Source organism: Macrotis lagotis, chromosome 4, assembly GCF_037893015.1.
Source record: "Macrotis lagotis isolate mMagLag1 chromosome 4, bilby.v1.9.chrom.fasta, whole genome shotgun sequence".
Taxonomy (NCBI): Eukaryota; Metazoa; Chordata; class Mammalia; order Peramelemorphia; family Peramelidae; genus Macrotis; species Macrotis lagotis.
The window spans coordinates 96,715,689-96,787,307 of NC_133661.1; the positions used below are offsets into that span (position 1 = coordinate 96,715,689).

Consider the following 71,619-nt stretch of genomic DNA (forward strand, 5'->3'; position numbering starts at 1 on the left):
GCATATTTAGTTCATTCAATTCTTCTTTCTCTAAGTTATTCATGTAAGTATTTAAAGATATAATATATCCCCTGATAGCCTCCTTGAGAGTATCCCATAGGTTTTGGTATGTTGTTTCATTATCTAAGATGAAATAATTAATTCTTTATATAATTTGTTGCTTGATCCACACATTCTTTAAAATGAAGCTATTTAGTTTCCAATTAGTTCAGTGTTCATAATCTCCCTGGCCTAGTATTACATATGATTTTTACTGCATTATGATCTGAGAAAGATGTATTCACTATTTCTGCCTTTCTGCAATTGATTATTAGGTTTTTATACCCTAGCACCTTGTCAATTCTTGTTTAAGTGCCTTGTAATGTAGAAAAAAAAGTATATTCCTTTTTATCCCCATGCAGTTTCTTCCATAGGTCTATCATATCATAGTTTTCTAGCAATTTATTTACCTCTTTAACTTCCTTCTTGTTTACTTTATGATTAGATTTATCTAAATCTGAGAGTGGGAGGTTGATGTCTCCCACTAGTAGTTTTTCTGTCTATGTCTTCCTGTAGCTCTTTCAACTTCTCCTGTAAGAATTTGGATGCTATATACCATTGGGTGCATACATATTTAGTATTGAAATTACTTTATTATCTATGGTACCTTTTAGGAGGATATAGTTTCCTTCCTTATATCTTTTTTAGTAATATCTATTTTTGAAGCTGATTTGTGTGAGATAAGGATTGCTACTCTTGTTTTTTTCACTTCAACTAAGGCAAAGTAAGTTTTGTTCCAACCTTTTACCTTTACTCTATATGTATCTCTCCGCTTCAAATGCATTTCTTGTAAGAGCATATTGTAGGATTCTGGTTTTTAATCCACTCTGCTATTTGCTTACAGTTTAAGGGAGAGTTCATCCCATTCACTTTCAAAGTTAAAATTATTAAGTCTTTATTGCCCTCCATTCTATCTTTCCTCTGTTTGTATTTTCCCCTTTTTCACTTTAGCCATATTCCCCATTATTTTGTCTCTGAATGCCACCATCTTCAGTGTGTTTGCACATCTGTATCCAACCCCCCTTACACTTTCTTTCCCCTTTCCCTTTGCCCCTTCGTTCTTCCCTTGTTTCTGTTACTTTCCCTCCCCCCCCTTTTCCCCTTTATTGCTTGAAAGGTAAGATAAGTTTCTTAACTTAACTGAGTGTATGTATATTAACTTTAAGCCAAATCTGATGAGAGTAAGTTTCAGGAAGCTTTCACCTCCTCCCTTCTTCCCCTCTCTTTGTCCCTCTTCATGTAATGAGATTTACCCCATTCAGTCTCTTCCATCCTCCTGTCTCTTTATTGTCCCCCCTTTTAAGGAGGTATTGTTTAAAATCATTCTGAGTCACAGAAAAGTCATGAGTGTCCATCACTTCTGGCTAAGTATACCCTCTGATGGAGTTACATTTCTTGAGAGTTATGAGAATCTTTCTCCCAGGTTGGGATGTAGACAATTTTATCTTATTGGATAGCAGTTTTTTTTTACCTTTTTATTGTTTCTCTTGAATCTCCTGTTTGATGTCCAAATTTTCTATTTAGCTCTGATCTTTTCATCAGGAAAAGTTGGAAGTTTCCAATTTCATTAAATGTCCATCTTTTCCCCTGGAAGAGAAGGCTCAGTTTTGCCAGATAGTGAATTTTTGACTGCATTCCAAGTTCTTTGGTATATTTTATTCCAGGCCCTTTGATCCCTTAATGTTGATGCAGCCAGGTCCTGCTGTGGCTGCTTGGTATTTAAATTGTTTCTTTCTGGTTCCTTGGTATTTAAATTGTTTCTTTATGGCCGCTTGCAGAATTTTCTGTTTTATTTGATAGCTTTGTAATTTGACCACAATATTCCTTTGTTTTCATTTTAGGATCCCTTTACAGAAGGGATGATATATTCTTTCAATAACTATTTTGTCGTCTGATTCCATGATAACAGGGCAGTTTTCCATCACTAAATCCTGTAATATTAAGTCCAGGCATTTTTTCTCTTCAATGTTTTCAGGAAGACCAATATTTCTTAGGTTGTTTCTCCTCCATCTGTTCTTGAGGTCAGTGGTATTGGCAATGAGGTACTTTACATTTTCTTCTATTTTTTCAATCTTTTGTGTTTGTTTAACAGAATCTTGGTGTCTCATGAAGTCATTAGTTTCCACAGATTCCATTATTATTTTTTAGAAAAGAATTATCTTCATTTACCTTTCGCAACTCCTTTTCCAATTGGTCGATTCTATTTTTGAAGGATTTTTCCATTTGCTCAAACGTAGTTTTGAGAGAATTATTTTCTTTTTGCATTCGCCCAATTGACGATTTGAGAGAATTATTTTCTTTTTGCATTTGCACAATTGAGGATCTGAGAGAATTATTTTCATTTTTTTATATATGTCTAATTATATTTTCTAAGGATTTGTCCTCTTGTTGAGAGATGTTAATTTTTTCTTGCAAGGTCTTAATTTTCCTCTTGATTTTCTTTTCCCACTTATTCCAAAGGATTTTTTAAACTCCTTCCTGATTTCTTCAAAGAAATCTTTCTGGGCTGGAGACCAATTCATATTCTCCTCGAAAGTTCTAGATCTATCTGGGTTAGGATCTTGCCTTCAAAGTAATTCTCAGTGGGCCCCCATTTCTGATAGCCTTTCTTCATTTTCCTAGGATCTTGTGCTGGAGGAGGGGCTGACTCTCAGAGGTTTGGTGTTGAGATCCCCAGAGGCTTTGTTCACTTGGCTTAGTAACACCAAGTGAGCCAGCCAGTTGGAGGTTCTGGTTTCTTTCTCTGGAATGTTTGAGGCCCTCTCCCTAGCCCTAGAGGGAGTGAGGGGCAGCAGCAAGGTCTAAATTGTCCTTGAACAATAAGCTGGGTCCTGGGGGAGTTAGTTAATCTCCCTTTCTTCTAAGTGAGCTCTGCTGCCCACATATGAGCCTGAGGCGGTGCAGGGCGGGATGTTATTGTTTGTTCTGGGAAGAGGACTCTGCTAAAAATATAGAGCTCAGGCCCCCAGCCTTGCTCTGCAATTCTGTGCTGGGAACTGGGATTCCCCAGATTTCTGCTCCCTCAGTCAAAGATTCAGTGGCTAAAATTGGTTCCTGGACTGGCCACTCACCAAAGCCATCATTTCCAAGACCAGTCTTCTGGTTTCACCCCACTGCTTACCCTGCTAGCCCTCTGCTCTTTGCTCATGGCTCACCCATGGTCCCTTGAGACAGACCTTTTGGTAGGTGTTCTTTTCCTAGTTTCCCTTTCTGGGTTTTGTAGAGCGAATATCTGTTAAGAGGTTTCTTTCTTGTTATCTTTGAGGAGAAACTACGAGGCCTTAGCACAGTGCCTGGCATCTCTCCAATATCTTGGCCAGAATAGAATCCATGTTCTCATGGAAATTATTTTGATATTGGCTTAAGATCATAGAGTATAATTCTTTTTTATTTTGTTTTCGTTTTTGTTTTTGCAAGGCAAATAGGGTTAAGCGACTTAGCCAAAGCCACACAGTTAGGTAATTACTGAGTGTCTGAGGTTGGTTTTGAACTCAGGTACTCCTGACTCCAGGGCCAGTGCTCTATCCACTGCACCATCTAGCTGCCCCATAGAGTATAATTCTTGTTCTCGATCAGCCTCCTGACTTTTTCTCCACACTGTGCCTCTGTTAAATGCCCCTCTCTGAATTTGTTAGCTTAATCTTTTTTTTCTGAAGTTTGTTTCTGCAGTCCACAAACTGTACATCTCAAATAGAAGCATGACAGGCTGCAAAATTTAGTAGATACTGTCCCTAGACAGGGCTAGGTCAACACTCCCTTCAACTCTGAAGTGTACCAGAAGGAGAAATATCTATCTTGTTTTTAATATTAAGAAAATGTTATTTGTGCCTCTCTGATATTTTCTGAGGACTCCCCTTGGCTTCAGGGGTCCTAAATAAATGTAAATTGCCTCCTATTGTTCAGTGTAACTTTACTGTAAAATGTAAATTCACCAAGATAAGAGCAATCTCTGCTCTACTCCCACATCCAGCTTCCAGTTCTTTATTTGACCTCATTCATTTGCCCAAATTCTGCCCAAGAAGTGGGCAAGACTATAAAAGTCTGACCTAAACTCCCCTTGGAGAGGACTCATTTGAATCTCAACCCAGTCAAGCCTTCTGACTGCTTTTCTTCCACTCTTTCTCCTCAGACACCTTGCCACATTATCAACCCTGTCCTCAAGTCCTTTACTGTCTTTTCAGAAAGTAAAAAACAAAAGTTTTAATCTGAGAACTTCACAGACCTGTGAAATAAATATCCTGAGCTATTTCAACTCCAGGGCTCATTGTGAATTCCTTCACCTTCAACAGCTCTCGATCTTTATTTCTTGGGCACCAATTTCTCCAGCAACAGCCCCCAATGATTCCAGAGGAGAGTGAGACTAATGACTTTGCACAGCCCTCCCTCAGTTCAATCCAGATCACTTACAAGTCAGGACATTTTCCTGATGTCATGATCCTCTTCCAGAACTAAGGATAAAGAATCAGAAAAACCACTACTTTCTTCACAATGCTTTAAAGTATTATTTTCTTATCCTCACCCCTTACTCTCTGTTTAGACTTAATCCACATCCCATTTTAAAAGTTCCTCCCTTTTCCTGTCTCTTTATCTTCTTATTTCTTTATAACTTTAGAAGACTTATAAATATGCATATATACATATGTATATAAACAAACACATATGTGTGTGTATATATGTAGTTCCCTGTTTAATATAGTTCAGATGACAGTAAGGTTCCAGCACTACAGAGAAGCCCCAAAATTTTTGATCTGCTCTGAGTCCCCCTGATCTGACCCATGACTTAATTGCAAACTCTGCTCCTTAGCTGCCTCTCTGCTTTTAGTCTGACTCAGGTCACCTTTTGTCCTTTTAATTAATTACTAGTTTTACCTGTCCTCTTAACAGTGCTCTCTCTGCCCCTGATCCACTTAAGACCCCAGAACCTACTTAAGGTCTTTTACATTACTTCCTCAAGTAAAGGTCTGCCTAGGTTCATAATTATTTGTTATCAGGACCTAAGTCTCCATGGGGTCTTCTTTGACATCCCCAAACTCACCTTAACAAGAACATTTATAAATTAACCATAAGTTCTGCCCTTCCTAATTGTCCCTGGTTGGTGCCATCCATCCCTGGGATTACTTCTGGTAGCCTGAGTTCTTCATGATAGATTTAATCATCTATTGGGAACATATTTCCCCTTTCCTTTTCTCTATTCTATATAAAGGAGCATGTTCCTAATCTCTCATTGCTAGAGCATGTCCCAGCTCTACCATGTAGTGCTCAATAAAGCCTACATCAGAGAATTCATTCTCAGACATGCTGCATTGAACCTCTGATACTATCAGTCCTCCACTCCCATCTACTTTTTCTTCCTTTCACATCTTATTTGTAGAAATGATTGCTTCGTACCTTTTCCTACCCTTTTGTGCTCTTTTAGAGTCATCCCATCATATTCAGCTCAGCTCCAACTTTTCTTTCAAACTATCCAGGTAATGATGACAGTCCCAAGAACACTGATAACATTTTTGCATATAAGATGTAAACAGTTTGACACTACTGAGTCCCTTACAATTGATCTTTAATGTTTATATAATTATATTTTATCAACATATAAGTTTCCCATCTCTGTCAAGGAATGGGGAGAGGTATCTTTTAATATCTCTTCTTTGGAACCAAACTTGTTTTTTATAATTTTGCAGCATTAATTTTCAATTGTTTTCTGGTTATTGTTCTTTGGTTTTATTGTTCTTATTTTTACATTATTGTAGTTACTGTTTGTTTCTTGTCTTCATTTTTGCATCATTTCATGAGTCTTTTCATGATTCTCTGTATTTAGTAAATTCCTTATTTCTTACACCAAAGTAATATTTCATTATGTTTCTGTAGCACTAATTTGTTTAGCCTTTTAATAATCAAATGTCATTTAATTTGTTTTGGGGTTGTTCCTACCAAAATAATTACTACTACTACTACTACTACTACTACTACTACTACTACTACTACTACTACTACTACTACTACTACTACAGGTTTGTCAATGTATATGGAGCCTTTCTTTGTAATCATCAACTTCCCTAGGGTATATATCTAGCAGTAGAATCTCTGGTTTTTAAAGCTTATGAAGATTTTAGTCATTTTATTAGCATAATTTCTTATTGAGTTCCATAATGTTTATAGTAATTCACAACTCCATCAGAAATGCATTAGTGAATCTGTCTTTTCAACTCCTCTGACTTTGATTATTTCTAATTTTGGTCAATTAACTAGGTGTGAGGTGAAATCCCAGGGTTAATTTGATTTTCTTTTCTCTTACTATTAGAGATCTGGAGCATAATTTTAAATGGTTGTTAATATTTTTATGCAATTAGATTTTGATTTAGTTTCTGGTTTAATGAATGAAGGAAGCAGAATATTGACTTACTAGAAAATTACTGGCATCTGCAGATTTTATATAAAGTTTTCATTTCTTTTCACTTTTTCTTCCAGCATATTTGTTAGCATTATGTCCATCTGTTGGCTCCCTCTAATTGGACATGGGAAGTACTAGTTCTATTGGAAAAAATGGATTAGTTTATGATGAGTTTGTTTCTTTTTTTTGTTCTTCCTTAGAGTTTATCATTCATCCATTTTGACAAAGAAACCCAACATGTTAAAAAATTAAAAGTATTTACTTTTTAAACTAAAACTCTTGTAAGATTCAACTAATATCTTATGTAAAAATTAAATAGATAGGGGTGGCTAGGTGGCGCAGTGGATAAAGCACTGGCCTTGGAGTCAGGAGTATCTGAGTTCAAATCCGGCCTCAGACACTTAATAATTACCTAGCTGTGTGGCCTTGGGCAAGCCACTTAACCCCATTTGCCTTGCAAAAACCTAAAAAAAAATTAAATAGATTGTAAATAGAGTTTTGATGGGCAATAGCAAGTTTATAAGGCATTTTAAAATACTCTAGGCAATATCTCAGGTACAACTATTTTAATACAAGAATAAAAACTTAATAGTTGACAAAACTACAAGCATGATATAACATAGAGTAGATAATGTCAAGTTTCAAGTACTAGTTCTAATAACTAGTTTTCTTCTAGCACAATTATTAATGACCTAGCTGACTTTGGGGAAATCACCTTTCCCACTTTGAACCAGTTTCTGTATCTGTAAAAATCTGGGAGGTTAGACTAGAGGTCCCTAATTCTCTGAGAATTGTTTGGAGGCCAGAGACAATTTCCTTTTTTATTTGCATCCAAAGTGGATAACATTGACAGACACATTATATATCATTAATGTGGTTTGTCCTTTGTTTTCAAAGAGGACTAATGACACTACAGGGTGATGTCTTGACTCATGAGTTAATTGGATTTAAGTATGGCTGTCACACAATTTTGTCATTCTCACTCTCCAAGAGTTGGTTTAGTCCAGTGGTTAGACAAAAATCAAAATGACATGACTGGCAATGACCTTGGCATCTTTAATGTCTGAGCAAGAACCTGTTTCAGCTGCCTTCATGGAAGCAATTGTTCTCATCTGTCCATTTCAAAGGGTTGGGAGTGGGGGTGTCCTTCAAATACTCAGGGTAGACATTCCCTTAACTCAGTGATGGTTATGAAGTCCATCATAACCCTCAACTCTGCTCCTCTGCTGGTTTACTGGCCACTAGACATGCTATCTCTTGGAGCCATAGGTGACAGCTGAGGGCCAGGTGGACACCAAACAAAGATGAGCAGCCTTGAAAAGGGCTCTGCAAGTCCTCATATCCAGAGGTGCTAGTCTTCCTTTAATACCCATACACCTCATTTTCTTTATCTGCTGAGATAATGATGCTTAGGGTTATTTTTATTTTATTATCATTAATTATGTTGATGTTAAAGGATGTTTGACAGCCTTGCATTTCTTCTATAAATCCAGCTTAATTATCAAGAATGATTTTTTGTGTAAATTACTATGGTATTTTGCCAGAATTTTATTAAAAATTTGAATTAATATTCATCAACTACATTGGTCTAGAGTATGCCCTATTCTTTCCTTGTTTAGTTATTACAACTGCTCTTCATAAAGGAGGGTTTTATGATAGAATATTATTTTTCTAATTACATATAAAAATAGCTTTCAACATTCATTTTTGTAAGATTTTGAATTCCAAGTTTTTCTCTCCTCTTCCCTTCCCTCCCCTTTTCCCAAGACAACAAGCAATCTGATGTAGGTTATATATGCATAATCATATTTAACATGTTTTCATATTAGTCACATTGTAACTAAACAACAGACTAAAGAACAAAAGGGGAAAACTGAGAAAGAAAAAACAATTTTTTTAAAAGTGAAGATAAAATGCTTTGATTTGCATTCAGATTTCATAGTTCTTTCTCTTGATGTGGATAGCATTTTCTAGCACAAGTCCTTTGGAATTGTTTTGAATTACCATATTGCTGAAAAGATCTAAATCATTGTTCACTACACAATGTTGCTATTAATGATGTACAGTGCTCTCTTGGTTCTGCCCACTTTACTCAACATCAGTTCATGTAAGTCTCTCCAGGTTTTTCAGAAATCTGCTTGCTCATCATTTCTTTCAGTATTCCATTGCATTTATATATCGCAGTGCAATCTGCCAATTGATAGGCTCCCTTCAATTTCTAATTCTTAGCCATCACAAAAAATTGCAAAAACATTTTTGTACATGTGGGTTCTCTTACCTTTTATACGATCTCTTTGGGTACAGATCTAGTAGTGGTATTACTGGATCAAAAGGTATGCACAACTATATATGTTCTGAATTTCTCTTCAAAATGGTTGGATCAGTTCACAACTGTACCAACAGTACATTAGTGCCTCTGGCAATTTAAAGGTACCTCAGAGCTGTTTTAATTTATATTTCTCTAATCAGTAGTGATTTTTTTGGCATTTTTATATGATTATAGATAGTTTTAATTTCACTATCTGAAAACTTCATAAAAGGAGTTTTGACAAATATTTTTGAACATCATTTTAAAGAATGATTTGTATGGTACAGATGTTAATTATTCCATTAAAATGTAACAAAATCTTGTATCATGACTAGGAGCTATTGCTGATGATATTTTTATTTCTTTTGGTTTTTTTGTGATTTTATTTAGTTCATTTATTTTTTATTTGATTTTCTGTCTTTTAATCAAGTTGGCTAAGTTTATCAATTTCATTACCCCTTTCAAAGAACAAACTTTTAGTTTTATTTCTATAATCTCTTTTGTTTCCTGTTTATATTTTATGTATAATTTTCAATGTTTCCTCAGGGTTTTTTTGTTTGTTGATTTCAATTTTTAATGTATACCTAGATTATTGAGCCTCGTTTTTATTTTGTTAAAAGTAGGAATTTATTTTTTCTCTGAGTATTGGTCTAGCTCCATCCCAGATTTGCATATCTTATCAAGGGTATTGCTTTTAACATAACTATTGTTTTCCAACTCTTAAGGCATGATATTCCCAGGGAAGCAAAATACTCTCTTAAAGGAAGTGGTCTTCTAATTAACCAACAACCTTCCTGATTGGAATCCTTGTAAGGTAACAATATCCCATTACATACACACATATATAAATACATGCATAGCTATTCATCTATCTATCTGATCATATTTTCTATTTGGTAGTGTTCTTTAGTGAAACCAGTTCACCAAATTAGATTGAGACTCTTCTCTTTTTGCCCTTCAGTTTCAGTCCCTGCCAATGGCATTCTCATTATCCTATAGACTCTCTTCTTGGTAAAAAACTATAGAAATTATTTTGTTTTCTTGTTCACCCATTAACTTAATTAAGATATAAGGGCAACTAGGTAGCACAGTGGATAGAGCACTGACCTTGGAGTCAGGAGGATAAGAACTCAAATCCAGCCTCAGACACTGCTACTTACTAGATGTGTGATCTTGAACTTCTCTAGTCATCCAGACAAAAATCTGGCCACTGGACCCAAATGGCTCTGGGAGAGGAAGTGTGGCTGGTAACTTTTAGTCACAATATACAATTCACTAAAATACAATTCATGTGCTTATCATGGCAGTACCTACCCTAATATTAATAGTCTTCTTCAAGAATGAAGGGCAATATCATGATTATTAAGATACATGTCAGATTCCCTTTTATCCTTTAATTTTTGTCCTTCTATATACATGCCCTTCCATTCTGCCATTTAATCCTACAAAATGCAATGATTTACCTGTGAGGGAGTAGTGGAAATTAGCCCATGGTATTTCAGAACTATTCCTCCTCCATTATTTCTCATTTCTTTATACTCTGATTTCATCACTTGTGTAATTTTAAAAAGAAATGACTTCATAGTTTTTCTGTTGGTGATGGTTGAATAGAAGGAAAATCTTTCTCTTTCCTTTTAAAATCACGAATAATTATGAGTAGAATAAAGATGGTAGAATAACAATAAGCTGTTGCTTGCCTTTTGTTTTTGAAGAGGAGGAATAACATTTCAGGCTGATGTCTTGACTATTGTGTGAATTGGATTTAAGTGAGGTAGAGTTGCACAAAGTGGTCAGCTCTATTCTTTCTTCCAGAGTCATTGAAATTCAGTGGCAAGACAAATATCAGAATTACTGAGAGTGAACTAGGATGAACTTGATGTCTTTGATGTCTGACCAAACTCCAAGTGCTCCACAGCACCTGCTTCAATTGTTTTATGGTCATTGGAACAAATTGTTTTCATCTGTCCATCCAGCTGGGGGAGGTCTTTATTTGCTTGGGTTAGACATCCCCCAACACACTAATGAATCTGAAGTCCAGCTATTTTCCTCAACCTGGGTTAGCCCATATGTCAAGGATGGTTTGCCAGGGTATGGCTACTGCGCAAGCTGCAGCACTTTAAAGTCACAAGTGACAAATGAGTACTCAGTAATCACTCCAAAAGATTCTACCATCGACATCCATCCAAAGGTGGACGAGCAACCCTGAAAAGGACTCAGCAAGCTCACATACTAAAGGTACTAGTAATCCTTGAACATCCTACCCCAACAAGAAGTACAATTTAGTTTACCCACCAAATCTCCTTCAAAAAAGATAAAAAAATCATTCCTAATTCTGATCAGGAAATCAGTTAGCTAATAAACAATGATTAAATGCCTACTATGTGTCAGATACTATGCATTAAGCATTAGTGTTACGAAAAGAACCAAAATATAGTTCTTCCCCTCAAGAGTCTCACAACAGAAATCTAAAAATGACAGAAGAATCTTTTTTTTCTAGCACAGGAGACCTAGTTCTACATATTACTGAGATAGGTCTGGCCAGGACTTCCTACCTTTAACCCTCTTCCCATGGGGTATTCCAGCAACCAAAGACTAAAAGAAAGAAATCACTGGGCACCAGAGCAAGATGAACAGGGGAAGAACAGAGACACCTAAATTAGGGCAGAATACATGAATGTGTGTCATCTGTCACTTCTGTCATTCATTGCCCAGTTCTGGGTCATGGACCCAAGGAGGAGAGGAATTTTCCCAGGGAAACCGTCCTTAATGGGATCGTAGTTGCATCATTAGTGACAGTGGACAATGGATAGACTTCAGACATCACATCATTTTGGGAGCACTGATAGATTAAATGACATAACATGAGCTGTGAAAGCAATAAAAATATTTAGGAAACATAAGTACAGGCCAGACATTATATATGTATAAAACTTTATAAGGCTCAGCATTTTTTTTAAAAAGTACAAAATCAAGAAGTAGACTGAATAAACAAACAAAAAATAATCAAATGTAAAGAGTTATTATGGTGGCCAAATAATTCAAGACCCAAATTCAGTAGAAGAAAATGCCTCAAACATCTACAAGCAAAGCCTCAAGGAAAAATTTAGCTTGGACACAGGTCCAATAAGAATTCCTGGGAGAATAAAAGCAAGAACCTTTTAAAAAAAATCTTCATCTTTTCAACAAAATAGCGTTTGTCATCAGTTTGGTACTAAATATTTACAATTACTGTGTAATTATAAACAAAAATACATAAAGCTTTGAATAATTATACAGCATAAAAGTTAAGGCTGTTCACTTTATGATGGCATCTCAGAATTTAAACAAAAACTATTACTAAGGTTGAAAATAAATTGATTCAACATGGTGTGGTTATGCTATTGAGAAATGCTTGGTTACAGGTAATATTTTGTACTGAAAAGTGCTCACACATGTGGCCATGTGTTAACTCTTTGTGTGTGAAGTGTGTGAATGTGTGTGTTAAAACTTAGATTGCTTTAATTCATAAGTGCTTCAGTCCTCAGTTTGATAATAAACTCCCCATGATGAGTCTTGGTTTTTAAACTGTTCCACAGGTTCAGTTTCTTTTTTGCCAAATGTCAAAAAAAGGTACACACTTTAAATTGTAATGCTGTTTAGTACTAAAATGTATAAAATTAGAAGTGCCCACATATTAAAAAAACAAAACTTGAGATCAAGATTTATCTTTAGTGAATATCATCAGCTGCATATCTCTGTAAGTTCACTTGTGATTTCTTACAATCCCTGTCATATTACCTAAAGAGGCAATAAAGCTTCAGTGGAATTGCCATGATGAAATCTCACATTAATTTTGGTGTATTATTTTTTAAAAAAATTAAAACTAAAATTTTCTCAATGACTTTAAAATATAGAATGACTCTTCCTGGAAAATTCTCTTATGGCAAGTTTGGGGGAGAAAAGTTATACTCAGTCTTGTTTACTACATTTAAAGTGTTTACAACTATAATCTGGGCTGCTCTCATTTTTATTAAACTATACTGGAATTGTAAAAAAAAAAGATCTTCAAAAATATTTTTAAAACCAAATGAAATTTATGGAAGAAAGACATGATAAAGAATTAAAGGCTTGGAGCAAAAAAGAATCTTACCCAAGAAAAGTAACACCCTAAAAATCAGAATGATCAATAGAAGCTGGTTCCTTGGGATGTGAAAAATAGCAAAATAGGGGCAGTTAGGTGGTACAGTGGATAGAGCACAGACCCTGAAGTCAGGGGTATCTGAGTTCAAATATGGTCTCAGACACTTAATAATTGCCTAGTTTATTTAAAAATAAATTTAAAAAATCAACAGAATATCTATAGCCATGACCAATTTTTTTAAAAAAGAATCTAGGTCTCACATTTCAAAAAACATCTTAAAACTGATCTTTTAGAACCAGAGGGCAAAATAGAAATAGAAATAATTCATCAGGCACTTCCTGAAAAAAAACTCCAAAATGAAAGCTCACAGGAATATTATAACTAAACCCACAGTTTCTAAGTCAAAGAAAAACTACTTCAAGTATCCAAAAATAATGAAATTGAGTATGGAAGAGTCAGAAAAGAATCTCTTACAACTAGAGGTTGAAATTGAAATTGAGAGTCTGAAAGGAAACATGTATCATCTAAGAATAAAAACACTCTAACACTAGTCTGGAATTCAATATCAAAAAGCAAAAAATTTAGGCTTACAATCAATAATAACTTAACTGTTAGAGGTCTCAGGTTAAAATTACTGCAATATCCAGAAAGAGTTCAAAAACCAAGGAGCCACAGTCAGAATTACACAAGAATTATCAGCCATCATATCATAGGAATGGAGAACCTGAAATACAATAAAACAAAAAGCAAAGGATAAAAGTATACAATCAAGGATTACTTACCCAGTAAAATTGACTATTATTCTACAGGGTAAAAAAATGAACCTTTAATAAAATAGGAGATATCCAAGTATTCCTGGTGAAAAGACAAAAATGGAATAAAAAATTTGATACACCCTTGCAGAAGCATAAATTGATAAACATGAGCATGAAATCACAAGTGATTAAATGTTAAATTGTTTATATTAATGTTTGGAAAGATGATATATGTAATCTCTCAGAATTCCATTCTAAACAAGGTTCATAAAAGGATTCAAATTAGGCAGAGGACCTAGGAGTAGTTCTGTTATGTTTTGATGATATTAAAAGTAGAATGGAAAAGTTAAGGAAGAGGAATTCACTGGAAGACAGGGGAAGAGGGACAAGTAAATGGAAGAAATTGTCTCATGTAAATGAGGTATAAAAAAAGTCTTTGCAACAGGGAGAAGGGAGTAGGCAGTGGGGGAGGATAACATTTGAACCTCACTATCACCTGAACTAGTCAAAAGATGGATAACACACACAGAGTTGGATAAAGAACATCTTTCTATGAATGGGGAAGAGGAAAAGATACTAAGGAAAAGAAAGAGAAATAAGGGAGAGTAGATTAAGAGAGGGATTAATCAAAAGCAAAACAATCTCTTTGAAAGGGGAGATAAATGCTTTAAGAAAATAGGATAGAGAGATATACACCATTAAAATTATAACTATGAAGGTAAATGGGATGAATTCATTCATAAAATAGAGAAAGATTGAAGAATGGTTTACAAACCAGGTTCCAGGGGTGGCTAGGTGGCGCAGTAGATAAAGCACCGGCCCTAGAGTCAGGAATACCTGGGTTCAAATCTGGTCTCTGACACTTAATAATTACCTAGCTGTCTGGCCTTGGGCAAGCCACTTAACCCCATTGCCTAGCAAAAAAAAAAACCTAAAAAGAAAAAAAAAGAAACCAGGTTCCATAAAAAATCCCTTAGATCATAAGGAATTAAAATAAGGTCTGGAATATATTGAATAATTATATATATATATATGTATATGTATATATATAGAGAGAGTATATGCATATGTATATGTATGAATATATATATATATATTTAGATATATGCATACATCTATTTGTGGTACGATAATTATGCTCTATATTTGAAAGGAGTAGCAAGATGTGCATAGTAAATTTACAGTCTCATGTACAATCATCATTTTATTGTTTTATAGAAATGTTTGCTTTATTTTATAAATTAACAATAAAATAATTTTTTAAAAAAAGGAAAAGATAGGGGTGGCTAGGTGGCGTAGTAGATAAAGCACCGGCCTTGGAGTCAGGAGTACCTGGGTTCAAATCCGGTCTCAGACATTTAATAATTACCTAGCTGTGTGGCCTTGGGCAAGCCACTTAACCCCATTTGCCTTGCAAAAAAAAAATCCTAAAAAAGAAAAAAAAGATTACAGCTATTAGTGCAAGAACTCATAGATGACAAAAAGTGGAAGTCTATAGGACAGAAACTAGTTATAGACTAACATCTTCCATCACATACATGATTTAGATTTAGCACATTAGAGAGCAAAGAAGAAATTATCATTCAAGCTATGGATTGAGGAAGAATTTGTAACCAAATAAAACATTGAGAGGATCACAAAAAATAAAATGGACAATTCTAATTATAAAAATAATAAAAAATATTTCCTGTCAAAAAACCCTAAGTTAAATTTAGAAGGGAAGGAGACAAGTGTGTGTGTGTGTGTGTGTGTGTGTGTGTTGGGGACTCGAACTCTGAAGCAAATGTCTCTGATAAAGTGAAGATAGATGGGGAACAGATTCTAATTCATAAGATGAGTCATTTCCCAACTGACAAATGGCCAAAACTATAAATAGCTTTCAGAGGAAGAAATCTAAGCTATCGGTGGTCCTGTGGTGGAGAAATGCCCTAAATCACTAGTAATTAGAGAAATGTAAATTAAAACAATTCTGAGGTTCTACCTCACACCTATCAAAATGACACAGTTGTCCAAAGTAAAAAGGAAAATGATAAATGCTGAAAGGGCTTTCAGAAAAAAAAAAAAACAGGTAAGAGCAGCTAGGTGGCGTAGTGGATAAAGCACCGGCCCTGGAGTCAGGAGTACCTGGGTTCAAATCCGGTCTCAAACACTTAATTACCTAGCTGTGTGGCCTTGGGCAAGCCACTTAACCCCATTTGCCATTCAAAAAAAAAAAAAACCTGAAAAAAAAAAACAGGTCTAATGATGTACTTTTAGTGGAATTGTCTATTAGTCCAGTCATTTTTTGAAAGCAATTTTGAACTATTTCCTAAAAACCTATTAAACTGTTTATATACTTTGATCCAGTGTTATAACATGAGTCTATGCTCCAGTGGGTCAAAGAAAGCAAAAAAAGGGGCATGGATGAATGTATCTATGTGTATATATATATATATATATATATATATATATATATATATATATATATACACATATATATACATATATGTATGTATACACATACATAAACATAGACATAACAACTATTTTTAATGTTATCAAAGAATTGGAAACTCATGAACTACCAATTGGGGAATGACTGAACAAGTTATGGAATATGTGATAAAACAATATTGTTCTATAAGAATTGATGAAGAGAGTGGTTTCAGAGAAATCTAAGAAGACATATGAACAGACACATCACCAGAAGAACAATTTATACAATAACATTATTGTAATGAGAATTTTGAAAGATCTAGAAACTCTGATTAACACAATGAAACCAACCACAATTCCAGAGGAATCATGAAATATGTCATTCTCCTCTAGAAAGAGATGATGAATTCAGAGTGCAGATTGAAACCTATTTGTTTGCTTGACTATCTATCTATCTATCTGTCTATCTATCTATCTATCTATCCATCTACCTTTTCAATGGAGTTTGTTTTTCTTGCTTTTTCAATTTATGGGAGAGTGATAGCAGGAATGGAGTGAATTCAGAACAAAAAATAAAGCAAAACAATTATAGGATAGTCTCTAGATATGGTATAATTTACTTTATTTCTTATCCTTTCCTTGGTGAATATAAATGTTTATAAATCAAAAAATCTGCTTATGTCTTTTTTTTTAAGAAGGTGTGCTTCCAGTCTTCCTTTATTGGATCTTCTTCATTGCTAATGAGGCTGGATTTTGCAGCCTGTGTAACTTTGGTTTCATTTTGATTTACTTTGGCTTTTGATTGTTCAGTCATTTTCAGTTGTGCCCAACTCTTCATGACCCCTTTTGGGGTTTTCTTGACAAAGATACATGAGGGCTTTGCCATTTCCTTCTCCAGCTCATTTTACAGATGAGGAAACTGAGACAAAGAGGGATAACGGACTTGCCCAGGTTCATACAACTATTAAGTGTCTGAGCCCATATTTCAACTCAAAGAAATCTCCTCTTGACTCTAGTTCTGGCACAAAACATACTTGTTTGCTTGACATCTGTCTGTCTATCTATCTGTCTGTCTGTCTGTCTATCTATCTATCTATCTATCTATCTATCTATCTATCTATCTATCTATCTATCTTTGTAGAGACTTCTGCTTTTCTTGCTTTCTCCAACAGAAACATTTGAAATTCTCCTGGTTCCTTGAGGGTCCATCTTTTTCCCTGGAAGAGGATGTTTGGTTTGGCTTGATTCTTGGTTGCATTCTAAGCTCTTTTGCCTTCTGGAATATTATATTCCAAGCCCTACAAACTTTTAATGTAGTTTCTGCTAAGTCCTGTGTGATCCTGACTGCAGCTCCACGATATTTGAATTGTGTCCTTCTGGCGGCTTGTAATATTTTCTCTTTGACTTGGGAGTTCTGGAACTTGGCTATAATATTCCTGGGCATTGTTTTGTTTTGCTTTGTTTTTTTTTTATCTCTTTCTCGATCAAGGAGATTGGTGAATTCTCTCAATTTCTGTTTTGCCTTTTGCATCTAGGATATCAAGACAATTTTTCTGTTAGTAATTCTTTGAAAATGATGTCAAGGCTCTTTTCCTGGTCATGACGTTCAGGTATTCCAGTAATTTTTAAATTATCTTTCCTGAATCTGTTTTCCAGATCAGTTGTTTTTTCAATGAGATGTTTCACATTTCACATGTTTCCAATTTTTCATTCTTTTGGCTTTGGAATATTGTGTCCTGATTTCTCATAAAAATCAGCAACCTCCCTCAGTTCCATTCTTTGTCTGAAGGATTTGTTTTCCTCAGAGAGCTTTCTTATCTGTTTTTTCAAATGGTCAATTCTGCTTTTTAAAGAATTCTTCTCCTCAATAACTTTTTTGAACTGTTTTATCCAGTTGACCTATGCTGATTTTTAACATGTTATTTTCTTCAGCATTTTTTTTGGATATCCTTGACTAAGCTGCTGACTTCATTTTCATATTTTTCCTGCATCTCTCTCATTTCTTTTCCCAATTTTTCTTCTATCTCCCTCACTTGATTTTCAAAGTCTTTTTTACGCTCTGTCATAGCCTGAGCCCAATTTCTGTTTTTCTTGTAGTCTTTAGATGCAGGAGCTTGTACTTCCTCAACTTCAGATTGAGTGACTTGATCCTTCTTGGGATCACAGGCAAAGTATTTCTCAATGGTGTTCCTCTTTTTTCTCTGCTTACTCATTTCTCCTGTCTGTGCCTGGTCTTGGGGTGTTTCCTGAGCTTTTGAATATTATTGGGACACCTCCCACAAGGATCTCAGTCTGTGAGGCTCTATATTCCCTCCTGGTCTGTGAATGACCATAAGCGCACCCCTCTGCCACGGCTGAGATGGGGGGACCCTGCTGTTCTATCGGGGGCCTAGACTGTGATCAGGGTCTGAATGGGGTCAAAACCCCAGAGTCCTGTTCCAGGGACAGAGGACAGATCTGGGCAGTCTCTCTCCACTCCCCTCCCTAGGCTCAGCATTCATGCCCTGGGGGCTCCTGCTTACCTGCTTCTGCTTCCTGTTCCTGGATCTGGGCTGCCTTGGCCTCAATGCTTGCTGTGTGCCCTGAGGGCTGGGCTTCATGTCCTTGCTCTGGCAGAGGTACCCCCACTGATCCCCCAAGTTGGCTTGGCACTCCCTGGGGTGTAGGTCAGGAAACTGCCCTCGCTCCTGGAAGCCGAGGCTCCCAGTGCCCTGGGGCTGCCTCTGGGAGGTTGAAGTTCCCTTCGCTCTGGCGGGCTGCCCCTCCAACCCCATGGAGCTGAGCCTTTCCACTCTTTTCCAGGTTACCTTGGGTTGGAGAACTGCCTCACTGCATCCCTCTGTGGATTCTGTCTCTAGAAAATTTAGTTAAAGTCCTTAGTTTATAAGTTTTGAGCGAGAGCAGCTAAGAGAAGATCCTCTCCTGTTGCCATCTTCTCTAATTTTTTTTTGAAAGGCAATGTGGTTAAGTGACTTGCCCAAAGTCACACAGCTAAGTGGGTATTAAGTGTCTAAGGACAAATTTGAACTCAGGTCCTCCTGATTCCAGTAATTATGCTTTATTCATGGAGCTACCTAGCTGCCCCCTGTGTCACCTAGCTGCCCCAGCTACTTCTCTCTTGATCTATCTGATTGTGCTCTAGATTTTTAATTGAATTTTCTTTCTCTTGAAATTTTTGGTGATATTAACCTTTTCCTTTTATTTTGTGATTTATTTTCATATTATTCCTCTTTTGATAATGAGCAAATTTCCTTAGTCTGAAACTCAAACACTGTATTAGCCTCCTGAGTAATTTACTTACTTTAGGACATTAAATTTCTTTATTTTTTCCAGCTACATGTAACAGTAGTTTTCAACAAGCATTTTTTTTTATATTTTTCTCCCCTCCTCTCTTCCCTCCCCCTCCCCTGACAGAAAACAATGTAATATAGGTTCTATATCTATAACCTTGCTAAGCATAGATCCATATCAATTGTATTGTGTGAAAGAAGAATCACATTCATTTGGGAGGAAAAATTAGAGAAAAAATAATGTATAAGACTTTTTTTTTAAATTAAAGATAACAAGCATTTAAACTCCACAGTTCCTTCTCTGGGTATGGATAGTATTCTCCACCAAAAAAAATCTTTTAGTATTGTCTTTGATTATTATACTGCAAAAATGATCAAGTCCACCATAATTGATAATCACCCCATGTTGATGTTAGTGTGCATAATGGTCTTCTGGTTCTGTTTACTTCACTAGTCACTGAGTAATTTATTTCTCATAGACTGAAATCCCTGCTCCAAGAACTTCTGAAGAGAAAAAACTGATCCCACATGAATTTCAGTCCTTTATCATTCTGGTCTACCTATACATACAAACTTCCTTGTCCAGTTTCCTGAGTTCTTTAATTCCCTGGCTAGGTGGAATCAGTACCTGTCTCTTTTTCAGGATTTTCAGGGTTGTTTTTAGGGTAGCAGTGTTTTTGCCATAATCTTTAGATCCTAAGTGTGCCTTTCTTTAGAAGCTATTGTGGGTAGAAGAAAATTGGATTGACCTCCTCTCAAGGTTCCATTTTTCTTCCTTTTCTTCCTGGGAAGAATCAATGTCTATTACTTATTACAATAGGGTGAGGTCAGGGACTGACTCAAGGTGAACTGAAGTAGTCTTCGTAGAAGGAGGGAAATCCCTAAGTGTGTACCAAAGCATTAGCTTATAATTATGATTTGATTTATGTGTCCATCCAGGGCATAGAACCTGTCGAGGGAGAGAGATGCTAAGGGAGGATGATAGGGATTGGTATTTTCTATTGTTAATTCATAAGTCTTCTCAGGATATGTACTCTTTTATCCTATGGATTCATCTATAAATACACTATTTCTGATACATAATTCTGCGTTTTTGTTTTTGCAAGGAAATAGGGCTAAGTGACTTGCCCGAGGTCAGACAGCTAAGTAAGTATTGAGTGTCTGAGGCTGGATTTGAACTCATTCCTGACTCCAGGGATAGTACTCTATCCACTTTATCACCAAGCTTCACCTTTTGTGGGGGTTTTTTTGGAGATTTAATGAGAAATGCAGAATATATCAGATCCTTCATCCTACTTATCACCATATTGTGATTTACTTCAACATTACCAATATAGAAGTGATCCCAATCATATAGATTTCAGTAAAGCATTCCAAACTGGATAATGTTTATGTACAATAATCGAATAATTCCTGGTCTCCATATTATTTCTTGGTCATTAGAACTACAGGTCAAAATTTCTGATAAAATTTTTACTTTATGATTAGGACAGCAAGATTTGTATAGCAATTTTTCATGGTGAATAGAGAACAAACTTTGAATCCAAGAGCTCTGGACTCAAAATTAAATGACATTAGGCAAGTCATTTGATTTCTCAGTGATCTAGACAACTTTATCAGATGATAAGTTTCAGAGAAGGTATCAATATACAGTAGTATAAACAGATTCTTTGCTTGGAAATTTCTTTATTCACTGAAATTGCAAGTTTAGTTCCTCTTCCAATTTCCAGATTTATAAAGACATAACACAATACATGTGTATATATATATATATATATATATATATATATATATATATATATATATATCTGTATATATGTAACACTATATATAAATATGTGTTTACATAAAGATATAACACAAAATAAATATTTAACTAAAGATATAAAAATGGTTGCACTGATCTTGCTAAGTAACCATGTACCTATTTATGATTACATGAATTAATTTCAACATCTAATGTGTCATAAAAGCTTTTAAGTCACTTATTTCAAATCCTTATGAAGATAACATTCATTTGTTCTCCTTAGATTTTTCTCATATTTGCTAATCATTAATGTATTCTTTTGGTTCTACTTTTTTTCTTCTTCAAATAACTCAATAAAAGACTTTTACAGATTCCTAATACCTGTCACTTTAATGTCATTATAGAATTGCAATACCTTATATAAGGATGCACTACAATTTAAACAGACATCCCTCTATTATTGGACATTTCATTTACTACCAAAAGGGCTTTTTGTTTGTTTTTACAATTATATATAATGCTAGGGGGAAAAAATCTTTGGCTGCTTACCTCTTTAGTTTTTCATTTTGATAACATTTACAAATTATTTTCAATAATAAAATCATAATATTTTAAGCCTGTTTTCTCTCAATTTTGAAAAATATTAGAATATTGAATATAGTTATATTAATACATTTTTGTTCTAAATAAAACTAAATAGCCTTCTTACTGGATTGTACACGTTTTATCTGCTTCTTTTTGGATCATATAGACCAGAAGTAGATGTAGGAGTTGGTCATGATGAGTAGCTACCTGGGCTACAACATTTAGTGGAAGTTTGTTTTTTCCTTTCAATTTTATTAATCTCACCTTTGGTTTTCAGGATTTCCAATTTGATACTTAATTGGGGATTTTTTTAATTTTTCTTTTTCTTTTCTCTTTTCTTTTTTCTTTTTTTGCAATGCAATGGTGTTAAGTGGCTTGCCCAAGGCCACAAAGCTAGGTAATTATTAAGTGTCTGAGGTCATATTTGAACTCATGTCCTCCTGACTCCAAGGCAGCTGTTCTACCCACTGTGCGACCTAGCCTCCCCCAACTTGTTCTTTTTCTAGATTAATTTTTAGAGCCCAATTCATTGATCTAATCTTTTGCCATTTTGTTGATATGAGCATATAAAGAAATGAAATTTCCTTTAAATACTGTTTTGGCCACATCCAATAAATTAAATTCTGGCATGTAGTCAAATTGTTGTCATCCTCTTCAATGAAATTATTGACTGTAATCTATTCTTTCTCTTACTTATTCTTCAGGATTAAAATATTTAGTTTCCAATTAATTTTTAATCTATCTTCCTGTAACCTTTAATGAATGCAATACTAGTGCATGTTAAGAAGCATCAAGCCTTTTTCTACATATAAGCAGAGAAAAATTTAAAATTTTTTAACCAATGAAGTGCTATATGTGTGTGTATATGTTCCTTTGAAATTACATATATATTATATTATATATTTTATATACTTGAATATTATATACATATATTATATGTACATATATTATATAAAATATATAATATATATAATTTCAAAGGAATATTTCATAAAGCTCAAAATTAGAGTTCAAAAATAGTTGGATTAATTTTTAAAATACTTAACAATGACTTAAAATAATTAAATTTCTCATTACAACTTTAAGTTCAAAATAGAGATTATTTTAAATTCATTTTTGAGTAAAAGTTACTTTTTTAATTATCTTCAGTTTTTCTTAGTCCTCTTTATTTGAATAGGCATTGTCTGTGCCCATGAACAAGTACTAAATTCCCACGTAAATGAATTGGCTCATTTTAGGTAGGCTGAATTTTTATATGATGAATACACACACTTACACACATACACACATGTATATATATTTATATTGCATAAATAATATGGCTGGATAGATAGATGAGTATGAATGGATGTATGTTTATGTGAAGGAACTGTGCTATGTGATACAGATACAAAGAAAAGTGAAAATATGATCCTTGACCTCAAAGGGTTTCAACTTTTTTTTTTTTTTTGCAAGGCAATGGGGTTAAGTGGCTTGCCCAAGGCCACACAGCTAGGTAACTATTAAATTTCTGAGTCCGAATTTGAATTCAGGTCCTCCTGACTCCAGGTCTGGTGCTCTATCCACTGTGCCATCTAGCCTCCCCGACTTTCTAATAGGGAAAACTACATTCAAACAGCTTTGTACACATAACATATTTAGAGTATAAATGGAATATCATCTTCAAAGTAAAGGACTAGGATTGTGGGGAGATGATGGAAAATGAGCTATGAATTAAGTCTTAAAGAATTTAGGAAAGGTAGTAGTCAAAGATGAAGAAAGCAAACATTCCAGGCATGGAGGACAGCCATAGTTCAGAAAGAGTGCAATAAAATCATGTAAAACATTCTTCTTCATGTATTGATCAAAGTGCTTTGTGACCCATCAAATATAATTATTGTTTAATTTACTCACTTGCTAATTAAAGAAAAGATGAAAACTGAAATATTGAATCAACAAACTGCATTGGCATTGTTTGAATTTTGCTTATCTCTTGATATCTGGAACTTAATACTTTATTTGAAAATGAGAAGTAGAAGGAAATTATAGGTATGTGCATTAATGTGTGTACATGTATAGAATTTAATCTACCATCAATATATTTCAAAATAGTAATCCATGACATACTCACTGGGATAATTATCAAATAGGTCCTTGTCTAGCATATTCCTTGACCCTTTATATGGTTTCATATCAATCATATTGTTTATCTCTTTAAATGTAATCTTCTCCAAGAAATTAGATGAATTGGTGAAAAGATGGTGAAATTAGCAAAAACAACAGAAAAAATGTTCATCTCTTTTTCTCTCTCTCTAAAAATGTAAGTCTAGAATGTGCAGAAATCACCTCTATTTTGCAATCAATCTGAACAGAGAAAGATAGTAAACTGGAAGCAGCATGGCAGAAACTATGTATAGATGAACATCTTCCACCATATACCTAGATAAACTCAAAATAGGTACTTAATTTATATATATAAAAGATGATACTAAAAGCAAATTAAGAGAGCTTGGGAAGGCAATATAGAGCACTGACCCTGAAAGAATTATAAATGATTTAGCTATTCTCAGGAAAACAATGATTCAAGAAAATCCCAAGGGACTAATGATGAAGCAAATTATTCTCCTCCAGATAAAGAACTATTGATTGTATACAAATTGAGGCATGCTATTTTTCACTCTTTCTTTCATTTTTTCGTTTGTTCCAGTCTTCTTGCAATAAAATGACTAATGTGGAAATGTTTTATATAATTGTATATGTATAATCTATATCTGACTGCTTATCATCTCAGGGAGTGGGAAAGTGTGGGATGGAAGAAAGGATAGAATTCGGACCTCAAAACTTCAAAATAAAATTGGAAAAATAAAAAAATAAAAATTTCTCAAATGAATAATGATCACTGATCCATGGTGATAAATGGTGATATGCAGAATCACTGTTTAAGTGAAATACCAGTAGATAATTTGTGAAATTCAATAAATGTTCAGGTATAGTTGTAGAACAACCCCCCAATTTCCTCACTAAAAACTGCTTTGAAAGTAAGGTAGATATTAATAATGAATGAATACAATGAATTACTTTACATTTGCCTTTTATTACCACAGGAAAGAATGATTTCACTTTAACATGGTTTTAACAAGCATTGAGAGTTAGCAGAGTATCTTCTCTTACAGTTTCTTTGCTACAGAAATTATACCTGCAGGGGAAAAAATAGACTATTAACTATAATTATTTTATTAGCTTTATACACACAAACACACACACACACACACACACACACACACATATATATGCATATATACATATATATTTGGAGCTATCTCATAGTATTTTATCTCTCTTAATAATGTATTATTTTATTTTAGTAATTTGGTTAAGTTATATCTCCTTTATTAGTCTAAGTCCCTTTATCATAAGAATGAAAGCTGGAAGAGACAATAATAGACCACAATGAGGTCAGGGAAAGTGACTTATACACAGTTGACATTTAATAAATACTTGCTTGAATGTATTGAATATATTTTACTACTTTCATTTTGCTACTAATACTAGTCCTGCTACTACTATTACTCTACTACTACTACAACTACTATTATCCTACCACTACTACTGATACTACTTACTACTACTACTACTACAACTACTACTACTACTACTGCTACTATTACTACTACTACTACAACTCAACTGCTGCTATGGCTAGAGCTACTGCTGCTGCTACTGTTGCTGCTGCTGCTACAGCTACTGTGATTGTTACTCCTATTACTCTACCACTACTCTACTACTATTATACTACTACTACTACTACTACTACTACAACTACTGATTATATCACTACTACTATTTCTGCTACTGCTACTGCTGCTGCTACTACTGTTACTACTACTACTACTGCTACTGCTACTGTGATTGTTACTTCTATAGCTCTACTCCTATTATACTACTACTACTACTGATGCTACTGTTACTATTATTGCTATTTCTCTACTGCCACTATATTATTACACTACTACCATGGATTATACTACTATGAATTATACCACTATTACTATTGATTTTTCTCCTATTACTACTACTACTGCTGCTACTGTTGCTACTGCTACTGTTATTCCTATTACTCTTCTACTATACTACTATTACTACTTCTGATTACTCTATTAGTACTGCTGCTGCTGCTGCTACTATTACTACTACTGCTACTATTTCAACTAACATTTATATAATACTTAATATTTTCTATTCTTAATATGTTCTTTATTACTGTGCTAAACAATTTACAATTATCCCATTTAATTCTCACAACAATCTTGGAAGGTAGGTGACTGTTATTATCCTTACTGTACAGATGAAGAATCTTAGACAAATGAGTGATTTGCTTAAGGTCACACAATCAGTAAGTATCAGAGGCCAGATTTCATGTCTTCCTGACTCCAGACCCAACACTTATTATTCACTCTGCCACATAGCTACCCCCTAGGAGCAACATAAGACCTAGAAATTCAGTAACTCCTTTAAGGTCACATGTAGAAAAGATTTTGCCTCCTTTGAGAATTTTTTTATAGCAGGTACTCAAAAAATGCTTTTTTAAACAGTGTATATAAAGTATTCACTATATATCTTAAAATATAAATATAAATGATTATTTTACTGATGTTACAACTTCTCTTGTACTCTATCTGGAAAGAAAGTAAAATGGAAAGAGAAGAGGGGCACCTGAATCAAAACTACCATTGTGGCTGAATTTTAAATTTTGCCTCAGATGCATCCAACTAAGGACCTTCCAAGTAACTTCAAGAAGTACAAAGTCCAGAAGCCTGACAATGGACTTTGTATATTTTTAAACACTACCAACCATTTAATATGGCATTTCAGAAACTAATTTGAGCACAACATTGATAGACTTTAAAGATATTGTCAGAACCCATAATCAATTAATTTTAAAAAATCAGGCATGTATGTTGTACCTGCTACTTGTTAGATATTATACTAGTTGCTATTCAAGGAAACCTAGGGGCATCGAATTCCCCTGTAAATACAGGAATGTCAAGGAAATTTTAAAGAAAAGTAAAAACAAACCTATTTTTGCAAGGAAAAATAGCTAAAGTAACAAGAGCTTTTGATACATAATTTTGGAATTAATGTTCTAAAGAGGAAAATATTGCTCAAAATACTGTCATAGTATTATATACTTATGTACATTTGAGTGCTTAACATTAGGATTCTGTGGAACATCAATGGGGAAATTTAATTTTAGCATGCATATTCCTTGAAGTTTCTGCTCTGTGAGGGCCATTAGAATGCTCAATTCAATTTAACAATTAAATCAACATTTATTAAACATTCATTATGTAACTTTTTGCTTAATATTGGAAAAACAAAGATAAGAAACAATCTTCAAGAAGCTTTGATTTATCCTTGTATTCCCTTCTAGCACTTTATCTAGCATTTAATGGTTACTCTGTAAGTATTTTCTAACTGTTAAATAAATTTATGAAGTAACACAAGAAATCAGTTCAGGATAGAATAATTACTTTCTTCCTTCTGTTTTTTCTACTAAATTTTAGCTTTTCTTATATTTCAGTTCATTAGGAGTACTTGAATTGTATTAGATATTTCAAAAAATGTATGGATAAGGATTATCTTGGCCCAGAAAGAATGAAAGAAGAAATTGGTACTTGACCATTAAATGATTTTCCTTATAAATCAGTCACTTGCCACACAACATTAATTCAGTTATGGTCATTTTGCAATACCAGAATTGGTGAATTGCAAGAAAACTCTTAAATAACATGGTGTAATTGTACTACAATATTATTCAGTCCAAAGTCCACTTGTTCAATGGATCTAACCATCCTCTATGATATTGTTTCCCTTAACTTAATGTTTTCCTGGCACCAATTAAATGTTTATTCATCATATGAAATTTGTTAAATTCATTCATTTCTCTGAGTCTCAGTTTTCTGATCAATGAGGGACTGGGATTAGATGATTTCTAAGGTTTCTTCTCTCTCTAAAGTCTGTGATTCTTTCTTCTTTTGAAGTATATTAGATAGAAACACACTCAAATAATTGGAATTTCATTTTAGTTGAATCTCAGCATCAAACTCTAACCTCTTCATAAACTTTTATTGAATGACATGATAACAATGAACACATCTTAGAAAGTTTAATTTTCCTAAAGTAAACTATTGTCTTACGAAATATTTTATATATAAACTAAAGATAATATGTGAAGGCTATTGAAACAAGTCTTTCTCAAAGTAGATTTTCTGGGCAAGCATATTACAAATGTGTCTCTTCAGTATTTCATATCTCTCTTGGTTCACAATAAAAATACTTACATTTTTCCATCTGAAGTTTCTATGGTGATCATGGACGCTCCTACTCTGGGCAGAGTTGGATTGATTATATTGTTATTCCAAAGAAATTTAACTCTTTGAACTGTTCCAACATTGAAATCTGAATCAAACTGATTGGAATGTGTATCACCTGGTTTTAGGGTCCCCCTTGGAAGAGAAGAATATAACAAATTCAAATACAGGAATCTTTACACATACGTTTACAAAATCTACACATCTTGAATATTTTCTAATTAAATTCTCTTTCCAGTGTATTAAAAAATGCAAAAAATAGTTGTAATTTATGCCCCAAATGCCTCATAGTATTTTAACATGTTTTGGTCACAACTTTCTCCTACAGTCTAATAAGTGATAACCTCATTAAATCTCTTTCTTCCATCTGTTGTGTTGGCAGCATAATTGTTTACTTATTATACATTAAACACCTGGCAACAAGAACAAAAAATCCTCTTATGAAATAAGAATAAATTATTTGCCCACTAAATATTAAGGTACCAAAGTTAGAATCCAGATTCTGAAGTCAATTTCAGTATGCAAAATGCAAAAGGAAGTCTTATGATTAACTTTATAAAATGTATATGTACAAAGAAATGAAAATATAAACATAACTTGGCAAAACACATTTTATTAAATAATCATTCTAACATTTAAAAAGTATGATAAGATTGAACTCACTTGACAACTTCATATTGCTTGCTATTTCCATTACTTCCAAACAAAGAAACTACTACTTTCCCACTAACTTTAGTTCCAGACAATGTGACAGTTACTTTATACCTCCAACCTAAAGAGAAAGATAGAAATAGAAATGTGAAGAAATAAACACATTAAATATAAATAGAAAGAAATGGGAATTTCAGTAAGGAATTTATATGGTACTAATGTACAATATTGTATAACTCAATTATAGTATGTATGATTCTTATTAGATTCAAAGTTTTAAATAATTTCTATATTTGAAGTTTTTCACTTCTTACTAATAAAATGTATTCAAACTAAAATCATTAGGGTTTTCTGAGTCCAGGCATTGACTATTACTTCATGTTTCAAATTATATTATGTTACCCAACTTTTATTTAACTGTACAATATTAAAGGTGGAAGAAACCTTTGAACTTCTACTCTGATCCACTCAGCTTAAATAATAGCAATGATAAGAGCTAATATTATATACCCTTTAAATTTTGCAAAGTACTTTGTATATAAATATTATATGTATCATATATTTATTATATAATATATATGATAAATACCATATATTTTGATACTCAAGATACTGTGAGTTAAATGCTATTCATATCCCCATTTTACAGAAGAAGAAAGCAAAATATAGAGACGTTAGATGACTTGACCATGTTCACATCTAGGTAGCTTCAGAGTCAGATTTTGAACACAGGTCTTCCAAGTCTAACTTCAGCACTCAGTCAGCTATGATCTTGCTCAAAGTACACCTGCTCCTTACTTTTTATTTATTGCTATATTTTTATGATTGACTTGGGGAATTCTGCTTTCTTAAAATATGATTTCTTTTTAAATAGTCTATAATTAATATTTTCATTAAATTAATTCTCAGATTTAATTTGAAATTTTTTCAAATTTATGAATTTTATATCAAGAAATTTTTTGTTTATGATTACTTCACGAACTTAGAGGACACTATTACGTTGCTTGACAGCTTATGGAGTATTTTCCCCTCCCATACACAAAAAACCTTAGATAACCCCCATATTATAGATGAGAAAGTCAAGGCTTTGGAAGTATAAATTATTTGACAAAGGTTACATGTTAATAAAAGTAGCTAGCAGACAGAACTATATAATATCATTTTATATCATAAATTCAGAGCAGGAAGGGACTTTAGAGATGATCCTGTCTAATACCATCATTTTCCTATTGAAGAAACTTAGAGAGATTAAAGAATTTATCTAGAGTCACACAACTTGGAAGGATCAGAAGGATTTGAGCCTAGGTCTTCCTTACTCCAAGATTCTCATTACACATATTCTGCTACATTATCTCAACATGGTTTGTCTAACACAATACTACAAACTTGCTAGGGGAAGTAAAGTTGTGATTTTTCAGATCTTTTATATCATTTTAGCTACAAATAAGGTGTTGTTATATCTAATGGAGTTTATCTTTCAGCAATTTTTTGATAAGCAGTATAAAAAATTTAAAAAGCAACCCTGACTGTCCAACTGTTGTTTTTTAACATCCAAAAATGTGAATATGTTTAAGGATGCCAAGGACATGTCTCAATAACATAATTTACAAAATCTAGGAAATTTTATTTTGTGAAACTCCTGGATATTTGGGAATCTGTTTCCAAACCTCAAAACAGAGGTCAATCTCTACAATCTCTACTTCCAACACAATTAACAGTTGGAACTATGTAGTGGAATCATCCATATTTCTCAGTTCAAGTAAAATCTACTACCACCTCTAAATTGGTCATCAGTATCCAGTAGTCATCTTCTGAATATGGTCATTCCCTTGCTTTTTCTGAATGTACTAAAGGAAGTCTTTTCAATAGGTAATAACAATTTCACAGAGCTTTGAAAATGAGGACATTCAAATGGAGACTTACGAGCAAAATTACTGGCATCCCCAGTATTGAGATAAAAGACCTGTCCTGATGATAGTGTTTTACCAGCATATTTGTCAGCATAGTGGCCCATCTGTGGACATCCTCCAGATGGACAAGGGAAACATTTATTCTGAGGGGGAAAAAAAGAAATGGTTAATGAGAACATGCTATCTTTCCAGATTTTACCTCCATACCCTCACCCCATCCATTCAAATGCTTAATTTCAAATATTTAAAAAAGCAAATACAATTCTGGTATCTTTATAGTTGAAAAAAAATTATATCTAAAAATATATGGAGGACTTACCTTGTTCTCCAAACTAAATCTGCATAATATAATAAATGTTTATTGAAGTGGTAGCTTAAATTGAGTTTTTAACAAATTTGAATAAATTCTACCATAACCCAACAATGGAATGTGCCCTTACCTTCCCCCACCCAAAATCATAAATGACATTTGTCTATCATGAAAATTCTGCAAAGTATTTTAAGCATTTACACATGTTACTTCCTTTGGTCCTCATAACACAACTTATAAAGTTTTCCTCATTTTACAAATGAGGAAACTGAGGCTGAGAGAGATTAATTTAGTTTCTCAGAGTCATATCTTTTGTAGATTTCTGAGTCAGAATTCAAGCTCAGGTGTTTCTAACACCAATTCAGTGCTGTGTCTATTGTGACATAACTAGCAGCTAGAACCTGAGATCATCTTTTTACTTCTTAAATGGAATTTATCATTGATCAATTTTAAAACTAACATTTGTATGAACTAAAGAAAGGCTAGTTTTTAAAGGTAAATGGGTGAACTTAACATTGAGGATTTACGATCACAACACAATGATGCTGCACCAGATACTTGAATGAATGTTTTACATCCATTTATAAATATAAAATTTTGTTTATAGCCACAGCACTAGGCAAAATTGAAAATTTCACTTTGTTATCAGAATGTCTAGATTATATATATAAAAACCTTTCTGATTTTTTTTAGGTTTTTTGGCAAGGCAATGGGGTTAAGTGACTTGCCCAAGGCCACATAGCTAGGTAATTATTAGTGTCTGAGATCGGATTTGAACTCAAGTACTCCTGACTCCAGGGCAGGTGCTCTATCCACTGAGCAACTTAGCCAGCCACCTGACCTTTCTGATTTTAATTACATTTTTCAATTTTGTGTCAGACAGGCATTAGCTTAGATTTCTTTATACTTATTTCTTTTCAAAAATAGCCTCCAAAGAGAGTTTCTAAAAATGACCTTAAATAAAACAAATATTTAATCAATGCCTATCAGGGAAGGGAAGGATGTGGCAATCATTAGAAAACTTTATCCAAAATGAAAATTTCCAGCTTTCCTTTGAAAAATGCTAATGATCATTGCGTGATTAAAATTATGTTTACGTGACTTAAAGTAGAAACATCTTGTAGCAACATTGAACATATAGTATGTGTGGAAAACAATTTGAAATAATAAATGCTAGAGATAAAAGGGTCTTAAAGAAATATGGTCCACTTTCTTCCTTTTCTAGGGAAAGAAAATGAAGCCCTAGAGCTAATGCTGTAAGTCACAGTGGCAGAATAGAACCAGAACCAAGATCATCTAATTTCTGATTCCACTGTATCAACATGTTATGACTTACTCTCCAAAGATCTGGGGGAATAGGATACTTGGATAGACTCCTACTCGTTCTCAAGGAACAAAGGATTCTTATTCTAGAGAAGAAGAGAAACAGGAGTCATTTTAAAGTTATCTCAAGAATTGTAAAGAGAAAGAATTCAGAAATGTTCTATAGATCCCTAGTGGACACAATCAGGAATCATGAGTAGAAGAGGAAAGAGGCTTCATTAAGAAAAATTACTAACAAGTACAACTACCCAATAGCGCAATGGGCTGATGATGATTCTTTATCAGACATGTGGTAAAAAATATTGCTTTCGAGTATAATTTGCATTAAATGATTTCTCATGGCCCATGTTTTTCCAAGTCTTTGATTCTATGTATAGGAATACCTTTTTTATCCTCGTTCTTAATATGTGATTTTATTTATAAGGAAGCTCATGGTAAGGAAATTCCCTCTATCATTGCAGATTGGCATCTTTTCAGAACATTGAATTTAGCTACCTGCCTAAGATCAAGTTAAGGTGTGCCAGAGGTAGAAATGGAACCCTACTTATATGAACTTAGAACCCAAGTGTCCTTTCCAGCATGCTATGTTGATGCTTAGGGTAAGCAATAACTTACTGCCTCAAAAACTTTGTAGGAAGCACAAGGGAATCCAGAAAAGCCATCTGGGTTGAGGATGCTATCCGAATAATACTTGTAACTTCGCAGATGATTACATGCCACAAAATCACGAGTTCCTGTGAAATTAGATGGGATCACACAGAATGAACACTGTATTATTTTTTGGATCCAAAATTGTTATTTGAAATTTATGATATTTAAATAAGTCATAGACTTCCTAACTCAGGGTCAAATTTTAAGGACATGTCACACTTTTTTATAATTTATGTATAATTTTTATAATTATGTATAATTTATGGTTTTTGATATTTTCAGGCATTACCAAGTAATGTCATAACAGGTTTGTCATTTCATCACTATAGGGAACTCCTGGAAGAGAATTTCCTCTACTAATAGAGATTGATATACTCTTCGATTTAGAGAGAAAACTGGACTACCAACAGGTGCAATGACTTGCCTAGCATCATAAAATCTATACTTCAGAAGCAGGATTCAACCAAGATCTCCCTAATTCTGAGATCAGCTCCAGTCAATAAACAACTCTGGTTCTCAAAATGAGGGGGTCATTTATTTTGAGGGGATAATTTATTTTGAGGCATAATTAATATATTTAGATATCTGTAATTTATTAAAGGATAAACTGAACTGACCCAATGAAAATCTTTCACAAATCCATATACTTTCATAACTACCTAACCCCACCTTAGGAGGGAGATCTTATGCAACAATAGAGTACTATGGAACAGACTTTAAATATATAACTTTACAGAGTAATAAGGCAAGGTTTTGTAAAAACATGTCCACAACTTTGGTAAGATAACAATACACATTTTATAAGTAACTTTTGTTATATATATTGAATGATTTACCTTCCCAGATTCCATTTATATCTACAATCTGAGAAAGGGCATTCTTCTGACATCCAGGCATCTGCTCTCCTCCATTTGGGAAGAAATCCAGATGTCCTACAAGTTGACTCGTTCCAAAACCTATGGTTTTTCAAACAAGTGTTAAGTAAGTGTGAATGCATTGCCAAAACCTTTATTCTGGGTGTTCATAGTTGCAGGATGAGAGTGGAAGAGCTCACCTATGTTTGGGATGATAGGACTAGCATCTGTGTGAATAACATCAACAAACTTGGCATCACTGGGATCCAATCGGACTTCTTCTGGGGTTCCTTCAAAACAAGGCTCAGCAGGATCCAACCCTGGAAGAAATATTGTTATATTTTTGTTAGATTCTTGTATCTCAAATAACGTAAGACATTATTAAGTAGCAGCTAATACATGGTGTATAAAGAGCTAGCTGTCAAGTCAGGAAAACCTTCCTCCCTTCCTTGTGTGATCTATTGCACTGTATATTTAGCATTGGGCAAGTAACTTAACCTCTCAATGTTTTAGACAATGCTTTAAGACTATAAATTTACAGAGAAAGTGCTGACCTGAATTGGTGGAAGGACTTTCACATTCAAGAATTCTCTATATCAATGAAATCACAGTTCTAGGTTGTACACCCAAGAAATGTTTTAGAAAATATCTTTAGATATATGGAATTTCATTTGATGTGTTAATAATATAATAGTTTACAATGAAGTAGTACGTGAGAGTATATAAAACATTTCCCTCACAACATTCATTTAAGATATATAATTTGAGCAACTATTATCTCCATTCTGAAGGTGAGGAAACTAAGGTTTAAGAAGGTTAAATGACTTGCCCCCAAAATCTTATATGGATATGGATATGATGAAAGATAGTTTAAATTTCTTATTACTTTAGAATATCATCGACTCTTTTGATGTCATCTGTGCTATAAAAGGAAAAAATATCACAGAATATACCACTAGATTTCAATTCATAAAGGACAGGGATAGAACTTAAGTTTGAAAGAAATAGAAGGGTAAGTTACTTTTAGCCTACTATGGGAATTTTTTCCCTTAAACAATTATCCCTAAAAATCCCTACTAAATAAATACATCAAAATACAAGTACAAATTGCAGATTCTCCAGAGAATCCCAAAGTTTTGCGAGTAAATTTGGCAAAGCCATGATGTGAGAGAACAAAAGAAGGAAAAAGATAAGTCTAAAACAGATTTTTTAGTTCATGTCCCCCGAAAATTTCATCTGTAATCAAGATAGGGATATCTTTGTGAGATAAAAATGATCTAATTATCATAGGACAGGAAGTATAGTCAGATCTAGTCTCTTTTTCAAAAAAATCATAATTTTATATCTATATACATACATGTACATGTTACTTATATAATTCTCATGGCAGGAAAAATGAAGGAGCAGTCTAATATTTTACATAACAATTAAAAGATAACCAAGTTCTTAACATATTCATCCTCATGATTTAATTATATCATGGCAATGTTACCACAATATTGCAGGCTTCACCATTTTAATCCTACCAGTGATTCGTCCAATGAGACCATGTGATCTTCTCCCAGCCTCTCCGGCAGCATGGGATCCCAGACTATGTCCAATGATGTGGACATCGTCAAGGGAGTATCCAAACTCGTTCTGATGAGAAAAAAATTCTTCAGAAAGGGCTAGGTTGGTATTAGTGACACATTCATGACACACTCCTTGAAAGTCTTTATTGAGAGTGACTTCCTCACTTCTCCTCAATAGAGAAATGATGATATTTATAACTTTTCAAGGAGGGGCAAATATTAATATATTCATGATTTATAGCTTTTATTCTGTACCTACATTAAGATTGTTTCATCATGTCATTGAAAATGACAAGATTTGATACTAAATTCACGGTGTAGAATTATTAGGAGTTTCCCAAAGCAAAGATTTGGATTAAGAAGTGATTATGAAGAAATTATCCAGTTATTTACAGTTGGAGTCTAAGATATTTCTCATGGCTTTTGTTGATAAGGAGTAGATCAAAGGATCATTGATTTAGGGGTGGAAGAGCCCTAGGAAGTCATCTTGTCCAACCATTTCCATATTAAGAAATAGAGACCCAGAAAATTGACTAGCCCAGGTTCACATAAGGTAGCTGTGTAGTAGAGCTTGGATTGGAACCCAGGTCCTCAGACCTTAAATCAAGTATCTTCCACTGTGCCCCACTGCTTCCCAACATTTCCCCAAATCTTTTATTGACACATGCATAAATAATTTGACCCTTGATAACTGTCTGGGCACTGTAGTTTTAAAAAGCAAAATTCATTCAACAACTGGTAAAAAATCAGTCGTAGGAGATTGGAGACAGGGGCCAAATCAAACTAGATGCTTGATTTTTTTTCTTAAAATTGAACTGATTAGGCAATTCAGTCAAAATGGAAAACTAGGTTTGTATTATTAATAACAACAATAGTATTCATATGCTGCTTTCAAGTTTGCAAAGTACTTTACATACTGTCTCATTTTATCCTCATAACAACCCAGGGAAATAGATGTTATTATACTTTATAGATGAGGAAACTGAGACAGAGAAGCTAAGTGACTGACTCAGGGTCACACAATCAGTAAGTATCTGAGGCCAGATTTGAACTCAGTCTTCTTGACTCAAGGGCTAGTAAATATATCCACTGAGTTGCCCTCATCCTTATTTTCAGACAAAACCTCAAATACTGTTCCCTTTGGTCAATCAAAAGAAAAATTCCCTAAAACCCTGTTTAGAAAGGTTGATTACCTCCAGCAATTATATAAGCATACCACTCAGAGGATAATGGCTAAAGAGCAAGAGATAAAATGAAGACAGCTAGTTACCTTAATGACATCCACAAAATAGGCTATTTCAGCCCCTACAACTCGAATATTTTGTGAAGCTTGGGTATATTCAGTCCGGGAACCCCTTTTCCAGTCCACACAGATACAGTTGACCTGTTCCACTTTAAAGAAATTCTAGAACAGAAATAAAATAGTTAAATCATCAAGGGAGTGTTATAACCCTCATTTTAAAATGGGGGGGTGCTAATCCTAACTAACATAAAGAACTATATTTTCTATATGATCTGCTCAAGATCTTGAAAGTGATGAAGAAATAGATCAATTAACAGTAAAAAATCATAGAGTGGTACAATATTGAATTACTACTCTTTTTCCTAACTATTCCTAACTAACATTTCTAACCATTAGTTTGACCTTATTGAAAACTGAAATTCAATTAGGATACCACTGAGGGATTCCATTACAGTATGTGGAGAAATTTGTATCATGAGAAACTCCAAGATATTTTATATACAATGTGTTGCTATTATTGGGCAATTGGATTGAGCAAGGAATTGTTTTGTGTATAGAGATTTCCCCCAGCAGATACTTTAGAGATTATAGACTATAATTGCTAATTGAAAAAAAAAATCTGTTTGCTTTTACAATACATAGCTTTCAAAGAAACTAAAGGCATTTTGGACAAATCCAACTCTATCATGAAATATACATCCCATTGATATGTAGATCAAACCTTTGGTCCTTTGAGACATGTTTACTTTCCAATAGAGTCATAACTAGCAGGGGACAAATAGGGTTTTCCTCCAGGGAGCTGATATCTTAGAGAGAGGTGGAGTGAAATAAAGGATGCAGTTATCTCTGGCTATAGTATTGTAGACCAGCTTCTTCTCTCTCCCAGATCCCAAATCCAGTATGAGGAAGAGTTAAGACTGTTTAGGGGACTGCCCCATGAGGAGTAATAGTTTTTTGGCACTGCTATGGCCCTTACTCACCCAAACAAATTTGCCATGGATTCATTTGCCTCCTACCCTTCCTTGGCTTTCTTCAAAAACTTCAGAAAGTTAGACTTTCTGAGAAATCAGACAATTCATGTAAATACTTGTTGAACTGAATTGAACCTTGTTGAATGCTTGAAGAGGGAGGTATTGAGGAGGAGAAAAAGAAATATATCTTGACTCCTGGGAACCATGATCTACCAGCAGAGGTCTGAGGCTCTGTTTTCTCAAACGACAAACCAAAGAAAACCTGGATGAGAACTTTGAGCCTTGAGGATACTAGACATTTATTCGGCAGTCTTTCAGTCCTCCTATGCCTGACTTCAGATGTCTAGAACACAGTCACTTAAGATTTGTTTCATTAGTAGTCTTGCTCCCTCAATCCAAGAACTGCTATACTTTGAGAATGTAAGGGGAAGTAAGAATTATAACCATTAGAGTACTCCACAAGGAATAATAGGGCTGAAAGAAAATTAGAATTTGTATAGCATATATATATATATATATATATATATATATATATATATATATATATTTCTATCTTTACCACATCCTCATTTTTTAGGTGAAGAAATTGAGGCTAAGAGAGGTTAGGTGACTTGTTTATCTAACCTAAATTAGAATTTGAATTCAGATTATTCTAACTCTAAAGTCAAGGCATTATCCACTGAACCACCCAGCTGTCACAAACCTGAATCATCTAGTCAAATATCTCAGAATAAAACCAAAGGCATCTGAGGTCATCTATTCTAATCCTTTGATTTTATCAATTAAAAACCAAAGTCCAGAGAAGCAAAAATGCCCCAAGAGTACAGAATTAATAAGAAATTGAAATTTGAACCTAATAATTCTGACTACATATTTCCATGTTCCCTCTCATATATCATTTTAAAAAACTGAGCAAATGACTTGGAAAAGGCAATGCTAAAATCAGTATCAGAATTCCAAATCAGGGCTCTTTCCACATAAAATTCCTACCATATCATAGGAAATTTTGTGTATGACAGTAGAAAAAATTGAGGATATTTATTTGTAGGAATCCTTACTTGGAGGGAAAATGATTTTATAATGGTTTTTCTTCATTGTTCTAGAGATTTTCTCTCTGGTTTTCAATTATTGTGGAAACCCAATGTATCATCATGTATAAAATTGTAAAATTAGTACATTGCCATAAGGGAATTGACATCTCCGTGATCATTGTAGATTGTCCTTCAATGAATTAAATTATAACAAATGGCCAGGAAGCATCATGGTACCCCATACATATTAGGTACTTGATAATATCTATTGAATAATCCATGGAAATGAATTAAATGAAGAGATTCACCATTAGGTTCACTTCTGGAAATGGGTATAATCTATAACTGATTTGGTTTGAGTGTCTTGGAGAAGTCAATGATCTTGTCAACATATAGTAGGCCATCAGCATACACTTTCTGAATGGATGAGTGAATTAATGCATGTGACAATAATATTATTTTGTTTGGGACCTAGAACTTCTAGAAACTGACTATATTTGATTATGAGGTAAAATTTCTTAATTATTTTTATGATTAGAGAGAAACAATCATATCTAGGTTTCAAACATTGAAATGAGAAATAAAGATCAAATATATGGAGGAGATAAACATCTTTTTCCTTTCAGTGAGAAGTCAATAAACAGAAAACAAAGCTGATGGAACATTTTTGTCCTATGCCGAGTTAAGTGTTTCATTTGGGAATTCATGGCTAATAAGAAAACCCTTAAAAAAACTGAGAGTATCTTCAGTGGAAACATAAGAGTATAATCAGGGCCAATGTGGTAAAGTGGAAAGAGCGGTTTTTTTCAGGGAGACAAAAGACCTTGCTTGCTATTTCACTTACAATTTGATAATCAGATCAGAAGTAAGAAGTACCAGAGGGAGAATTTGAACCTAACTCCTTGGATTCTAAATCTGATGTTTTTCCCATGATGCTTCGGGGTTTGTTTTTTTTGGCCCTGTTAGCACAAGAGATAGTATTTGACTGCTCAGTTTCTCTCATATACAGAGTGAAGATTTTTAAAACTTGTCATTTTCTCCTCAACAGTGTTGCTGTGAGGAGGGGGCCCTGTATAGAAAGAGAATTAGGGGTGAGATTTACTATTGTTATTATCCCACCTTGCACATTTTTGACAGCCAATCTTCTTCACCTTTGTCAATGAATCCATGTATAATAAATCTAGTTTTTCTGTTGTTCTTGAAATTAGAGTTTTTGATAGTTTCTATATCTGCTGGAACAATTTCCTGTATTAAGAAGAAAGAAAATTGCATTTCAACTTCTCTATTTTCTGAAATATGATTTTTTCTACATGAGAGGAAAGGCATCTTTATCATAGTTACGCTCGCATTATTGCAAATCCTAACCTCATTGGTAAATACCACAGGACTCTGACATCACTTAGGAAATGCACCCAAATATAATAGTGGAAACAGTTTGATTGAGTAAAAAAATATGATGTGGAAGAAGGAATTGGTTCTTATCTTTTATATTGAAAATAATTATTAATCCCTTAAATATGAAATATAGATCTTCAACTTGTTTGCATGATGTCTTCTCCATTAGACTCTGAACTCTTTGAGAGCACTAACTTTTTTCCCCCTTTGTCTCCTTAGCAATTAGCCCTGGTACACAGTCTATACTTAATAAAAACTTCTTGACATGACTTGACTTGTAAAATTTACAGTAAAATAAAAACTTGATCTTACTGTTTTTAAAAGGTGCCCAAAGACTCCAACTGCCTTCTCTGGTGTATGTTCTATGAGGGACTAGGAAATCTAGACAACCTATTATTTCCTCTAAATAATATGCACAAGTAATAAATCTTAAAATAATAACAAGACTTACTTGGAAGTTGTCAATGTTTTCATTGGTATAAAGAAGAAAACGGGTTCTGATAGCTTCTGGAGACCAGGGAAGCAATTTAATGGGTCTTTCTATAATGCCAGACCATGGTTTATCATCTGTAAAGCATCCAAGTCTTGGAAAACAAACTTCGCTGCCTATAATCACCCAAAAAGGAAAATCTCAGGAATAAATTAAACTAGAGGACAGTTCTTATGAGTTCTCTGCTGCTCAGAAGGAAGACTTTAAAGTAATGATTTATATTTTACTTTCCTCTCCTCAAAGCCTTTAAATGGTGGACATCCATGAGTTATATCCTTGTTCTTCTTTCTTTAAAGGCACAGTATTTAAAATACTAAAGATTGCGTCATTCTTCTTTTAGTCCTGGTAAGAATCTTCAAATCATTTTAAAGATCCCATTTCTGTGCTGGGTCTCACCTTAACCAATCAATCAACAAGCATATATTAAGCACCTACAATATGACAGACACTCTGCTAAATACTACTAAGGCATCTTAGCAATGGATGTGGTAACCCCCACCATATTCTCTGCTCCCTGAGAGGCTGAGCTCAAAGGATCTCTTGAGCTCAGAAGTTCTAAGTTGCAATGAACTCAAACTTGATAGGTTGAGTCCTTGGGAGTAGGAGGCTACCAGGTTGCCCAGGGAAGGACTCAGGTCAGAAACAAAATAGATCAAAGCTTCCATGTTGATCAGTGGCACTTAGACAAGGCCAGTGAGTAGCTTCTGTACTTCCAGCCTGGGAGACATAAGGAGACCTAGTCTCAAAGAAATTTCATACTTTTTAATTAAAGATAGAATGTTATAATAGATTAAACTTTGTTTTAAACTTTAAAGAAGTTGATTTGAATTCCAGTTCTGCCAATTTACTCAAAAAACATAAAGTAACACGTAAATGTGATTTATATTTTATTACTAACTGTATGACTCTGGAAAAGTCATAACTCTGAACTTCAGTTTTCTTATTACAAAATGGGAATGCTAATAATACCTAATAGGGTTGTTTGGGGGATCAAGTAAGAGAATATGTATTTCTGACTGTCTAAAGCACCAGTCAGATCAATACTTTAAATTCAAGATGTTTCTAACTGAACTCACCCCTTCCCCCAAAAAACTTTCCCCTCTTTTAGCTTGTCAATTTCTGTTAATGGCAGCATCATCTTCTTAGTTTCTGAAACTGGAAAATCCAAAATCAGTTTGAAATTTTCTTTCTCTTTCATTCTCTTAGTCAAATCAGTTGCCAAGCCCTATTTCTTTAACATTTCTTTAACATCTCTCACATCTGTCTTTCATTTCTGCTACTACTACAGCTTTCCTGTTTTAAAGGTCTCATCATTTTTACTGTTTTCCTGCTTACAGTCTCTCTGTTCTCTCTGTTATAATCTTGATAATGTAATCTTTCAAACATGACTCTTATCAAAGACTATCAGTGTCAAATAATAGAGTGTAATGTCCTTATCTTGATTTTAAAAACTCTCTAGAATCCAATTCCATCCTTCCTTTATAGTTTTACCTAATTCTAATAAGTATCAATTCTCTTCATTTATGATTAGTCAAATTAGAATTTACTCATCTCTCATGTTATCTGCTTCACATAGTTAAGGATATAGTGGGTAGAAGGCTGAGCTTGGAGTCAGAAAAACTCAAATACTTAGTCTGAGCTATGTGACCTTGCAAAGTAATCTAAGTTCCCTGGACCTCATTTAGGAAATTATAAAAGGAAGGGATTGGACTAGATGGCTTATAAATTCCCTTCCAGATCGAGATTTAATTCTCCTTTGCTCATACTTCTATTCTCCCCATATCCTTTCGTTCAAGTTCCAACTCAAGCAAGACCTACTTTTCAAAAAAGTCTTCCATAATTCCACCAGCTGGAAGTGATTTCCCCAACCTCAATTTTCTCAAATGATTTTACTTGGATCCTTCCTTTGCACTTACATATGGTTATTTTTTATGCTTCATCTTCCTCACTCTATTCTAAGTCCTTAGATGAATTAACTGTTTCCTTCCGCTCTACACATATGGTACATAATTAGCATTCAGCACAAGCTTGTTGAATTGTGTTGAAAAGTAAATCACTATCCAAATGTCAAACAATATGTGAGGGGCAAAGATGCTCCCAGATAGAATCAGTGTAGAGTATTAACTTGAAAGTTGAAATTTCATCCAAGAAAAGACTTTCATCCTTTGGTCCCAACAAAATCTTTGACTTGAGGAACCCTTAAGATGGAGGAGATGCGCGCTCAGTCCATGAGCAAGAGAAATTCGGAGATTAGCAAAATTTGGGGTTTTATCTTTACAGTGTCAGTGGGATCCCTCAAAGAGAAAATGTTTAATGTTTGCAAAGTTGCCAAAATATGAAGTTAGAATACTATAGCACAAAATATTCATTTTTTGGCCATCCTGTGATTCCATGGGTATAAGGGCATCCTTGTGAGGAATTCCCTTAACACTGCAGATCAACACCTGCTCTGCAACTTAGTCTGAGATTGTTACCTAGAAGACAGAGATCAAGCTATTTGCCCAGAATTCCTTCAGCTAATATAAATCTGGACACATAAACCTAAGTTCTCCTGATGCAGAGGTTGGTTTTCTATCTTTTATGTCAGACTGTCTCCATACAAGAAATAATTCCAAGCCATTTCACAGACTGAGACATCTATAGGACTTGCATGGCCAACACTGATATAAATATGGCTTCTTACCTGTCACTGTTCCCAAAAGCAGTGAGATTGTCCAAATTAGCAGCATCTAAATAAAGTCAAATGCATAGTTGAGTCTTGGAGAGAAATATAACAAAAACTGTAATATTCATATTCACCTGATTACTTTTCAATTGTTCTACTTTGTTTTGTTTTGAAGAATGCACATAATAAAGTAGCTCTGAAAAAGATTTCCTTCACTCACCTTGAAAGTTAAGTCAAATCCAATGCAACACTGAAAACAACCTGTAAATGTCCTTTTATAACAAAATCTTATCTTCTACTGGCATTACCATGGGAAAAGGGCATAAAAGGAGAGAAACTGCCAAGTGTATAGTTCTAATTTTAATCACAGATAAAACCAGATAGTGGGTAAATTTTCCATAATAATTATAGGCAGGCAAAGAACATGGGTAGGTGTAGTTGTTCAGATTCATAAATACAAAGTGTATGGAGGATAGTAATATGAAATCAGGCTGAAGAGCTAGGTAGCAAGCAGATGATAGAGGCCTTTAAATCCTACAGATAAAATACTGAGGAGTTTGTATTTTTGTCTTCAGTAAAGGATGAGTTTAGAGGAAAACTACTGAGTTCCATTTAATAAATAATGAATTTGAGATGCTTATAGGACATTTAGGAGGAAGTGTCTGGTAAATAAATGAAATATGGGACTAGATATCAAAAAAGGTAATTATGGGTTGATTTATAGATTTGGGAGTCATCTGCAGAAAGATGATTCTTAAATCTATGAAAGTAGATGAGATGTTTAAGAGAGTAGAAAGAGAGTAAAGAGTCCAGAACAGAGAGTTTTGTTTTTTTAGTTGTTTTTTTTGCAAGGCAATGGGGTTAAGTGGCTTGTCCAAGGCCACACGGCTTGGTAATTATTAAGTGTCTGAGGCCGGATTTGAGCTCAGGTACTCCTGACTCCAGGGCCGGTGCTCTATCCACTGTGCCACCTAGCCGCCCCTAGAACAGAGAGTTTTGTAATATAATACAAAAGGTACAAGAGATGGATGATGATCTATCCTGAAAAGTGACTGAAGAGTGATAAGGGAAACTTAAGAAGAACCAGGGAATAGTAAAATTATAGAAGGAAAAGGAAAGAAGGCATTTAGGGATTGGTTGTGACACTATCAAAGGATACAGAAAAGTTAAGGACAATGAGGTCTAAGAGAAAGTTGTAGAATTATAACAATTGGTAGCCTTGGAGCTGAAAAATTAGTCAAGTTATAGTTGCAATCAATATTAGGAGTGGGTGCTAAAGAAATGGACATACAAGGTGATTTCAGAAAAACCTGGAAAGATTTATTGATGTAAAAATGAAATGAGCAAAACCAGGAGAATAGTGAGCACAGTAATAGCCACATTGTACAAAGAATTTTAAATGACTTAGCTATTCTCAGAAATACAATGATCCAAGACAAGCCCTCATGAGGAAGCATACTATCTGCTTTCAGAAAAAGCATTGATACTGTCTGAATACAGTCTGAAACATTCTGTTTACATGTTCTTTAATTCTTTTTCATTTGAGTCTTCATGTGCAAAATGATATCTATGGAAATATTTCACATGATTTCAATGCATAAACTATATAGGATTGCTTACCATTCCAAGGAGGGGAAAGGAAAAGGAGGGATAGAATTTGGAACTCAGAACTTTTTTATTAAATATGTTTAACATGTAATTGAGGAAAAGAAGTGGATTCAGCAAATGTAAACTTTTTTCTAGAAGTTTGATCATTAAAGGACAGAAAGATAATAGCAGTTTGTTTAGGATATAGAGATCAAATGATGTTTTTCCTTTTTTAAGGAGGGGACTGGCCTAAGCATATTTATAAGGAGAGAGGGAAGAGGCAATGGATAAAGAGAAACTGAAGAAGAAGGAGAAAAGAAGAGAATAATGAATAGAATGAACTCTTAGAGAAGATGGGAGAATGGGTTCAGGTGAAGAATTGGAGAAGTTGGCCAAGGTGAGGACAATTATTCCTTAGGGACAATGAGGGAAAGGTATTCAAGATGAAGGACAACACATCATTATTTCAATCTCATAGATTTTGCAAGGGGCCCATTTCCGTGTACAACTTTAATAGGTTGATTCATATGAGAAAGCATTTGCATAGCTCTTATTATAGTCATTTTATAACTAGGTGATGACAGCTTTCCAACCTACATGATGTTTCTATAACCTACTGATAATACTCTCAGGAAGTACACAATTAAAAGATTAAACTCCCTTCTTATTAACCTATTGTTAAAGTTTAATACTTTTAGAAAGTGGAAATTAGTTTGACTTGATATTAAATGACTTTCTAGAATACATATGTTTTTCAACAATAATATGGAAGAAACTATGCAAGAAAAAAAGGAATTGGCCAATAGCAGAGATGGTGTATAGGTGATATAATTCAAAAATGAGATGTGAGAATGATGCTGAAATAGAATTCAACCACAATAAAGCAAAAGGGATTCTGAGGGGAAATAATCTGAAAGGCAAACATTAGAGGAGAATTGAAAATATTCAATTTGGAAATAACTATATAAATCTAGAAATATTGCTATGTGGTGTAACATCACTTTGTTTCTAGTTGTTTGCTACAATAAAAGCAACTACTATACATATCTCTGTACAGATGAATAGTTTTTCCTCTTTATTTCCTGGGCATACAGCTCTACTAGAGATACTATTAAGTCAACAGTATGCACAGTTTGACTTTCAGAATTCTGAATTGCTCCAAAACGGCTAGATATATTCACAATTCTATCAATAACACACCAGTGGGGGCAGCTAGGTAGCTCGGTGAATAAAGCACTGGCCCTGAAGTCAGGAGGATCTGAGTTCAAATGTGATCTCAGACACTTAATAATTACCTTGCTGTGTGACCTTGGGAAGTCACTTAACCCCATTGCCTTGCAAAAAACCCGAAAAAACAAAAATAATAGCATATCGGTGTACCTGTCTTTTCACAGCTCTTCCAACAATTGTCATTTCCCTTTTCTTTAATTATTAAATGTTTAATTATTTGAATTACTATAATTATTACAATTTTGGAGCAGTCCATATGTTTGTTTATACCTTGGATTTCTTCCTTTGAGCATTACTTCTTCATACTGGGATTGGCTATCATTTTAAGGAGTGATTTCATGACTTTGACCTAGGAAGAACGTAAGAGTTCTTTTGGTTCAGGTCTTCCCACTCCATCTAATCTTTTTTTTTTTCTTAACAAATGAAGAAACCAGGGTCGATGAAAGTTCAGTGAATTGCGCAATTTGAACTCAGGTGCTCTGATTTTATAGCCAGTGCTTTTTCTACTATATTACACAGTCTATTTGCTCATCTGTCTGTCTATCTCTTTTTTCTCATAAAAAGTCTGCAATAATGCCAATTTGCCTATAAAAATTTCCACAAAAATTATAATGATTTTTATGATCTCTCTATTGAAATGATATTTAAAAAGTCCAGAAGTTAAATATGTAGAATCACTTAAACAAAGCTTTTCTTCTCCCTGTATTTGAACACTATTGTTCTTCCTTCAAAGAAATAAGAAATTATGGCTTTTGTTTCCTACTTTATTTGAGGGGGGGGACAATTCTCCAGTAGTTTTAGCTGGATCTACATAATCAGACTGTAGAAGTAATGTTTCTACTTCTCAAAGAAAAAAATTGCCCCAAGCAAGGCAAAAGTGATTGTTAATAATTTTGTAGATTGCTTCAATATAATCTCAGATGTATAAACTTTGATTCCAACTCAAAGGACAAAATGGTTCATCTGGATATAGTCCTCCTCTAAAATTCTATAGAATCTATGGATATGGATGAAGTAGTTAGGTGACATAGTGCATATAGCACTGGGTCTGAAGTTAGGAAGACCTGAGCTCATATTTGGTCTCAGATACTAGCTGTGTAATCCTGAACAAGACACTTAGCCATATTTGCCTCAGTTTCTTCACCTGTAAAATGAACTGGAGAAAGAAATGACAAACTACTCCAGTATCTATGCCAAGAAAACCCCCAAAAGGGTAGGATAAGTCAGACTTGGCTGAAAATGACTAAACAACAACATGGGTACAGATGACGACTATTCTTTGAGAGCAAGGATTATATTTTGCCTTTTGTTTTATTCCCAATATTCTTAGCACACAGACTTAGGTGACAAGTATCAAAAATTGGAATTTTAAGCCTAAGCAAAACTTTTAGAAAGGGTTCTACTTAATGTATCTACTTATTATAAAGTACATAAATAGATCTTCATGGAGAAGAGCTTCATAGCTGCTGAGGAAGTGATATTATCTGAAGTGTTTTTAGAAAGACAGTAATGTTACCCTAAAACTTTAATGTAAACTTTAAGGGATATTAGTAAAAAAATTATTCTTTATTTCCCCCAATATTGTGCATTAAAGCACAATATCTATTTTTTGTATAATTCAGAAGATTTTATTTACCAAAACACTGGAACAAAATGAAAACACACACACACAAGCACACCAATAACAACAACAAAACAAAAATAACTAACCCAAAACAGTTTCTTTGCTTACATATTGCACTAAAAATCCATGTTTGTTATGATTATTTTGTTTTTCTTTTTTTCAGTAGGGAGATAATTAGAAAGGAGAAAAAAATGAATGTCTGTCAATTGAAAAAAAAATTATTTAAAAAGTGTTGTCTCCAAAAATGATTAGGAAAAAAGGAAAATAACTTATATGTTCTAGAATGTTTACAGCAACTCTCTTTGTGGTGGCAAAGACATGTAAATTGAGGGAATGTCTGTCTATTGGGAAATAGTATATGGTTGTGGTGAAATATTAGTTTACTACAAGAAATGATGAGTTCAGTGAAATAATGAAGATTAAAATGAACATAATAAAGGGAACATTGTATAATGTTTTAAGCATGGCTTTGAGTGAATAAGTCATTTTGTCTATTATAAATACCCAAATTAACTATAAAAGACATATGAAGCAAGATGCTATCTGAATCCAGAAAAAGAACTAATAAATAGAAGTATGTATACAATAATTTTACACACACACACACACACACACACACACAAACACCTATTTATGTCTAATGGCAGTCATTATGGGGAGAAGAGGGAAGTAAAAGTACTTTACTAGATAATTTTGTTATATATTTGAAGGGAATAGCCAATAGTAATTTGCAATTTTGTGTACTATCATCTTTTTATTTTACTGTGTTATGGAAATACTTGCTTCATTTTAAAATTTAAAAATAAAAATGATTGGGAACCTTTTCCTTATGTGAAACCTCAATATATCATTGTGCAGATTCTGCTCATCATTCCTAGTTCTGTCCTCTGAGGCCATGCAAAGTACATCTAATTCCGCTTCTCATGACAACCTTTCAAATATTTGAAGACAGTTTTCATATTGCCCCTAAATCTTCTGTTCTCTTGTCTCAAACATTCCCAATTTCTTTCATGTATTTCCATATGGGCATACTCTTTTGGTCCTTCGCTATCCTTCTGCACTCATATGAATACTCTCATATGAATACTCCCTAAAATGTAACACTACAATGACTATAACAATGTATATTAAATTAACAATGAAAAATGAAATGAGGCTGAATGTTGGATGCTTTTTGTAATGACCAATCCAGATATTTATCAAAAGATGAGGAAATGCACATCATTTTTTTGTAGTAAAGGGCAAGGTGAAAAAACTGCATGTACTGTCAAATGTCATTCATTAACCCCATTCCTTTTTTTTTTAAATAAAGGAAGTGGGAAATAAGAGGTGAGAAAGAAGTTGTCTCAAAATGTCTATGATATAAAAAAATTAAAAAAAACTGTAGCACTAGGAACTGAACTTGTGTAACAGACATAGACTGCCCAGAGCAGAGTACATTGAGTTAATTATGCTCTAGAACTGAAAACTTGAGTTACAAGCCAAGAAAGAATAGCTTTTATAACAATAAAAATACAGAAAGATCTCAGGAGGTTAGAACATTGGGACAGATATAATAAGATGAAATTTAATAAGTATAAATGTAAAGTCTTGGACATGGTTTAAGTAATCAAATTTACAAGTATAAGATATAGTTAGATAGCAGATATCCCTAAACCTAGAAATTATGCTATTCTTAAGTCACCCTAAGACTGAATCAACTTTTTTATTTGCTTATTGCATATCAAGCTACTCATTAAAGATCCTAGATCTTTTTGTTTTTAGGTTAACTGCTATCTTGCCACACATACTTGAAAGAACTACTATTTGAACTCATGTCCAAGACATTACATTTATGCTCATTAAATTTCATCTTATTATATTTTAGATTCTATGATACAAGGATTTAGCAATTATTCCTCAGTTTTAGATATCTAAACATTTTATAAGCATTACCGCTCAATAATACTGAGAGACTGATAGAAGAAATCTGCACTGTACATAAAATATCTTTAGCTATCTGGCCCATGTACATGCAAGAAAGTATCAGTATGAGCAGCCCTACAATGAGATGTAGTCAAAAGAACACTGGACTCTGAAGCAAAAGACTTGGGTTTGAATCTTGCAATCCTTGCAATCTTGAGAAAGTCACCTTCTCACTTTGGGATTCAATTATTTTGTTAGAAGATAGGATAAGGTATGTCTAAAATCCTTTCTTGTTCTAAATCTTATAACTACAAATTAGGATAGCCACTGTCTTTTGACTAGTTATCCTTTCAGTCATTCTAGTTATAAGGCATAATTAATGTAGAGTCTGCTCTAAATAGAAATTCATCTAATTTAGAAAGAGATGGAAAGGTCTTTAAATTCACCTATCTTGGCACCACCCTCAACTTTCTCCAACTGCAAAAAATTAAGCAAAAGGTTAGCTTTGTGTTTTTTTAAATAACTCAAACATTTAGGAAGTTATATTTACAGACAAGTCAATATTGACACAAGGACACAAGTGCAAACTTTCAGAGGATTCTGATAACTTTACATCACCAAAGGAAAGGGACGAGCATTTGCCATCTGCAACTCTGGATAATCAAAATGTCAACATAGAATAGCAAGTGTTGTATAAACTTATTATAACCTTCAGATAACCTAACCTGTCCCCATTCAGATTTTCACTTCTCCAAAATCAAACACAAACTAGCCAGGACTAACATTAACTGTCCTAGCAATGTCAAGAGGACAAAAAGTATTCTGGGTAGATAAGGTACACCCATTGTCAAGCTCCACAGTGAAATTGAAAAATCTCATCATCTCATATGTTTTTTGATTCACATGTGGACTATCAATTTTATCTTCTGTATGCAGCAAAAATGAGTTTTAAGATTGTTTCATTAATTTTATGCATAATTTTGTTTCCATTGTTGCTTTAGCTTGAATTATTTTTCTCAGAATCCTGATAATTTGCATAGTTTATTGAACAGAAATTGACCTTTCAGAATTGACCCTCCTAATTCTTTCAATGTATAAAATAATTTCCTAATGGGACACTTCACTGGGAAAATATGGTCCAAAGTGTATATAAAAAATAAAATGAAATGGAGGAATTTTCCCTAATTTTCCAAAGGAATAATAGAGTTCACCATATGCAAAAAATAATGCAACTATAATTTTTCATAGTGATTTCCCCCAATATTATAAAGAAATTCATATGTGTGTGTGTGTGTGTGTGTGTGTGTGTGTGTGTGTCTTATTGATCCTCACAATATGTCATTTTTGGAACAGAAGGAACAGATATTAGTACTGATTTTCATTAAAAAGAGTTTATTCAATGTTTTAAGTTCCATTCATCTCTGATTATGTGGTACAAAATAGATATTGGATTTTGAAATCAGAAAACTTGATTTAGAATCCCAACTTGAACTTATAACCTGTGTAATTTTGGACAAGTCATTGAATCTTACTTGTCCTCATTTTCGAATCAAGGATTAGAACTACATCTTTAGTCTCATTCAGCTCTAAACACATGATCTTACATAGCTAAAAGACTTCCTGGTTGATTTCTGAAGTCCAGTCATTTCATTTTATTCTCCTAAGATTTACCTCTTACCATACCAGTAACCCCAGAACAGGTGACTGGAGTTTTTCTCCCAGAATATTCAAGTTAAAGAAATATAGTGGACACTACTAACATTTACATAGAACCAACAGACATTTGCACCTTAATAGCAAAACTATTGGGGCAACCTGGTGGTACAGTGGATTGAATACTGAGTTTGGAATCAAGAAAACGCATCTTCCTGGCTTAAAATGTAACCTCAGATACTTAATAACTGTATTACTGGGCAAGTCATTCAACTCTCTTTGCTTCAGTTCCTTATCTGTAAAATGAACTAAAGAAGGAAATAATAGACCAATCCATTTTTTTTAACCAAGAAAATCTGAATGGAGTCAAAAACAATCAGACATGAGTGAAAGTGAAAAAATAAAACAAAACAAAACAAAACAAAAAATTATTAGTTAAAATAGGAAGCTACAATAAAACTTCTTTCCCAATTTCTCATCTCAGTAACCCAAGTGAGTTCCTTTCCAGTCTTACCTCCCTGTCCCTGCTTTGGATAGTATAGTTTCTCAGTGTATCTGCCTACTTACTAAAGCAGGGTCTTTTCCCATAGGAAAACTGAATTTGCACCAAAAGTAGACTTGAATGTGATTTTTATGTTCTTTCTTCATTCTGTGAAGTTTATTTTGGGTGACAAAATATCTGGTTACAGACTTGCTTTTGTGTAAGGGATGATAAGCTGATAAATCTTGTGTTCAGAGTCAGGAGTCATTACAGCCTCTCCCCATTGCCAATCTATTTAGATGGGAAAATGTTAGATGCTGAAGTTGTTATATTTGGTGCTGTGGGATGATGCTTCTGCCCCGTCCTAAGGCAACCCCTTCACCAAACTACAGGAACCCCAGATATACAAAGATCTGTGTATCTACAGAGAAAAGAGAATAGTGCTTCATACCATTCCCCAGGCTGCTTATACACAATACATTTCTTCTTCATGATCTTTCATCCTTATCATTTTTTTCCTGCAATTAAGAAAATTCTTTTTTCTTAAGATTTCATACATGTTTCATTTCTGCATAATCATTAGTTTTTTTCTTCAGTAATAAAATTGCTAGAGGAAAAAAATCTCTTTTCAAAAAAATATGCTTTTCAGTCCAATAAACAAATTATAGAGCATCTTCTGGGTCCCTAACATATTATACACTCTTATTTTGTATATCTGTGGATAACAACAAGGAAATCAAAAAGAATACAAGTACAAGAAATAAAAAACAAATAATCACAAAATCAGCATTATAATTATATGAAGGATTATACAAGTGATGCACAAATAAAATATTGCCTTTAGGATAACTGAAAATTCCCATACGTGCACTCCAAAAAAATTGAAACTATGAATAGCTACTTATTCAAACCAAAGCTTTCATTTCCTTAGTAATTTCATAAGCAACTCAGAAAAATCTTTTTTGCTTTTCATAATTATTCAAAATTAATAAATACAGAATTCAGTCAATAATGTTATATATTATAACATATTAAGTTATTATCATGAATCATTAACACTGTTGTCACATCAAAGTTAAATTATAAAATAAATTCTTTTTAAAAGTGAAAAAAATCATTTTAAAAATAATGACAGTTTTAACTGTAATTGTTCCAAAATAGCACTGACGATGTTAGAATGTCTTCTGAGTATTTACAATATACTCCATAGAGTTCAAGGCAGTAAGTTATACCTAGTTTACTGGAGTCTAAGGTTAGCAAAATGCTTTATAGATATTATCTCATTTGATCCTCAGGACCCTAAGATGTAGGTGCTATCATCCTCATTTTTAGAGTTGAGGAAACTGGAGCAGACAGAAATTAAGTAAATTGCCCAATGTCACACAAGTGGTAAATGAGCTTGGATTTGAACTCCAATCTTTTAAACACCAGGGCAAATGTTCCAATCTGTTACCTAATTACTTAAAGTATATAAAAAGTAATACAAAATATTTTTAAAAGGAGAGAACATTAATAAGAACAAGAAAAGACCTCCTTTTGCATGTGTCCCTTAACTTTGAAGGAACCTAGGGATTCTACAATGTAGAAGAAGGAAATTAATTTCAGGCGCAGAAATGAAGCAGTCTAGTTTGAATGGAATGGAGAGTGTGTGAAAGGGAGAAATGTAAGGTAAGTGGGAATTAAGCTATGAAGGAAAATCTCTTTCTTTTATTGAAGAAAATAAAACATTGACAATTTCTTTTTCTGTCAGCTATAGCCATGGATATTTCTAGGTTATTGATCAATAAAAATGCAAAAGATGGATATTTTAAAATTTTACAATAAAATTCATCATAATATTTCTGGGCAAAGGGATGAAACATCCATTTGATAAAAAATAATATGATCTCTCAGGTTTTGAATTTCTAAGAGTGAATCAGGATTATCTCACCACCTTCTTTGGGACAATGGAAATAGCTTCCCTGAAGGAAGAAGAATATTTATTATATTCTAGGAAAAACTTAGACTTTAAATAAGAAATGTCTTTGCCTTTATAGAATTTAAACTCAGAAAAGACTATGACAAATAGTTACCTGTACAATGCTGTGTATTATGATAGCAAACTGATGTTATGGATAGAAACTAGAACTTAGAGGGAAAAAGTAGATTTTAATCATGCCTCAGACTCAAACCAACTCTGGAACACTAATTAACCTCTCTGGATTTCTTCATCTGTGAAGATGAGGTGGTTTGTTTCCCTCCTTTCCTCCTTCTTTCCTTCCCTCCTTCCTCCTTCTTTCCTTCCTTCCTTGAGCTTAAGATTCAGTGAGCCAATACTTATGTATGCAATGTACTTTTGTGATGTCCAAGACAAAGAAAGGTCACTACTGACTGATAGTGAATCAAGGAAGGTTTCATGGAATAAGTAACATTTGAATTGTGCCATGAAGAACAGAGAGAAATCCAACAGGTGAAAGTCATATGAGGAAGGCAGAAAAGTAGAATCTTTGTTTCAGTCAAAACAGTTGTCCAGTTTGGATGGAGTAGACTATGGCTTGAGGGAGTAAAAGAGTAGTTTGAAATAAAGATGAAGAAGTAAAGGGGGAGATATGAGATATCTCCTTTCCATAAAAATCCAAATTCTTATTTTTATTTAGATTCAATTTTTACAGTGCCTCTCCTTGATATCTATTCTCCATCCTTTCTGTATAAAACAAAATAACCAATAAGAATGCAGTAAGAGATGCTATTACAGGGGTCAGTTTCCATTGAACTTTACTAAGTTAAATATCCTTTTTTGGTAAAATTGTCTGATAAGAACTAGTTCTACCAAAGCCTGGGTGTATTTTGAGAATTCCAGAATAGCTAAATTCTCCATAAAACTTCTTTTTCCCAATACCAACTCTTCAAGTACTTATGTACCATGGAATTTCCTATCTCCCAAAGCAGAGGAAACATATTTTAAGAAAAATAAGAGCTTAATCCTGTGCTATATGATGGAAAGAAAGCAATATTTTGAATCAGAATATTTAGAACTCAGCTCTGACACATTTAATTTGTGTGTCTTTTCACAAGTTACTTCAAATCTCTGGGTCTCACCTTCTTCATTTGCAAAATGAAGTTATAAACATGCTTGGCACCTTTGAAGATCTTATAACATTGCCTGCAATATTGAGAAGCTAAATGATTTGTCCAGGTTATTTGAGTCAAGTCTTGAAGATATATCTTCTCAACTCAGAGACTAGCTCTTTCTTTGTTATGGGTCATATTGTCCCTCTTTATTCTTTTCTGAGAGATGTTTCTAGAACAATGATTTGATCATTGATGATATTTTGTAAAATTGTTCTTACTGTTTTGAAATAGTTATAGGATTGACAAGGATGAACCACAATTATGTACGGATTGATAATGCTTCCAGAATAGAATTGATGACTCCAGAAATAATGGCTTTTTATAAAGAAAGCAAATTCTATGGAAGACAGTGTTTTATTGAAGGATATCATGAAGCATAAATTTAACAAAATTTATTCAAAAACTTTTTTTAGATCTTAGAATGAATACCCATGTTATATATAGTACAATTTCTAAAATTTATTATGCCATTATCAAATGGTTATCCTGAAAATCATCATCCTCCAAATAATTAATAATGATTATAATTGATATATAATATCATCAATTGATAATGATTATAATTGATATATAATATATATAATTGATATCAAATAGTATATATAATTCATATACAATACTATAATTGATTATAATATTGTAACTTTAAGGTCTGAGTTTACCACAAATGTCAAAAGTAGAATGTGGTACCAAAAGTGGACTGAAGAGTTGAACATTTTAAGGAAGTGGATGTGAATAGATTTCTGATGTTATAATGTGTGAAGTGGGACAGCTAGATGGTGCAGTGGATAGAGTACTGACCCTGGAGTCGGGAGGACCTGAGTTCAAATTCAGCCTCGGACACTTGCTGGTGTGTGACCCTGAGCAAATCATTTAACCCTGATTGCCTCCAAAAAAATATGATGCAATAATATGTGATGCACTATGCCAAAAACTAAGGCAGATAAAAGGAATTCTTCATAATCTACTAGGGGTTATAGGAACATAAATAAATAGAGTATATGAGGATTAGACTTGTGATTTCATTGCTCTAGGGAGCTCCCAGGTGAGGAAAGTCCTTCTACTAATGAAGTTGGTTGGCATCTTCTCTGCAACTTATAACCCTTTCAGCGCTGCCAAAAGGACTGAGAAGTTCAATTATTTACCCTTATTCACACAACCAAAATATGTAATAGTGATGAAGAGCTCAAAGAGAGCTCTCATTTTAGCTATAGAGTTAGAGATTATTTGCCCAATTTAAGTTATAGAAATGAATAAAATTGACAAAAAAAAGTATAAAGAGGAAAAAAGTAGGATTAAGGGTGGGACTTCAGGGAACTAATCACAGGGAAAAGAAAGAGTGACTAACAATGAAATGTAGAAGAAACAGTTAGAAATATGGATAGAGAAGGAATCAACAGTATGGAACTCAAGAAAGGGCAAGTGTTAAGTAACAGAAGTCAATATTGTTGAACATGAGAGTGAGGCCTAAAACAAACTGCTAATGAATTTGGTAGTTTTAATTGTCTTTGGGAACTTTGGGAAAAGAAATTTAAAATGCTGTTGTTTAGTCATTTCAGTCATATCCAATTCTTCATGATCCCATTTGGAGTTTTCTTGGCAATAATATTAGAATGATTTGACATTTGTTTCTCAAGTACATTTTACAGATGAAAACCTGAATCAAACAGGGTTAAGTGACTTGCACTTAGACACTTGCCCTGAGACTATTTTTAAACTCATGAGTCTTCCTGACTCCATGCCCAGAACTCTATCCACTACACTAACTCGTTGCCCAGTTTAATGCTAAGATGCAAGGAACTGAGGAAAACATACTTGGTAAGAAGTGAAAGTATTATGTGGAAATTACATTTTCAAAGTATTTTGAAATAAAAAGTGAAGACAAAGTGAAGGCAAATATAGGAACTTAACTGAATTGCATTTGTAAACATAGTTTGTAAATAAAAAAATTTAAAAAATCTTGAATTTGCCTTAAACATAACACTTAAGACAATTTCATCATAATAATAGTTCTTACAGAAAATTTCTAATGATACATGATTAATTGTACATTTGAAATAAAGAAGAGGTCTTAATTACCTATAGTGTTCAGTAAATGGTAATTGATTTTATGTCTTAATAGGAGAAAATGAGGCATGATAATTTTATTTATATTAGGAAGCTTTCTTCAAAAATGTGCTTTTCTCTACAAGGTGGAAATAATCTGAAGTTTCATTTTACTCAAGGTGCAGAATTATCAATTCTCATAAAAGATTTGTCAGATATATCAGAGTAATCACTTCTTTTAGAAAAGATATACATAAAGCTATATGGGGGTGGTTAGGTGATGCAGTGTATAGAGCACTGGCCCTCAAGTCAGGAGTACCTGAGTTCAAATCCAGCCTCAGACACTTAATAATTACCTGGCTATGTGGCCTTGGGCAAGCCACTTAATCCCATTTGCCTTGCAAAAAAAAAAAAACCAAAAAAACTAAAAAAAAGAGTGATATGCTGTTCAAAAACATCTTTCAACAAGTTCATTCTTTTAGGAAAAAAAGTGTTTATATAAAGATATATAAGTATACATGGATATGTATGTATATGTGTATATCTATTATAAATATCTGCATTATATATCTATTATAAATATCTGCATTACCAAGAAAGAGGAATTTTGGTTAGATCTGTATGTGGGATAAAAGAATTAAAGTTATAATGATAACACCACCAAGATATCTATAAATTAGGTAAAAATTCCAATTATCAAAATAGTTTGACTGTACGACACCAGATGTCCATATGTTTAGAAACAGTTATTTTTCTGGTGTCATTTACTAAAAAATGTCAAGATGAGAATTAAAGTTGTAAAAAAGTTTAGCATTAGAAAATTCTAATGCTTCCCCAATATCCCATCAAGGAAATTATATCTTTAAAGATTTTTTTAAAAACTTAAATAATTTAGCAGCTACTATGGGATATCTTTAAAATGACAGAATAAATGATGTATCAATAATTTTACAGTTTAAGAAACAAAATTACCTTTTATGAAGAAGATGAAATCAAGTTGAAAAAAGATGAAATTAAATCACCACATCTAGGCATATGCTATCCCCCATGGGGCAGAAATCAATATGACCACAGGAATTAATCGTTCCAACACCTAAAATAAATAAAAGGAACAATAAATGCTTCTAGAAGTCCACAATGCATTTCATCACAATATCAACTTGTATTAAAAGCTCACCAAATTCAAAGAGTAAAAAGGCTGCAACAATTCAGAATCTGATGGGTCTGATCTGACTTCATTTGGCATGTCTTGGAAATATGGCCCTGCTGGATCCAAACCTTCAAAAAATAGAAGCATTCCACATAAGCAAGTGAAGGTGTAATGCACAGAAGCATATACTATATATTTTATGATAGATGTTGAAGTAAAAGTAATTTAATGCAAGTAGAAAAAATAAAATTGATTAATCTAAACATGTACTTTGAATATTATAAGTAGTTCTAATAATGTTCCATAGAAAAGAAATAATGAAAAAATTAAACAATTACATTTTTGTGAAGGAACATTCCTAAAAATTTTTCAAGAAAAGAATCTTTTAGTGTGAAATTTTGTTTTAAAAACTTTGTTTTACTTCATTGTTTTAAAACAAAGTACTAACTCTTTACAAAAAGAAAATTTTGACTACAGTTAACTAAGTCCACAGTTAACTAGAGAGACAAATAGATAAATGATAGATTAAAAAGGTATTCCATGTATTCTTAAGGACATATACACACATATATGTATATGTATCATATCAAATACATATCCATTAATACATCTGTACTACAATTTACTTTTTGGTCCTGAGTTGTTATAGGCAACTTCAAGTTAAAATAAAGACTTAGAGGTTTAAAATGCTGACAAAGGTATTGAATCTAGTCCAGTTGGACCTCCCTCTAATCTGTGAATGACCAGAGTTTAACAAAGCAGGCCAGAGACAGGTGAATCAGGAATCAAATAGCAGTTTAATTTCAGAGTGAGGAAAATACTTTCAAGTGGAAGTCCACTTTCTACAGAAAGAGGGGTTACTTGCTCATGTCAGGGGTAGAGTTTTAAAGCATGAAATGCATGATGGACTGGACTACAATATAGTCATTCTTAGGTCTTGAGTAAGCAGTTCCCACAGCAGACCCACACATGCAGACATTTTTGGGACAATAAAGGCATTCTTGGGTATGTGGGAACAGTCTCCCAGTTATTAGAGTCATTGAACCTTGTGACTGTCTCAAGTTGTTAGAGTCAGAAAGTCTTATACTCATTCAGCAGGGTACATAACCAGAGTTAGATAGTTGGGAACAGGAGTGAAGCACCAGGTTTGATCCACTTAACAGTTACAAGTACAGGGATTGTTAGCATGTCAAGAGATTTGAGTGATCATTCCATTATGCAATGGATTACACAATACAAAAATTATATGATTTTGCCAGAGAGTGAGTGCAAATGATTGTTATTATACCAAGCTCAGGGCACAGCTTGTTTGATGGACTTTAGGGCTGGAAAACGGGGTATTTCCTAATAACTTAACAATACTTAGAGACGAAATGACTTACCTAAAGTCACACCAAGTTTAATCATCTGACTGATTCTCTATCCTTTATGTAGGCCCACATATCAGATTCTTAATAGTAGGAATTGTCATATCTCTCTTTGTATTCTCAGCACTTAGATCAGGGATTTGCACTGTTGGTTGAGTAGAAACTACTACTTCACCTGAATGTGCAGACATGATCTGAAGCTAGTGTAAATGTGCTAACCAACAAATTTAAAATGTTCAGTCAGCCTTGTTAGAAACATACATATTAACACGTTCCAGAAATAATTGGTCTGAGCTGCACTGAGATGCAAACTCATTTATGTCTGAATTTAACTTTTGGCTTACCCTAGTTGTTTCTCACCCAAGAACTTCCAGGTAAGTATTGCTTTCTTCTCATATTTTTTATGAATCCTCTTTTCCATAGACACCAAAACTAACATTTTGAAAATTAACATTTGAAAAGTATTGAAGTTGATGACCCGCTGAAAAGGTCATTATTACAAATTTAGTGGATTATTTTTAATAGTGGAAATGGGTAGTTTGCTATTTTAATCTAAGAAATTTCTTTTCAATATTTAATTAAAATTATTAGTACATTAGATGTTCCAAAATCAAGTGTTTTAAAAATATGAAGAAACATGGTTTATTTGCCTATATAGATTCTTTACATATATTAATCTATGGAAAAATCCAAGTAGTATTTTAATATTTTGCTTTTATTTCCATCATGTTTCAAGTCACAATAGCCTTTCTTTCTAATAATAATGATGATGAGGAGGATGAGGATGAGGATGATGATGATGTATATAGAATTTATATAGCCAGGCACATAAGATCATGTATGTAGAGGTGGAAAAGACTGTAAAGATGTCATTTAACTCCTTGATTTTAGTTATAAATTCATTTATATAGCTAGGCACTATCCCAAGTTGCTATTCCATTTACTATTATTTACTATTCCAATTGCTATTCCACTTACAATTATTATTATATAGTTATTATAGTATAGTACAGTGTCACATAGCATAGCATACAAAACTATGCTAACCTAAGCTGTACTATACTATACTAAATATTATGTCATGTCATGTCATAGAATTACTATAATATCCTTATAGCCTTTCAGATAATAAGGGCCTATTATAAACATGGACCATTTGTAAACTAGTAATTCTTAGGAGAATTGTGGAAAACATGATGCCAGAGAGATTTCATAGCATAGTAGAAAAGCACTAATCTGGCATCAGAAGTTTCAGGTTCAAATCCCAATTCTGATGTAAGCTTCTATCTTTACCTAACTTTATGGAGTCTCAATCATTTCATATTTATCCATTAACATTTATGCAAACCATCAATAATCCATCTGTGTATGAATTTACTTAATTGATGTAGAATATAACCCTTTCTAGACTTCGTAGATTGTTTCCTGACTTTCCATGGGTAAAACTATTTTAATACTCCACTTGCAGATGAAAAATTCCAGTAAATACTATGACATTATTATAAGAATAAACTGATCACATAAAATTAATCAGTATTAATTTCACCACTATTTTAATATCATGTTAGTTATTTACTAAAGGTAACAAAATAAATGCAAACTATCATCTCGATACAATCTCTTAAATTGTCATGTTGAATATTAATGTGAATATTTGGGAGAAAGCTGATCTCCTTCCTACAGAATTGAAGGCCTGTATTTGGGACTGAATTTGAAGTCTTTCTACTTTGGTAAAATTTATCAGAACTTGAACTCCTGTGAAATGTCCATCAGAAATCCATAATTTCAAGAGGAAGAGAGTACTAGAATTAGAGTGAAAGCCATAAGATATACTTTCATGGAAGGTCCAAGTTATAGAAGGTAGACAACTGTTGATTTCTGATTGATTAGTCTTAATCATGTTGCCTAAATATCCATGTTATTGGGAAGATTAAATGAAGGTAAAGCACTTTATAACTATAGAACAAAGTGACATTATTATTGTCTCATAACTCACAATAAAACTCCAAACAATCACTGACTAGTTATACTACCAGTACCTGGCATAACTTGGTCCATCTCTTCCTTAGTAAGACTAACTCCCTAACTGTGGCCAATCAAATAAATACATATTGGGAAAAAAATATTGTTTTTCTCATGGATATTTGAAAAGAAAATAGTCAAAAAAGTATATATTAAATGTTTAATATATTCCAAGAACTGACCTAAAAACTAAGAGTCAAAGAAAGGCAAAGCACTGTCTCTAGCTTCACGGAGCTCACATTCTAATGGAGGAGACAATATTTATAGAACTAGGTATATACAAAATATATTTAGGGTAGATGGAAAGTAAATTCAGAGGAATGAAGCTGTGTTGGGTGAAAACTCAGAAGTTTTTAATTCTTTAATATTTAAGATAAATCTTTAAACTCTTCAAGAAATCTTTAAATTAACAGATAAGTTAAGAGAGACAGGCATTGATGGTCAGTTCAAAGGAATAGACATGGAACATGGTAGGAGAAACTAGATTTGTAGTAGAATAGAAGACATGGAAAGGAATATCCTATAAGAAGATTGGAAAAATAGGAAGAAGCAAGCTAATGAAGTGATTATATTTTATCCTAGAGGTGGCAAGATGCCACTGGAGTTTATTTACATTGGGGGTTGAGGAGAGAGAGGGGAGCATGACCAGACCTACACTGCAGGAAAATCACTTTGGTTGCTGAACTAAAGATAGAGTGGAGTGAGGAGAAACTTGAAGCAGGGAAACCAAATTAGAAAAGTGGTTACACATATTCTTAAATTCAAGGGCTGGAAAAATTAGACTAGGAAAAAAAAGTTGAATTCATTTATCACTTCCATAGATAAGGAGCTACTTGATAAGATTCATCCACTTCAACTGTATTGCCTGATTAAGAGAGGAAACACATCAATGGTACACTTACAGAATCTAAAATATAAATAACTCAGGATCAGGACAAAATTTTGCTCTTCAGGCATGTTCATTTAGGTTCAGAGGTCTTTTATTCATCAGGCATTTTCTTCACAAGCTGGCAGTGGAATTATGTCCCCTAATGTTCACCTGCCAAATAATCCCATTATCAGAAAGCATATGTCCCCAAGTTAAACAACCTTGAATCCTCTTATAATAGTGCAATAAAAGAGGATTTGAGAGTACGCTTTGGAGGTTTAGTACTTAGTACAGTTCCTGACACATAAACATTTTATAAATATGTGTTTCCTTCTTTTTAAAGGGAAATATAAAATTCATAGAAAGAAACAATTATTTCTGAATTTATCTAAATTTCAAGAAACACCTAACTAGTGCAGGGAGGGGTAATGCTATTGGCTATTTGTCGACAGAGTTGTTTGCAAGAATTTACCGTCCTTTAATTGCATGTGTTGGTAGATAAAACAAGTGATGATTAAAGGTAGGTCTGCCTTATGATCAGTGCCTGCTCAGCTGGCAAACAGCTGGTAATTTATTGACATTACTCTTTCAGTGATGATCATGTAAAGAAACATCGCCATCCAGTGGCAATTTCATAAATCGCATTTTCTTTCTCTGCCATTTATTTTTCTGGTTTCATGTTTCACTTACATTACTTAATATGACTAATAAATATCTAACATTGAGAGAGAGGAGAGAGACAGAGAAAGAGATACAGAGAGACACAGATACACACATACAGAGAGAGAGAGAGAGGCAGAGAGACAGAGAAGCAGAGAGATGGAGACAGAGACACAGAGACAGCTACTAGAGATACAGAGAGAGATGCAGAGAGAGAGAGAAAGACAGAGACAGAAACAGAGAGACATAGAGACAGAGACAGAATTAGAGACAGTGTCAGAGAGACGAAGAGAGACAGACAGAAAGACAGAGAGAGAGACAGACAGAATCAGAGACAGAGAGAAAGAGAACAAGGGGGAGCAAAGAGTTGGGGAAAAAAGAGGGGAGAGAGAGGAGGAGAAGAGTGAGTGAAGAGGGGGGAAGAGGAGGAGGAAGGGATGAAGGGGAGGAGGAGATGAGTAGGAAAGGAGAGGAAGAGAGAATGAGATTCTAGATTCTGCAAAGGGGAAAGTAACATGCTATTCCAAGCTATTAGTTTTTGCAAGGCAATGGGGTTAAGTGGCTTGCCCAAGGCCTCACAGCTAGATAATTATTAAGTGTCTGAGGCCAGATTTGAACTTAGGTACTCCTGACTCCAAGGCCAGTGCTCTATCCACTGCGCCACCTAGCCGCCCCATTCCAAGTAATTTTTAATAAAGTTTTCTTACCACAAGCATATCTTTAAAGATTTTATTTAAGTTTTACAACTTTTCCCCTAATCTTCCTTCCCTCCACCCAGAAGGCAGTCCATTAGTCTTTACATTGTTTCCATGGTATACAACAAGCATATCTTTAAAGTAAGCTACTTCTGTCCCTGCTCACTGGATTATCCTCACTGCAGTGATGTATTCTAAGGGACCATTGACCCAGTCTGCACTAATACAATTCACATCTTCCACCTCCAATAGAACCTGGAATGAAACAAATAGGATGTTATTGATCAAAATCAAAGTATTTAACCAGTCAACTTTATATCACATTAGCTGTGCATTTTGAGTAAAAGAAAGGATGGTACTTTATTTGTTAACGTTAAGACTTTTTCTTAGAAATATAAGGAATTTCTCAGGTCATGGTCACTTTTCCCTAAACCTGATCCTAGATGACTATTTTCACACAACTGCTAAATAAATATGCAAATGAAAAAGGGGAAAATCACTTGAATTCCCCAAATAAGTGTTTTGTTATTAGCAAAGTGGAATAATTTCCACAAATAACATTAATATAATTGAAAGTATATTAACATTAAATAAAGTTTTCACATAGTTATAAAGATAAGTCATTAATTATAATAATGACATTTTTTATCATGTATAGACCATATTACATCTTTCTTTAATCTAGGTATGATGATGAGACTTAACTTGTCTTTTGTAAAACATGAGGTTTATATTTCACTGATCCCTTATTTTAAATGAAGATAAATTAAAATAAATTATTGTTCATTAATATTTAATACTTAATAGAACATCTTTTAGAATTGTTTGTCTTTCATTAAATAATCATCACTTTCTGTCTCTCTTACTCTCTCTGCATCTCTCTCTGTATCTCTAGCTCTGTCTCTGTTAACAGTTTGATTTCAGTTTGATTCAATTGAAAAAGCATTTAATATTTACCACAGGCAATGTACTGTGGGATGACTGAGGGATATTTAAACAATAATTCAATAATAGCTGCCTTCAAAGAGTTTCCATTCTACTGAAGAGGTGGGAGATTACAACATGTTTACAGATACACATGAACAAGATAAGTATATTTATAGAGTATGTATAAATATTTTCAAGATGGAGGGAATATTAATAATTTGTGGTGGATCAGAGCCCTTGTGAAGCAGGAGGCACTAAACTGTGCTTTGAAGGAAATTAGGATTTCTGTGGCATAGAGAAAAAGAAATATTACACGAATGAGAGACCAGTTGTACAAAGGTATGAGTCAGGAATAGAATGTAAGATACAAAGAATAGATATTAGACTATTTGGCCATTTTAGCTGGAACAAAAAGTAAGTGATGGGGAATAATGTGAAAGAACTCTGGAAAGTTAGGTAGGAATCATAATATGATTATCTTTCAGTCTTCTTACATCTTACTCTTAGAACAGTGCCATTGGCTTTCTACCTATTTCTAGGACAAGTTATGCCATTTCTTGGCTTCAGGCATTCTTGTATATTTGAGTGAATGAGCAAATTTAAATGCTAGCTGAAGGTATTATATTTTCAAAAAATGAATCTGAAGATCAGCTGTATGGAGATAATTGAACCTATGGAACAGATTGAAGCACCAAAAGATATAGTAAAGAAGGAAAAGGGGACCCAGAACAGAGCTACAGAGGATACCCAAAAGGTTAGTGAAGGTGATACAGTGGGAACTTAATAAATAAATATTTTATTATTTAAATTAGGTATAGGCTATGTATCTGGAGAGAAGGGTACAGATCTGAGAGATGTCAAATACTTTAAATATCCATGTGGTTTGTATTTTTCAGATTAAAAATAAAGATTTAGTTATAGCCAATACTAATAAAAAATGACCACTGTAGCTAGCAAATTGCATAATGATAGCATACAAATAAAACAATATTTGAGAATCAATGTCCTCTACCATAAGGCACATTGATATTACATAAATAAAATGCATGAATTATTGAAACTTGTAGTCTATACTATCCAAATTAAATAACTGTCCAACCATCTGTTTTGCATTGACTTTGTAAACAAAGGTATAAAATAGTCTTAAATGAATACACTAACTCTAAGTAAATATGAATTTGGGTTTTGTTTACTCTTTTGATTTTCCAAGTCAGTTTTTTATGAGATATTCCACATTTTCCTCTATTTTTCACTCTTTTTATTTTGTTTTATTGTCTCTTTTTTAAAAAAATTATTTATTTAAGACAGTGGGGTTAAGGCAATTATTGTCTGAGGCTGGATTTGAACTCAGCTCTTTCTGACTCCAGGGTCAGTGCTTTATCCACTGCACCACCTAGCTGCCCCTATCTTATTGTCTCTTGATGTCTTGAAGAGTCATTAGGTTTCAATTGCCAAATTCTAATTTTTAAGAAATTATTTTCTTCAGTGAATTTTGTACCACTTTTTCCATTTGCCCAACTTTACTTTCTAAGGAGTTATTTTTTCCAGTGAATGTTTGTACATTTTTTCTCATTTAACCAATCCTGTTTTTAAGGAGTTTCTTTAGTGAATTTTTGTATATTTTTTTCTTTTTGGCCAATTTAGTGTTTTAAGGAATTCCTTTCTTCATTGAATTTTTGTTCCTCTTTTACTGTTTGACCAATTCTATTTTTAAGGTGCTAATTTTTAAACTATTATTTTATGCCTTCTTTACTAAGCTGTTGAAACTTTTTCATATTTTTACTTGCAATACTTTCATTTTTTTCCCCTCAATTCTTCTAAATTTCTTTTTGATTTTTAAAATCCTTTTGGGGTCTTCCAGGAATTCTTTTTGAGTCTGAAAACAATTCATATTTTTCTTTTAGGCTTTGGATATAGGTGCTTTTACATTGCTGACTTTTGAGGTAATGTTTTGACCTTTTCTGACACCCTAGTGGCTTCTATGATAAGAATGTTTTTTAAAAACATTGCTCCTTTTTCCAGACTTTTTTTTTTTTACCTTTAACTTTATGTTAAAATTCAGTTCTGTTTCCAGGAGCACATTCTCAACAATCAAGTTTTTTGTGCTGTAGTTTTTGTTGCTCTTCCAAAATGGTAGACTATAAGAAGAGGGGTGTTTACTGCTCGCCTAGCAGTGGTCAGTGAATGTGGTCAGTGAATGACCACAAGTATTCTTTTCTACTCTAGAACTATGACCAAGTTTTCTGCTCCCCTGCATCCATAAGTTCTGGGGTGCTAGTGCTACTTCTTCCTCTGGGACTTTGACCCTGCATTGAGCTCTGTAGCAGACTCTTGAATGTCATGCCAGTAAAGGATCCCCTGAACTCTCTTTTTAACTAGTTGTCTGACCCTCTTACTGTCTGTAGTCTGAAACCTGGATTTGAACTCAGGTCTTTCTGACTCCAGGGTCAGAAAGGTGTCCCTGCCACCATGGATTCAATTACTCCCAAGGTTTGTTGCTGGCTTGACTGTATAGTCTATGCTGGACTATACTTCACTCATCCCTCAGTAAGACATGTTTTTCTTGCCAAGCTTCCAGGTTCTAATGGACTGGAAAATGTTTTTTCCTAACCTTTTATTGGTTCTACTACTCCAGATTTCATTTTGAGGTATTATTTTCAAGTTGTTTAGAGCGGAATTTGGGAGAGCTCGGGGAGAATCTGCTTTTCCTCTGCCATCTTGATTCTACTCCAAGTAACTTTTTTCTGACCAAACAACTAGAGTGACTTTTTTGACCAATATTAATGAAATTTTTAGATCAAATATAACATGTTATCTTTTTTTACAATAAGTGACATGATGGGTCTAAGTGTGAAAAGGAACAAATAAAAGCTCATACTGGTGAAATGTGTCAAGAAAATTCAGAAACATTTACAGAACACTGAATTGGTGGCAATGGGCTTGTGGTCCATTAAAACATTATCTATGAAGTTATTTACCAACATAGGAAACCATGCAGCAATAATTTCAAAAAAGATTTTGCCAATGAATAAATGTAATTCAGAAGAAAATACATTTGTCTATCTATGCTATCAAAAGAACCCAGCTGCAATCTTTAAGGTTAGTTTCAGATCCATTTGGACTATGAAAAATAAAAACACAAATTCAAATTCCCACATCAGGAAAGAAAAGTTAAATTTGGAATTATTGTGGATATAACACTTGATCTATTGCCCAGATCATAGTGTGAAAAAGCTGGCTTCTGTAACCTATGTGCCATTATCATCTGATGATGAAAAAAAAAGCTGACAACTCTTTTGGAAGTGGAATCTTAAATATTTTCAGTTTGTCATCAGAGTCACTGAAGAATCCTATGGGACAGAATTATGTATTACTTATTATTAAACATGCCTCAACTTTAAAATATAGCTCAGTGACAAACAAGGCAAAACAAAGGGAACAAGCTAATCCAGAATGAATATCAGCTATAACTTTTCTTGCAACTACTCCAAAAGTTTAAAAAAAAATGGTAACTCTAAATTACCAAGAATTTTGTAAGCTTGCCCTGGAAAAAATACTGCAGAACCAGTCCAACCATGGAATCTAGATTATTAACACCATATACTAATTTTGGTGAGAGTTTGAAGGTCCCAATCCTCTTACTTTTTAACTTTTTCATTTCTTTCAAGGTCATTTCATTTCATTTCAAGAGAAGAGTCAACAATCACAAACCTCAGGTTCTATAACCATGTCTAGGTATATCCATGGAAACTAATGAACTGTTAAATCGAATTTCCTTTTCTCAGACCTCATCCTTCTCAAACTCTTTGCAGTCTTAGACACTTTGACCACCCTCTTCTCCCACATGCCTTTTGCTTTCCAGATTTTGATAACTCTCCTCTCTTGTGATTTTCCTCTTCCCTATCTGATCTCTCCTTTCTCAGTCTCCTGATCCATTCATTCCTACTAACCATGAATAACTATGATGTCTTCTTTTTCCTTTATACTTTCTCACTTATTGATCTTATCAGCAACCAACAGTTCAATTAGTCATCACTAAGAAAATGATTCTATTTCTCCAGAGCTAAATACCCCAATTCAGTCTCACATTACTATCTAACAGACATCTTGAACTGACTGTCTTACAGACATCTCAAACTCAACATATCCACAACAGAACTTAATGTCTTTCTCCCCAAACCCTCTCTCCCTTTTATGAACTTTCCTTTTACTATTCTTCTTAGTCTCATACCCTTGGTAGCAGCCTTGATATCTCAATTGCACTCATCCCACATAGCCAATCTATTGCCAAGAATTGTCTTTTCTAATATTAAAAACATTTCTCTTATATATCTTCTTTCATATTTTTCCTCTCACAGAGCCACCCACCCACTCCCGCCCCCACCCTAAGCCCTCATCTGTTCATAGCTGGACCATAGAACTACCCTGCTGGTTCATTAGCCTCATCAACTCTTTCCCTGGCTCCAGTCCATCCTCTACTAAATTACCAAAATTATCTTCCTAAAACTTAAGTTTGACCATGCCACCCTAACTTAACTCAACAAATCTGTTATCAAATATAAAATCTTCTATTTACTTTTAGAGCCCTCTACAAATTGGTCCTTTCTTACCTCCCTACTCTTTCACTTTCTTCTACATACTCTATCATCCAGTAACACTGATCTTACTGCTTTTATCATATACTTAATCTCCTGACTCAGTACTTGTTCAATGGTTGTTCCTCCATTCTTAGAATACTCCTGGCTTCCTGATGCTACTTGAAAATTCAGTTCAAATCCCACCTTTTTCAGAAGGCTTTTCCTGTTTACTCACCCAAAGTCCCCTGTGCTCCCCCTATCCCAACTGGTGCCTGTCCTTTGAGATTTATCTCACTTTTACATTGCATATACTCTGCATATACAGTATTTTTTATATGTTATTTCCCTTGTTATAATGTAACCTCTTTGAGAAGTTATCATGTTTTTACCTTTACCTTCAGGGTATTTACTGATATTTTCTGATTATCCCTCCCTCTTCTATCTCACTTAAAACAACTTTCCTATCTGTATAAAAGCATGGACTAAAGTCTTTCTAGCTCAAAAACTCAATTTATCTACCTTCTAATCCATTATATTTTATTTTTTCCCCTTTCGCTAGTACATTAAAAAACAAAATGAAACTGATCACTGTCATTTAGTGTCACTACTTTAAGAATACTCTGGGCTGAGTTGTAGGGAAGGGTTTTAAACATTTTAAGGTTAATTCAACTTAACATTTACTTAATAATGAGGCTAAATAAATATTACAAATATTAATGTATTAAAATAAACAAAAATAATAAAATACTTGTAATCTCATAATATGCTCTTACATCAGTGTATTCAGAAGCTATTGTGAAGGGTAGGTTCACACTTAAAGAAACCTGGCAAAAGGCACATGAGGGAGAAAAATACATATTGTACATGTGTACATTAATTCACAACTCTAGACTTTAAGATTCAATGTTATCAGCCTATTGAGAAACATCTGTACCATATGTGGCTGCTTTTCTTCCCACCACTCTTCAGGTAGGGAAATCTTTTCTCTTATCTATTCAAATATTCCCTTTACAAGCTGTTTCAATTAACGGTCATTCTTTAAAAAGATCTTTAGAAAGTGTTAACTATTAATATGAATAATAGTTCTTTTTTAATCAAAGAAATGCAAAGTTCATCAAACTGATCATTTTTGGACTATACTGTGCAGTCTAATTACTTGTTAATTAATCCAGATGCTACAATGCCCAATCAGAATGGAGATGACACTCAAATAGCTCCAACTCACCAGAGAGCAAAGCAATTGCAGAGCCTTCTCCCCCCAACAACACCTTCTCCCCTCCTTTTCCTTCTCAAATCAGAGTGACAACAGCTACTCCTAATTGTTGTTATTTGGTCATTTAGTTTTAAATAGAAGCTCTGGCTAATATCAAAAGGGAAATCAGTATAGTCAAAATGAATGAGGATAAATGAGCAAAAATTCTGATGGGGATTTAGGTGCAACTGGAAGAAATATCATGATATTGCAGTACCTCCTTCCTTGTCCTATCCTGGTTCATCCTATGGCAGATCCTGTTCCACATCCCTCCCACCAATAACTTGTTTTACTCCAGTCACAGGATGCTAAATAGAGCTAGAGAAAATCATGCAACCATGTTGACTGTGAATAAATTCACATTATCCAACTTCATCTGATCACTCATTGCATCAAGACAATGCTTTCAGCTCTCCTTAGTTTATGACCCATCTCACTCCCCACAGAAACTAGACTAAACGTGTCTTTTCTTGATGATGATGAATTTAGATGAAATGAATTTAGATGTAAATAATTATTAAGGAAGTATAGCTGTTAGAATGAATGTTTAATGTTCAGTTTTTAATAAAGCATTTCATTTTTTCAAAAGAAAATATTCCAGAGTCTGATCCTTAACAAAGGAGACTTTTCTTTAGCTTTTTGCAAAGCACTGGGGGCAATGGGGTTAAGTGGCTTGCCCAAGGCCACACAGCTAAGTAATTATTAAGTGTGTGAGGCCGGATTTGAACTCAGGTACTCCTGACTCCAGGGCCGGTGCTCTATTCACTGCACAGCCTAGCCACCCCCAACAAAGGAGACTCTTAAAAGTATCAGAAATCATAATTGTGTCCTGAAGGCAAAAATATTTTTTGCTCTTTCCTCTTAAGTCCTTCTTTTCTTGGAGACCTGAGAAAATGGCAACAATTCAAGTCAATTTGACAAATAATTATTAAGTATCTACTATGCCTAAAGCTTTTTGCAAGGAGACCCTGGGAGAATGACAAAGATTAAAGATGAAGGGCTACTTAGTTAGCATTTGTAAGTATGACTCTTAGGCTACAGTAAACCAAATATTGCAGTTTTTCTAATTTTATCTACCTCCAGTAAAGCATAATGAATAGCATTTCCTACAATCTAGATTGTCCTGGTCACTCCATTAGACAGATTTATCTTTCATAAGATAGAATTTAATAAAATGATGCCTCAAATTACCCTTATTCATTTGCTGAATTAAGGGAAAATAGTGAATATTAAAAGGGTTGGTGTTTGCAACAAAGGACAACAAATGCTTTTACCATTTACCTCTAAGGATATATGTCCTCTCAATACAACATGTATACTACATGGAAAATAAATAAGCATTAGCCATGTTGTTTTTTTAATTTCCTGCTTTCTGTTTCTGTCAGCACATTGTTTCCAGAAG

The 71,619-nt window shown here is 33.7% G+C and overlaps 1 protein-coding gene across 1 annotated transcript; it reads right to left on the minus strand.

Annotated features, from left to right (window-relative positions):
* Positions 1-24,758: 24,758 nt before the first annotated feature.
* On the minus strand, positions 24,759-43,126 carry LOC141519970 (pancreatic triacylglycerol lipase-like). Its single transcript, XM_074231902.1, has 12 exons — positions 43,081-43,126; positions 40,359-40,513; positions 39,632-39,757; positions 36,538-36,672; positions 35,223-35,334; positions 33,897-34,016; positions 33,679-33,798; positions 32,807-32,925; positions 30,572-30,701; positions 28,661-28,769; positions 27,968-28,132; positions 24,759-24,822 (listed from the first exon to the last, which is right to left on the minus strand). Exons 1-12 carry the CDS (start codon positions 43,124-43,126, stop codon positions 24,759-24,761), a joined length of 1,401 nt encoding a protein of 466 aa, XP_074088003.1.
* Between the last annotated feature and the right edge of the window lie 28,493 nt (positions 43,127-71,619).

What these genes read in the sequence shown, in the direction of transcription:
- LOC141519970 (XM_074231902.1), bottom strand. Translation starts at nt 43,126, where the DNA reads ATGCTGCTAATTTGGACAATCTCACTGCTTTTGGGAACAGTGACAG. An exon ending in TCCTATCATCCCAAACATAG is followed by an intron (nt 33,799 to 33,896) that starts GTGAGCTCTTCC and finishes GAAAAACCATAG; the next exon opens with GTTTTGGAACGAGTCAACTT. An exon ending in AAGCAATATGAAGTTGTCAA is followed by an intron (nt 28,133 to 28,660) that starts GTGAGTTCAATC and finishes TTCTCTTCCAAG; the next exon opens with GGGGACCCTAAAACCAGGTG.